We start from the raw sequence: 62,196 nt of genomic DNA on the forward strand, positions 1-62,196 counted from the left end.
TGTTGAGGGACTAAGTAACTGTAACAATATTACATAAATATCATAGAATTTGTTACATTATTCAATTGTAACCACCTAATTATAAATATGTAATTGTTACTCGCGACACTGTGTACCACCTACTTTAACATGCAGATTCCTCCAGTGGCTAAACATGAGTTATACATCTACTCACCAAGGCAGTGGTTCTATTTCAAGACCTCTCAGTTATTCATGCATCCATGAAGATCCAATTACCACCAATGCAGTGCCTACTTCCTATCTGACAATTACATTTGTTAGACTCAGAGTTTTTCTCCATGAACAAAAAATTATCAATTAAGGCGATTGATCAGGATGTTTATAACCAATTAAACAGAAGTCAAGGTTGCAGATTGGGTTGAAATGAAAGTGATGCTTCAGGATGAGAAGGATCAATTTAGTGGTCCAGATCGCATATTGCATATTTACATTTTATCGATGCGTAAGCATGGACAAAAATTAATATGGTAACTGCTACACAATATCAGTCGTGTGAGCTATGAAATAGAATGTATGAGGCATAGGCATAGTGTAAGTGGTGTTAACATGGAGTATTGCGTGTATTGACAAATAACCATTCAGCCTGCATAGTCTTAGCAGCCATAGGTTAATTACTGGACAATCTATCTTTGTTGGAGTAGAAAATGTGTATGACATTTTGTCACATTTTAAAAAATAATCTAGCATGGGTGATATGCAAATAGTGCAGGTATAGATTTATATTTTTCCATTCACCCCGATTTAGCATTCGAAGTAGAGCACTGCTTCCCAATGATTGAACATATTTTCATTAGCAACACGGCTTCTTTCTAGCAGGTTCATTCTTTCAAATCAAAAGACCTCAATTCATTGTTAAACTACACAAGGACCTGAATCGGAAGCAATTAAATTCCAAAGTGTAATATCATACATTTATTGTTGGGTTGAAAATGTTTCCTCTTTTTATCTTCATGTTGATGATCACAAAAGTGCTGCACTCACCCTGCCCTACACCCCCGCCTCCTTCGTCCTGTCTCCCTCCATTTTTGAAAGGCTTTTAGCTATTCCATTCTTTCTCCGGGATGGCCTCACATACTCATTTCATTTCTCATTTACAGACTGATAATCAGAATGTCATTACTGTGTTCGCACTGGGCCACAGTAGGGGTAATTGAGCAGCATAAAAAGGCATTTGAAAGAGGGATGAATAATAGGACTGGAGATGTGGGTGGCTGAGTGGCAGGGTGGACCAGGGCCTTCTCTCAGGTGTTTGGCTTCAATGGAGTGGCATCCACCCTGGCGTTAATGGTTTGCCACGGCTGCTTCAAGCTCATTTTTCAGCTTCGGCACATCTGAAGCTGAAAAGGCAGCAACAGTCATTTGGAAATAAGAGAGAAAATCAATAGAACGGTTTTTGAAGGTCAAATCAGGCATCAACAATCACTTTGCTTCATACAACACCTGTAGATTAAGATGCAATGGCAGATGATTTTGTCCTTGATGGCGGTGCTTTTATGACAAGTCCCTCTCACTACATCTATACACTGAGCACGTCCATTCAAGTAGAGGTTAAGCCCATTTCTCACTGGGGTGCTACAAAGACTTTATCTCTCATAACGACTCCATTAGAGCTGTCTATGTGTCTCTCCTTCAAAGTGACTTCTTAATTAATCACTGGGTCAATGAGTTTTTAACTGTTGTCTGTCTTCTTGTGTCATAAACAATGCACTATATCACACTCTGAAAAATGCCAAAATTAAAAATCGCAGTGGAATAAAACAAACATTGCTTTCGCAATGGCTTTCTAGTAAGTTAACGCATCAGTTGTAACAGTAGAGCTGAAATTTAATTATCAGCCTATTTCAAGCAGAACTCACCGAATAAGGACAGTGACTTATCTCAATGGTATGTTCACATAGCTGAGGTCTCATGATGCAGTGACCGAAGGACAATGATGTGTCTAAATTGTGCATCCACAGAGCTCAAGAGTCCCTCAGTGCAATGAGCTAATTAGATGTGCAGAGTCATCGGCCCAACAGCGACAATTGCTTTCCTCAACGCAGAAGAGCATGGATAATGACCCTCAGATGTTAAACTGTACACATTGTGGTTGACACCATTTCACGTCTTACGCCATTGATACAACCTCACAAGACGGTGAATTTGCGGGTCGACTTCATCCTTACACTCACTTCAGTTCACAAACAGAGTGGCAAGCTAGGAAAATATATGAAAATTCATGCTTAGATGGTCGCGGTGAAAAAGGCTAATGGGAGCTCTCGTACTATCTGATGTTATTTGTTTAGTTGTCCGTTCCTCTCCACCAGCCACTGATTTTAGCATGGCAGGTTGGCACAGGACCAGGTCTGTTTTGGCCGTGGTGGTACATTTCCATCTCATTCATCACATAAAGACAGATAATCAGAAAGTCATTACAGTAGCTTGACACCAGTGCTTGCCCCAGGAAGACAGAGTAATTGAGTGCCACAGAAGGGGAGAGCGCAGACTGAGCCAAGGCTAGGTGGTAATGAATGTGCGAATTCTACATAAGGGTGATAGGGGTGAGATAACAAAGACATGGATGTCCAGAAAGGGAAAATGACACTTGCGAAAGAAACAAATTATTTGGGTTTGTGGATTAAGACAATTTCAAATTTAGTGACAAGGACAGTTTAATGTAGCAAAAGGGTGCACGATTTTCCTACCAGTCTTTTACAACCAAGATGAAGATCTAAATGACCATAAAATGGGAGGGAATGCCAAGTTTTACCATGGTGGGGTTTCGGCAATGACAAAAAGAGGCACTTTGCAAAATGCAAGGTAACATTTAAGGTAATTCTGGGAAGAAAAGACAAATGAGGTTTCCACAGAATACCAGCAGATTACAGATTACCTAATTTTGCGAACAAATCAAATCAAACGTCAAAGCAAAGCTTCAGATGTACATGGGTCATTCCAGAGTTGGAGGACATTTTCTGTTCTGCATTATCCCATTTCAAATAATTCATGCACAAAATACAAAACATGCATTTACAGTCGACGTCCCAAAACGAAATGTAACTGTACACATACACTAACACAATATAGGATAATAATAACACGCACACAATGCACACTTTCACATTCTTTTAATCTAAATCTTAATCACTTCAACCACTTCTCTGAATTTCTATTCATTCAAATGAGGTTCATTAAGTTGTACTTTGTGATTATCAGCAGCAATTATAAAACGTGCACTTTTTTCACATCCCTTTTGTAAGCTTTTCCCAGTTCATTAACGCAGGTTAAAATGTGAGATTAAGTCACTTCTTGAGCAGTTGTTGCATTTGTCTGATGAGCTAAAAATAAAGTTGGAATAAATTCAAAATTGGGCGGCACGGTGGTGAACTGGTTACCCTGTCCGCCTCACAGTTCAGAGGTTGTGGATTTGATTCCCAGTATTTATCTGTCTGAACAGTGTGTTAACTCTAACAATCAAAGATGGGCACTTTACTAAATTTTGTTGTTATGTCCTCTTCATGATCAATTTGATACCATAGGGATGTTATCTTGCATGGAGTGCCAAAGCAGCCCTTGTGTATCTGGTATTGACCAGGAATGTATTGTCTCCAATCATTTACAAATACAGTTTTTTTTTTAAAAATCCTAAAATATGATTTAAAGGTATTTTTTTTATATGTTTGTATTCAGTTTTTATTTACGTCCCAACCTCAATAGTATTGGTACTGGGCTATCTAAAATAATTGACATTAATACAAAGAAGCGGAACCAAAATATTTGACACACAATACCAACTCACCATAAAGCAAAATTACTATGTCCTCTTTACAGTTGCTTCTTTCCCCCCTTCTACATTTTCAACAAGTCAAGTGAAGAGGTGCTTTGAGGAGGGAAGGATCGTGTTTTTTGGTATTAGTAAAGGGCTTCTCAGCTTTAGCAATGCGCTCAGTACAGTTCATTGTAGTCGTGGCCCTCAATGATTATTTATTTCTTATGTGAACAAGTGTGTTTCTTTGAAAACATCTTGTTGTTTTTTTAATGGAAGATGCTTTGTCTCAAAATGACAAGGCAGGTTTGAGTTTCATAGTCTCATTAACAAGCTGGACATCACATATTAAAAAGGCAGGTGTGGTACCGATCCACGTCTGGGGACCACCCCTTGAAAAGTCTCGAGTCTTCTGCTGTAAAGGTTCTTGAATCCCTTTGTTTCTTTTCATGTGTCTGTGTGCTCACGCTTGTCTATATAAGCGCATTATTTCCAATCCCAGTGAAATGCAGCATTAAATTTAAACAAGGCAAACCCTTTAATGATAAGATGGCATTTATGTGCGCATAAATCATTACAACCTACTTTTGTGCCGCACAGGTTGCAGGCCTTGTAGAAAAAAAACTTCAACTTAGTTGGACAGAAACCAACAAAAACGATTCAGGCGCAAGCAAGACCTGTGTGATGACGAGACACCCACTGTGTGTAATAGAATTCTAGAGACATAGCGGGTGTCTACCTCATTATGATTCACAGCTAAGCCCCGAATTGTGAGTCTTCCACATGTTCAGTATTGGTCATGTCAATACATGCCCAAATGTTTTATATTGAAATAAAGGATGTTGGGAGACACCTTCTTTTTGCATATTCTCTGTGACTGTGTGTGTGTGCGTGCGTGCGCGTGTGTGCGTGCGTGCGCGAGTGAGCGAGAGATGAAAAACAAATCCCAGCTGGGGTCTCACGACAGCATATTTGACAGATCCCCAGTTATATATTTTGTTGTATAATCACCAAACAGTCCCTGTTGGTTGCATGGACAACAGGAAATGTTTCAGTGCCCCCCTGCTGTTTTAGTCAAAGTCCTCGCACTTCTCTCTGACATTTCATGGAAATGGCTTCCTGACATTTGATTCTCAGCTTTAGTAAGTCTGTCTGCATCCTGTTATATTTTTGCTCAAAGATGTCATGTTATGTCTTTTTAAGTATCCCAATTTGTTTACTAAACCTATTTTCATAAATAAGACAAAAACATAAAGGAAATAAATAAAGAAATGGCAAAATATCAATATGAATTAGCGGAGGTTTTTACAGTTTTAAAACTAAATGCAGGCATTGAAAATAATTTCAGTAATACCGTCTCACCTAAATATGAATACTAACTTTGCGTGATTGACACTTTGAATAAATCGCCGTGGTGCTTTAATCTCAACTAATATAATATGCATCATTTGAAGTGATGTCATATACATGAATTGATGTGTACATGAATGCAAGATTGATTTTTGCTCAGTGGGTGTGTGTTCGAACAAACGGCTGAGAGAAACTATCTTTATTTACCAATAATCAAATCACACTGCAGGACGGTTTGATTTAAAGCACATATTATTTTGACCTGTTTCAAACAGTTTATTTTGTTGTTATCATGTCACAGTTCCGGACTGGATAACTCTATCTATCTATCTATCTATCTATCTATCTATCTATCTATCTATCTATCTATCTATCTATCTATCTATCTATCTATCTATCTATCTATCTATCTATCTATCTATCTATCTATCTATCTATCTATCTATCTATCTATCTATATACATATATACGTATATATATATATATATACGTATATACATATATACGTATATATATATATATATATATACGTATATATATATATACGTATATATATATATATATATATACATATATATATATACATATATATATATATATATATATATATATATATATATATATATATATATATATATATATATATATATATATATATATATATATATATATATATATATATATAAAATAATCATACATATGATTGCACATGTATTTGGTAGAATTGTGTCGGTGGAAGGAAGTCTTTGAAGTATTTTCCCCACTGATTCATGTCCTGACTTGAGGTCAGAAGTATCATACCACCATCCATTATACACAGTGTTGGTGGTGCATTGCTTATCCCTCCTGAGTGGTGGAATGGTGGACCAGAATTTCTTCATAGCCACCTGGAAATCCAGCTCCACGGTCTCGCCAAACTCCTCCCATGACTGTGTTTTTGCCATCAGCATTCTCTTGAGTTCCACGAGGAAAACCAACTCGACAGGACTCGTTCTTGAGCTTGACGGCACCCGATAACCTATGTCCACCGATGTGTTTGGGGGTTGCCGCCATTACAGGCACTGTCAATTTTATGGCCAAAGTGCCAGCTGGCCATTTCAACAATGGGGATACGGGATGTTGTCCACTTACAGTCAATGAGCCCTGCCTCCCCTGAGATGTGGGCAAAGTCCTGCCAGAGTCGTGAGTTGCTACTCCTTTTTAAAGGAGATTCTGACACACATTCTCAGCAGATTTTCCTAATACATTTGGGTCCTAACGGTCAGAATGGCATCTTCCCCACCATCAAAGCCAACAAACCACAAGGTAGTGATTTGTTGACAGCTTGCCCCTCTGTTCACCCAAGGGTCCAAGACATGCAGCCACAAATCCAAAGACACAACCACAAAGTCAATCATTGGGCTGCAGTCTTGAGTGTCCTGGTGCCAAGTGCACATTTGTAAAGTTTAACATTAATGGGTAAGTAGTCTGAACTGCTATTTGATGCATAAACCCAAGCAACAGTTACTACCCGTCCCCCACCTAAAAGCGGGAGAGGCTACCATCTCCACCGGGGTGAGTCCCAAAGTACAGTTATCGAGCTGGGGGGCTATAAATATGCCCACACCGGTTTAGCAACTCTCGTCATGGGCATCTCCAGGAATAGAGTCCAACCTCAAGAGAACTGGAACCAGAGCCCAAACTATGTGCCAAGGTGAGCCTGATTGTCTATTTGGAACTTCTGAACCTTCTCCACCAGCTCAGGTTCTTTCCCTACTAGACTTGTAATATTCCACGTTCATAGAGACATAACTTCTGTAGCCTGGCATCAGACCACCAAGGTACCTTGCCTTCCCTGACAGACAGCCGATTAAAAAAATGTCATTCAAGTCTAATCATGACTACCTTTTTTGAAAGTAAGTCATTTATATCGCTTACGTATTCATAAGTATAAAAGTTTAAATGATTCATACTGTAATCATTTTCCTTTGCGAGCAAGCCAATGAAATTATCCCAAATCATAGCTTCCCAAGGCAAAAGTTCTAAGCTTTCCAAATTCACCCCAAAGTTGCCAAAAAAGCTCTGATGGTTGCCTGCAACCAGCCTTGTGTCAGTCAAACTGCCAGTAATGGACATTCGCTTCAACACATTCAAAGAACAAGCACTCTGGCTTTGGCAAAAGCAGTGGCCACCTGGACTCATTTTTGAACAAGAGTGGATATGGTAGCTTGGAAAATTACCTTCTGAATAAATGGCTCGGTTCTGCATTGGTTTTCCCTTTCTAACATATCTGCTGTGCGCCAAAATAAAATCATGGGTTAACAATTCATCTTAACAAAATGCATATCTATTTATCCACCCCGTGTGCAGATTAATCTTGTGTATATCATGGGCAGTGGGAGCCTATCCCAGCTAACACAGGATAGGAGGCAGGATAAGATGGACTCATCGCCAGTCAATCAAACAGACAATTAATCACACTCCCAATAACACCTACAAACACTCTAAAGTCTTCAGTGAGCCTAACCAACATGTTTTTGGCCTGTGCGATCTGGTGAGAAAACGTCGAAAATCAATGGACCATTACATAAAGCTCATAAAATACCCTCAAAAGTTTCACTGACAGATAAATTATTCAAACGGTGCTGACAAAACATGTTAGCTCAAGATTGACAGCATTCCACAGTCAAACATTTTGCAACATAAAATGTTGCCAATCTTCATACTCAACTGTGGATGTTAAGGTTCCTTCAAAAATTCAGAATTCATAAAGTTAAGCATTGTGCTTTACAGCCCAGCATCTGTACTTCATCTCCAGTGAAGTACAGCATTTTATTGTGATAACTGACATTCAAGTGGTGTCTTGTGCAACCCACACAAGCACGGGGGGGAGTGGGGGGGCATGCAAACTCCACACAGGAAGGCGCGAGCCGAAATCCAACCTACGACCTCTGCACTATATTCTTATAGTATAAAATAGTTTCCAATTCACATTTCAATAGAATTCTGTGTACAGTGTACAATGTACGTGTGTAATATTTTTGTGCCAACTGATCTTTTTTTTTCTCTACAAAATTAAATAACTGAATGAACATCTGCCAAGGCCGGTGATTCCATAATTTTTGCCAGGGGTTGTATAGTTTGAGGTCACATATTTTTATTTTGTGACCACAAATGAGCATTTTGTGAGCATGTTATATATTATTGTCATCATTTTGTGACCAGAAATATTAAATACATTTATAAATATTATGAATTTCCTGTTTGGGGCTCCATAAACTCCATAATCTCCTATTTTGTGCAAAATCTGTCTTTATTTCAGGAATAGAACCATATTAGAACTTTTTTTTTTTCTTGTGTGGGGAAACCAATATGTCTTGCCATAATTACAAAATTAAGCGCATTAGAATTGTACAACTTCAGATATTATAACAGTGGTGCCTTGAATTAAACCTACAATTCAGTTTGTGGAAAGGCCATGACTCTGTTCCATGCTTCTCCAAATATTTTGAATAAGGAAAGTAGCACTCTATAATTTTTGTTCTTCTTTTGGCTGCTCCCAAATCACTCTGTCCTGTGTGTCTTTCTCTGTCACACCAACCACCTGCATGTTTTCCTGCACCACATCCATAAACCTCCTCTTTGGCCTTCCTCTTTCTCCTCCTGCTTGGTGGCTCGATCCTCAGCACCTTTCTCCCAGGTCCCTCCTCAGCACGTCTAAAACATCTCAATCTCACCTCAGGTCATTTCGTTCTCCCGCTAAAGTTTTGGCCTTCACCACTCTGTCTATAAAACGTCTCTTTGTTACGTTGTCTGATGTGGCACATCCTGATTTATGCTTATGAGTTGACCTTCACTTTCTTCTATCACGATGGCCATGTCCGCATTTGTCCTAAGTGAAGCTCCGCGCTATGAGCGCTCATTGCCACTATCGCACGGCGGTGCATTTTTCCTTCATGCTTGGCAGTCATGTCACCCCTCTCGCTCTGCTGGCCGGCTGATGCGCCCTCCATGCTAGACCCCGAAGGCACGCGTCACCAATTCGGAACCGCAATGCTAATCTGCGCTGATCACGACCAACTGTCCCATGTTACACGCTGACTAAGGCGTGTGTATTGACGGCGTACGCCGGTCATTCTTAGCAATTTTGTCGGCTTTGAGACACCCAAGCCTGCCACCTGATTCCCGTTAGCCTGATCCGCTCTGCACCAATACGCCTGGCTGGTTGTCTGCCTTGACACACGCACGCCTACCACCTGATTCCCGTTTGCCTGATATGCTGGCATTCCAGTCTCCCTTTTCCCCTTTTCGCATTCCCTAAATAAACAGCCCGTGTTGCATATGGTTGTCCTGCCTCGTTTGTGAAAGGCTGGCTGCTGCGCATATGGCTCAGAGATACGCCCTGCGCTATCAGCGTGTATTTAAACGCCATTCTCCCGTCACTTATAAACCCGCGAAGTACTGCATTCGGGAAAGGTGAAGCGTGAAGTAGCGAGGGATGTTTCTAATCTCTTTATGTCATAAATAAGGATTCCATTTGAATCCATTTTAGAGCTCACATGCCCTTTCCTGACAGAGTTGTAGTCTCAGTAAAAAAGGGGTGTTACATAATGGGAGCAACACAAAGAGACAGACAAAGTATGTGTAAGACAAAGGGAATGAGGTCGAAAGATATATTGCGGAGGCAAATCGAGAAGTGTAATGGCGAAGCTGTCTCTCTCAGCTCTGGGACCGGGTCATGTCAGTCTGATCTCATTATCCAGCACTTAGTCCTCGAACAAACAGCCAGTGGCCTCCTTACTTCCCTTCATCTCTCCATCTCTCCCTCACTTCATCCTTTCCTAACAACTAGCGCTGCTCATGTCCTAACAACTCGTTTGGCTCACTTACTGTCTAATGACTGCCACTCCTTATAGCATGCGTTTCAAATCCCATTTATCTCCACTATTGTAGGCTCACATTCAGACCGTTCTTTATCTAATGCCCTGAGAGAGCGCAGTGGAGAGCGAGAGAAAGTGGAAGAGTGAGAGTAGACGAGTCGGTTAGCTAAAGGAAGATGCTGGGATGGCAGCAAGAGACCTTCGCTCTTTTATTCGTCACAAAGGTAATATCACTCCCAGGTGCATCAATCAATCCCGTATCCTCAAAATAGTTCATTTCCTTCCTCACTTTATTTAGTGCGAGATCACATGAACCAGGAGGTATTTCTCTATTCTTTGCTTCCAAGTCATCCACTTTCACGTTTCTCCTTCACTCCGTTCCCTGTCCCCGTTTCCTCTCCGTCTTTGTCCTGAGCGTTAATGTGTTTGATGGAGGTCTTTCACCCGGCAAGCACCATTACAGTCATTTCCTCCTTAATGTGAATGAAGGCAATCCATTATTTATCTCAGACTTGCTCATTACTCCCGAGTCCATACCCACCTAAACTTTCACAGACACTCATCCAAATGGTTTTATTCTTGCCACAGTAGTTCATATTGGTGTGCATCACATGGTGGTTGCATGTAATGGTGAAGTTTTTCATCAGAGATTGTGACTAGCTAAGAAGGTCAATAAGTCAAATGAAATGACCAGTTTCAGATTTCTCAGAAATGTTTGTCTTTCATTTATAGAGTAGTCAAATATGCAAGTTATACTGTTAAGGCTGTGCAAGATAAAAAATCTTTGTTTAGAGTAATGTGTTCATTCACAGTCATTTGGAGCGCTTTTAGCTATGCATAGTGAGTTGTTTTTGTTTGTTTTTGTTTTTTAACCTTTATGTCTTGAAATACTAAATAAAAATAAAATGTTAACTGTCAGCCATTTGATCAGCTATTGTTTCATACCCCACTTTGGATTAGCATTGTAGTGCTCCCAAAAGGCTGACAGTGTTCATGGTGTTCGTCAAAGTTGTTACCAAGTTTTATGAAGTCGGGCGCTTACAGCACAATTTCATGTAGAAACCAGTGCTCTTTTGTTGCCTTTTTTGTTGGAATGCCCCATGAACATTCTGACCTCCCCCCGAACTCGACGAGTTATTCTGCCTCGTCTGAATTAAGACCACTTTTTCACAACCATTTTTAAACCAAGGCATATTAGATTTGAAAAATGTCCTGGCACCCAACCAGATAAAAATGTCAACAAAAAGAGTGAATACTGACACAGGGACCTCATTTTAATTTACTCCTATGTTGACCAACTGGACCTGTTAATTAACGAAGACAAAGATGATATAATCGGATAGAAGTAAAATGGAAAATTGAGTCTATTTTAACTGACCACACTCAAGCCTAACTATTTCCAAACCTGTTCCATTTCAAAAATCTGTGAAAAATAAACTCTAAAGTTGGCCAAAAGATCGAAAAAAAACTTCAACAAAATGTGACAATCCAAAGAAATTCAAGAACAGATAAAAAAGAAAAACAATCTCTGTCAATTTGGAAAGGGTGACAGAAATGACCTAAAAAGCAAGTGGCTACTCTTGCAGAATGTCACGAAGGAACCCAAAACAATATCAATGGAATTGTAGGCCTCTCTCACCTGTTTAAGTCAGTAAGTTTTGGGACAAACTCAGTGAAATTGGATAATTTTGCAAAGACCACTAATGATGGTTTTACACTGTAAAAAATAATTTGTGTAAGATTTACAGCATCATAGCGTGCATGCTCGAGCACCCTAACTCCGATTGGGAATCACTGGTTGACCCCCTAAATAGACCCCGAAATTATGATCCCTAAACAAGCTTATACAATTTAAAACTCATATGACATTTCCCACTTATCGTGCTAAGTCAACTCTTTTTATATTTACCTTTTTATATCTACCTTTTAGCCATGTTAAAATGCTGATTCCTCAGCCACAATTTTCCTCCATTCACTCATCTTGGAGCATTCAAAATGACCACTGTAGGTACCACATCTACTCGGGTGTTCAAATCCGTTAGGGGTTCTAACACTTGCTAACTTTTTTGATGACGTCACGGTATATGAATTGCTGGAAGGACAGTATAGTGACGTTTAAGATATTTTGCAAAATGGGATTGTAGTTCAAACATGGACGATTTTTGAGAAGAAAACTTCTAAAGATGTCACACAATTGTCACTCTTTGAACGCACCTCGAGTCTTCTGACAAACGTGTGTGAGTACATTATTCCAAATCCCACCACATAAGCATATCAGTGATGGCATGCCAAAAATAATACTTGTCAACCACAGAACTAGAAAATAAATTAGATTTATGACACATTTGTTGGTTGTTCAGTACAATATAAGTCAAAAACAAGTATTATAAAGTGTACTACAGAAAAAAAGAGTATGACAATTGGAAAGTGAGTTGTTTGACACTATTGCAAAGTGACTTCACAACAACCTTCAACCTCCACTTCAGGAATTATTTCAAACTCTGCGCCTTCTAATTGTCATTAGTCAATGATAAGGCCTCATTTTATACTATATATTTTATGAGCTTTATCAAAACAAAATATGCTAAACTGAGATTTCCTGTAAGTACAGAAATACACATGTAGAGCAGTGTATGGCATCAACTCATTAGGGGGGCACACACATTGAGGGTTTTGTTGTTTTCGCAAAGGAGCACCTCAGCAAAGTAACATTGCAGCATTCAGTCTCAGATTCCATAATGTGGTCCATGCTGGCTAATTTCGATAAAAGTAACAGAGACATTTATTTCATTGATGCAATCTAAACTGCTGGGTTCTCGGAAGCAGAGTGACGTCTACCCTGAAGTAGCACTTAAACCTGGTTTGAACTGTTATAGAACCAACTGTGAACTGCACTGCAACAGGAAACTTGTCCTCACAACCATGCATCACAGATGAGTCACAATAACTTTGCTCTATGTATGTCTATAATGGGAGAGGTCCATTTATGGAGGAAGTTAATAGCCGTTTAGGATGTCAGCTTCACTCCAATATATTTTCAGATTTCCCGGAGTAGCTGCGATTATGGAGAGTAATTCCATGCCAAATAAAGCTGCTACATTACAAGACATATATCTATATTTGCAGACAGGAAAATCAATAACTTCAGTGATGGAAATAAGTCATCAGGATAGGGCAGAATGGGTGCAGCCATGCATAATGATGGTGGTGATGGTGGTCGGGGGGGTAACCGTTGCAATCATGCAAAAATGTCAATTAACTTTTTAAAAATGCTTTTAAAAGCTTTTAAGAATGTTTTTACTTCATCATAAAAAAGAGCCCACGTGACATTGTTTGGAACAACACTATATAACCATTGCTACTTGCCACATTTTGGACAAGGATCCATCTCCTTACACTTACCATTATATCTACCAAGCGCAAGAACAATCCCCAACCCTTCACACCCTACACATCACCCATCTCAATGCTTGCAAAGATGCAGCCACACCTGATCCTCCCACTGTTACTTAAACGTGACATGTGCAGTAGCAGAGTTCCACAAAGCATTGTACCAACACACAAGCACGCAAGAACACGAACACACTCACACACACACGCACACACACACACACACACATACACAATCCGTCCTGTCAGGACAGCCTCAGTCACAGTCTCTACCCCTGTCTGGTGCTGAGGTGCACGCACACAGCAAATTAATCCCTATGCACATAGTGCTCGTGTCAAAAGTAGTATGCTGGGTAGATATTTTGGTGACATTTGAGAAAGACAGACACACTGTTGAAAGCCATAATAGTCAGAAATAACATACCGGGAGGGAATAATGGAGAGCGGCAGGCATAATCAATGGAGAGATTTAAGGAAGAAGAAAAAGAGGATAAAACATGCAGGCTAATGAAGGGTAAACGAAAGGACACAAATAAAGAAGCTAATGAGACAGATGCATCAACCTACTATGACCTTTCCCTCTTTATCTAATCATGCATGCCTTAATGTTTTTTTTTTAAATACACTACTGCCAAACATAATAGTTTTGCTGTTGTTCAAAGCCCCGACACACACACATACACATACACACACACTAACATGCACACACACATGCATGTTCACACCCACTAACATACACGAGCACGCTACTGGAAAACAATTACAACTGGAAAGCAGAACCATTTGCTCTTGACCTTCAGAATAAAAGCATGCACTTTTTGGCCCAAATTTAGTTTACTGTGACTGCTAAAAAAACACTATTTAGCCAAATAAAGTGTAGTAAAACTGATACTATACTGGAGTGCTTTTTAATTTCAAGGTATGCCTTTTGTCAGGTTTTTATGATGTTGCCTGAACTTGCCTGATGAGTGGGAGACTTGTTATTGCCTTAACAGTTATTTAAGCGCACGTGTGTGTGTGTGTGTATAACTGTATGTAATATATATATATATATATATATATATATATATATATATATATATATATATATATATATATATATATATATATATATATATATATATATATATATATATATATATTACATACATTTTCTGTACCGCTTGTCCCCCACACAGTTCAGAGGGTGCAGGTACGATTCCACCTCCAGCCCTCCCTGTGTGGAGTTTGCATGTTCTCCCCATGCCTGCATGGGTTCAGTCCAGGCAGTCCGGTTTCCTCCCACATCCCAAAAACATGCATGGTAGGCTGATTGAGCTCTCCAAATTTGCCGTAGGTGTGAGTGGGAGTGCGGATGGTTGTTCGTTTATGTGTGCCCTGCGATTGGCGGGCAACCGGTTCATGGTGTCCCCTGCCTACTGCCCGATGGCTGCTGGGATAGGCTCCAGCACGCCCGCAACCCCCGTGAGGACAAGCAGTATAGAAAATGGATGGATTGATGGATGGATCCTCTTCCCCTACGCAGCCATTGGTATCTATGGTAAATAAATCATCACAAGTCTGCCAATCTATTAGACTCAGGCATCCTAAGAGTACAATGCTGCCTTAAAATACAAATGTAACTTGTACAAAATGTAACAACAAATAGCATTAATTGCTTTAAGGCTTAAAGCATTGCTCTATTGTGTATTCCTAAAACTTCCAGATCCAAAGTGACAAACTGGTGATCGCCAACCAACCTCACATAGTGGTGGTGGATAAACATCAGAGGACAGTTGTGATATCGGTAGAAAAAGGAACACAAGAAGCTGGAGAAATATTAAAGGCTGAAGGAAGATTTACAGAAAATGTGGCAACAAGACCTATTTCAAACACATACTATGAGTTTTCCCCTTCATTTGGACCAGACAACAGACCAGCACATTCACGGGCAAATCTTGAGCCATTTACTTCATTCAGTTGATACAAGAGTTATGGCCAAAACCCCTCGTGGCTGCTTCACCATGAAAATGCACAGCACATAAAGACCGTACCTAACTGTTTCTGGTAGAGACGAACACTGCAGTAAGCTTCCTATATTTACCCACTGTTCCCTTTCCCAAACTCAAAGGAGATTATCAAAAAGACCTCCTTTAAAAATGTGGAACAACATCAAAATGGTAGTGATGACGAAGCTGTGGAGAATCTTGAAAGAATCTTTCAAGGAGTGCATGAAGGCTTGTAAACTGTGTTCGACACCAGAGAAAGTACTTTTAAGGAAAATTATATGTAGTTTAGAGTTTAGATTTGATACACATCTTTTGTAACTCAGGTCCTCAATTTATTATTTTAGTACATACAACACACTTTTAGAAAAAAAATATAAAATACCAATTGACTCAATCCAGGTACAGAATGTGTCTGACAGTGTGTACTTTTGTAATGCTCACATGCTGTTGCTTTCACTGCATTCTGCGTCAACAATCAATAAACTAACATTCAAAGAACTACACAGAAAAAAAAAGAAAATTATACAATAGGTCGTTTCTTTTTCTCAGAAGTATTTCTTAATTATTCAGTACTAAAAAATCTGTCTATCTATCTGACTGTCTATCTGTCTATCCCTCTTTTCGTCTATCCCTCTATCTGTCGGTCTGTCCATCTATTCGTATATCTAACCATCTATCAAGACCTAAACATTGTGTGTAAACAAACTGGAATTTAAAAAGTAAAGAAAATCAATAAAACACTTTAAATTATTTTAAATAATATAATCTTTATGCAAATATTTACTAGAATTTCCTTGTATACAAAATATAGATTTTTTTTCACAGTAATTCATAAAGCCAACAATGACGAGGAAGGAAGCAAGAAAAACGTTGACTCACGGGTATTTAGTGTTGAGCTAAACGGATGGAGTAATACCAAGAGAAGGATGTATATGATTGTCCCAGGAGATGCAATGGCCTTAATTATGCTGGTGTGGCTCATCAGTCTCAATGCTGGCCTATGCGCTGCGTGTCATTTGGCCTTGTAGAGAAGAATTATACATTACGGCAGTGTTAGTCTGCAGAATTAGTCTGACAGATTAATGGCAGAACATTGACTGAACACATTGGCATCCCACAGGGACATGACTACCCAGGGATTCCTGCTCTGACCAATATACAATTGATGTAGTGAGAAGCACAGCAAAACGAGAACGAGGAGAAAGATGTCCTCTCGGCTCGATTTTCACAGTTACTGGAAGACATGTACCTGTTAAATTATACTTGCCTAAAATTATTTGAGCCCCAAAGGTTGCAATAAGGCTAAAACTAAAGAAAAAATATATAAACACAGAGAAAGAAGAAAGAATTGGGAAAGAAGGAAATAGAGATAATGAGAAAAGATGGGGTAATGTAAAAAGGTGAAGAGAAGGGCTGAAGAGAGGCAAGCAAGTCATGCAGGGACTTGCTAATTGGAACAACAGCAGCAGTGCTCTATTCCTATGTGACTAATTCTATGCCAGAAAGTATTGTTGGTGACATCCCACAATAAGTGTAATTCTTCCTAGCTACAGATGTTAAGGATGCTGTCAAAAACCCTGGAGAGGTAGCACTTCATGACTTTATCATGGCCCTGTGGAATATGCACTTGACAGAAAAGAAAAATGCTCAAAAATTGGAACAAATGAAGTGTATATCAGTGAGATGGTTCTGTTTTTCGTCTCCAAAACTTTCATCGAAATAATGAAGACTGAATATTTCCACACATTCACCATGTATTGACAGCCTTATTCCAAAATATTTTTTTCATCCCATAATAAACACAAACATATTTCATTTATTTGTGAGCACATTAATAATAATAAAAATGAAAATATACATATACCGTATTGGCCCGAATATAAGACGACCCTGATTATAACACTCAAGTTTGAAAACATTTTTATACATAAGATAATTACAGTACATCTGAAACAAATGATAACAATATATTCGAGGGAAAAAGCATGTTACTTTGCCTCATTCAAATCATGCAAAAACTATCTTATCACATCTTAATATCTGAACATTTAAATATGTAAACTAAAGTGCAATCACATTTGTAAACGAATGGCTTCTGGTTTTAGAAATGTAAATAAACCAATCTACTGTGATAAAACAACAAACTTGCAATAACTGCATTAACCATCAAGGTGAAGTCTGACTGTAACTGTAGTCTTGAAACAAATCTGAATAAAGATTTTTTATTTCTTCTTCGTGCTACCGCTATTCTTATTTTTATTCTTCGTGACAGGCTTTCACTTTTGCTTGGGGAGTTAAGTTCAGCATTCGCTTTAAAGATATCTGGCGTTGTGAATGGATATAATGTCTAGACCCCGAATGTAAGACAATCCTCACTTTTTCAGTCATATTTCAATGCAAAAAACTCCATCTTATATTCGAGCCAATACGGTATTTAAAAAAATATTATATATTACGTATTAACATCTTTTACTCAATACTTTTGACACAACATTTTGCAGAAATTACAACCTCAAGTCTTTTTGGTTAAAATGGCAACAGCTTGGCACACCTACTGTATTCTTTGGCTAGTTTCACCTTTCCTTTTTGCCGCACCTCTGAAGTTCCATCAGGTGAGATGGGGTTGCTGGTGCAAACCATTTTCAGATGTCTCCAGAGATGTTTAGTCGTTTTCTAATCTGGACACTAGCTGGGCCACTCAAGGTTATTCATAGACTTGCCACACCTTTGCTACCTCTATTGTGTGCTTGGGCTCATTGTCCTGCTGAAAGATTTACCGTTGCCCTACAGGGGTCACCAACTCCGGTACTCAAGAGCGCCAATCCAGCCTGTTTTAGATGTATCCCCACTGCAACACATCAGCCTTAATAGAGCTTGCTGATGAGCTGATGATTTGAATCAGGTGTGTTGTAGTAGGGCTGCACCTAAAACAGGCTGGATTGGCGCCCTTAAGGACCGGAGTTGGTGACCCCTGTCACAGAGCTATCAAGTGAGCTCTGGAGCCAAATAAATCCATGCTTTGCGGCACAGGCTGCGGTTCAGCACTGTCCTGAGGCTGTATCCCCTTATTGCGATCAGCCTCTCCAATTTCACTGAATTGCATCACACTGAGATCAGGTGACCATAGTAACAAGTTGTGTGAGGTGGGTAATCGCAAGTTTAATGGCATGACCTTGAGGGCCTGACCCTCTCTGGTCGGCGAGCTGCAAGGGGTGAGGGCTACACCCTGACCCATGGCAGCCCCCTTTAGTCCACCATCTCTGTCTCCCCTCTCAGGCACCTCGCTCATCCTCGGTCACTGCGGGTTCTTGCGCCTTTGCCTGGTGTATGGGGGGGGGTCCTCTGGATCTCCTGGGGGTCACTCACTTTCTCCGCAAGATAAGTTCTGAATAACTCAGGGGTGTCCAAACTTTTTGCATGGAGGGCCAGATTTGATAAAGTGAAGGGGCCCGGGGGCCAATAGTTTTTTCTGACATTTTGTAACTACAAATATTTAATGCAAATACACACTGTTATGAAACAAATTTCATTGTCTCAATTGTCTTTATTTTTTAAATGAAAAAAAATAACCAAATATAAGCCACTCAGGCAGATGTGAACAACTCTAAAAACACAAATTCTGCCTTTCATTCATATCTGAAGAGTCAGAAGAATCGCTGTGGTGATGCCAGTTCAGCTTGGAGCTGCTTCACTTTATCAGCGGTCACTCCCTGTTAGCTTGTCGTATGTGTTAGCATGTCCAGTCTGATAGTGTGCCTTTAGGTTGAAATCCTTAAACAAGGCAACCGTCTCTTTAGAAATTAGACAAACACAATTGCCTTGATTTTCAGTGAAGAAGTATTGTAATTCCCATTTCTCTTGAAAGCGACGTCCCTCAATGTCAACTTTCCTGTTTTCTTTGCAATCGGCATGGCAGAAATGAGCTGAGAGGGGTGGTGCTGCTACCTTTTGGTATTAGGAGAAATTACAGTTTCAAGTTTCATGATTTTTTTTTTTTTTATTCAGTTTGACAGTGCAGGCAGGCCATAAACAATACAAATAAGACCAAAGGACTTTGGAATAACTCCCTGGAATAAATGATTTAACTGCCAGAGATGTGTCATATTGTTGTTTCAATGTATGCGCCCATGTTATTTAAAATGAAATAATTGGCTACCACAGCCCATCAAATGAGTACTTCAGACTTTCAAGAGAATCAGATTGACCCACTTAGTTTTCCACAAGCCCATGGAAATGTTGTGTCCCACTTGTGTTTATCCTATCTATGATACAATATGATTCCACTGAGAGCAAACATCATTCTCTTAGATCGATTCCCTGCTTTCAGATTGTTTTCATATCAGTATGAACGCAAAATGCAAAAAGCTTGCAATTAAAGGGTAACTTAATCTCATACAAGACATTATCTCTGCATTTGCCTGACAGCCATACCTGTCCTCTTGACAAAGGCTAGCTTTCCATCAGGTGTCAATGGTGTTGATGTGAGGGAGCTCTGATCTAAGTAAGTATTAATGAAGATGGAGATACAGGAGGATGGGAGGGGAGGGAGTTATGTCTGATCAGTTAGTGCTGTGCGGCCCTCTGGGGTGAAGGAAGCCTGCGTCTCTGTGTTTTAGAGGATTTGGTTATCTATTATGTATGGAGGATTAGGCTCTTTCGCGTTGCACTGGTAAGGATATCAGATCCTTGATAGCCCCGACTGCCAGACTCCACACTTGTTTTGCAGATTTAAGGCCGCACACATTTACTCACCCTGCTCCCAAAGTCCTGTTTAACCTTGAAGACAGAGGTCCTGCTAACGATCAGTGGGAACACTGCTTGTGGTCTCCGATGCATAACTCTTGGCTCAGGTTGCCATGGACAGTACTATGGGCTATGCACAGAGATACAAACACACAAACAGCTATTATGCTGTGCAACCATGAAACAACTGAAAATCTCAAAATTAAGCCAAAATTGGGAACAATTAGGCATTTTTCCTCCCTGTGTAATGCGGCTAGTTAGTGTAACGAGGTGTTAGGTGTGTTTGGGGATTAGGTGTATTAAATGAGGTATTTTCACTCTCATATGTTCAACATGGCACCTTATGGCAAAGAACTCTCTGAGGATCTAAAAAAAGAATTATTGCTCTACATAAAGATGGCCTAGGCTATAAGAACATATCCAACACCTTGAAACTGAGCTGTAGCACGGTGGCTAACATCATACAGCGGTTTAAGAGGACAAGTTCCATTCAAAACAGGCTTCGCCATGGACGACCAAAGAAGTTGAGTCCGCGCGCTCAGCATTATATTCAGAGGTTGGCTTTGGAAAACAGGCGTATGAGTGCTGCCAGCATTGCTGTAGAGGTTGAAGGGGTGGGGGGTCAGTCTGTCAGTGCTCAGACCATACGCCGCACACTGCATTCAATTGGTCTGCATGTCTGTCGTCCCAGGAAAAAGCCTCGTCCAAAAATGATGGACAAGGAAGCTCGCAAAAGGTTTGCTGTAGACAAGGAGACTAAGGATATGGGTTACTGGAACCATGTCCTGTGGTCTGATGAGACCAACATAAACATATTTGGTTCAGATGCTGTCCAGTGTGTGTGGCGCCACCCAGGTGAAAAGTGCAAAGACAAGTGTGTCTTGCCTACAGTCAAGCATGGTGGTGGGAGCGTCATGGTCTGGGGCTGTATGAGTGCTGCTGGCACTGGAGAGCTACAGTTCATTGAGGGAACAATGAATGCCAACATGTACTGTGGAATACTGAAGCAGAGCATGATCCCCTCCCTCCGTAAACTGGGCCGCGGAGCAGTATTCCAACACGATAACGACCCCAGACACACCTCCAAGACGACCACTGCCTTCCTAAAGAAGCTAAGGGTGAAGGTGATGGAGTGACCAAGCATGTCCCCAGACCTAAACCCTATTGAACATCTGTGGGGCATCCTCAAACGGAAGGTGGAGGAGTGCAAGGTCTCCAACATCCACCAGGTCCGTGATGTCATCATGGAAGAGTGGAAGAGGATTCCAGCGGCGACCTGTGAAGCTCTGGTGAACTCCATGCCTAAAAGTGTTACGGTGGTGCTGGGAAATAATTGTGGCCACACAAAATAATGACATTTGGGTCCAATTTTGACATTTTCTTTGACATTTGACATGTACTCACTTTTGTTGCCAGCATTTTACACATTCATTGTTGTATTTTGAGTTACTTTGAAGTAACAATAAATTTACTTTGTTATCCAAGCTCCACAGTGACTCCTTAACATTGGATTAAAGTGTCATTTCTTCAGTGTTGTCCCATGACAAGATATAATTAAAACATTGCAGAAATGAGAGGGGTGTACTCACTTTTGTGAGATACTGTACGTATTTAGCAAAACACTTGCACTTACACATATGCATTCACATTGGCATCGTAAGATGCATCTACTAATCAAAAGCTCACAATTGGCATGTTTCAACTGCATACAAATATTAATAAAAGATATGGTGCCCTGTCTGGCTATGCTCCTGTAACCTCTTACAATTGAAAGGCAAGGCTCATGAGATATGAAAAAGAAAACCCAGACAAAGAATGAGAGAAGAGGGAAAAAGGGAAAGTGAATAGAAAAAGAGAAAGCAGCAGTGTAAAAAGCCTTTGTGATGTCATACTGAATATGTCTCAGATGAGAAGGCCTATAATCCATCAAGATCTGTTTTCTTATTAAATTTTTCAGGAAAATCTCTCCTCACAAAATATGGCTCACTGTCCCCTTTGATATAATGCATAAATAGATATGAGAACAGAAGCTAAGTGAAAGACAAAGTAAGCTTTATGGAATTACATATTTAAACACACTAAAGGGGACATGGGAGTTTGACTACTACTGTCGGTTGATACCCGTGACAAGTTAATAGGTTGTTGCGAAGAATGCATGCCGTTTCCCTTACCTGTTCCAAACTACAGTGATACTCCGCAATTCCTGAGGTGAATTTCTGCTATGTAGAGAGTGTCTGGTAGTAGTCATGGCAACTTTCTTTCACTTTGAACAATATCATCAATAATGATTTAAAAGGCACATTAATCCACAAGGATTGTACTGTCAGTGCTCCAAATGGGGAAATGCTGCGTCAGTGCGTCAGGCAGTTGAGATGGAAAAACGTTACAGCTATGAATGGGTTTATGAATGGGTGAATGTGAGGCTTTCTAAAACACTTTGAAACCGTGGTGTCGATAAAAGCACTATATAAATGCACTCTATTTGCCAGTTACCATTTACTATTCTTATGCTGTAAGATAAATACAGCATGATACGCTGACACCCCAAAAAAATCTGCAAAACAGGGAGGCCGCAAAAGATGCAGCGAGGAAACGCTGTATAATGAAAAACAAGAAACGTTGAATGGTGAAATGATTATCCTCAATTATTAAAATAAATATATTTTAAAACTCTGATACTATTACAATCATCAACCACTGGGTTGGTTCATAGATCATTGTTCTCGCACTGAAATGAGTTAACTGCTGAGCTCTGTCTCTCTTTTATTAACTTTGATACAAAGCCAAAATAACAGCACCAACTGAAGTACCTAACCAGTCCCCCAAAAAGATTCTGAGTGGATTCTAGCTGAGGCCTACATGGAGACTGTTGAACAAGTCCACTGTGCAGTCTTAAAGATATATATATATATATTATGTTTTTATGTACCAATTAATTCCACACTTGTCTGAATTAAAAAGGAATAAGAGAGCATTTTGTTTTATTGTTCTTTTAATATAAAGTTCTTCACTCTCAACTATTACTTCCATGTTTGCATTACATCTAATTGCTAGCAGGTATAAATATTAAAAGCACAAAGAATATTTGAATACGTTCTGATTTTGAATATGAGGATCAGGGGAAATTCTGTCATTTGCTCAAACAAATCTACAGTCCACCGTCAAACATTTAACCACAAAAAACTACACGACTAAAACCTATCATAAAAGTGCTAAACGAATCAAATAAACATGAACATTGAAGTTACAACAATAGCTTAGTCCAATCTACCCACAGTCCTTTGCAATTTCTCTGTATTTCCAGTAATCGTCCTAATCTAATTTTAGATTATCTTGTCAATTTCACATGACAATTATTAAAAACTAGCATTACACTGTATATAGTATATATTTATGAACAATGTTATCGTAAAATTGAGTTTTGAATGATGCAGTCTAGCTGACTTTGACTTTAGTGGCTTCTTTACAGGTGCGTATTGTAGAACTTTAGTGTAGTGTGGACTTGCATCTGCGTAGGTCATGTATTATTTTCTTGTTTGTCTCACTGGAAGTTCATCTTTCTCTGAATACAGAGAATGAATTTTCTAATGAGCAGTCTCTACAATATATTTCTGCATATTATATTTAGGTTTGATAACAGCAAACGGTAAAAAAAGAAACTATGAGGAAAAAAAACAGTGTACAAGGCAATTGCCATCACAGCTACTTTCTAATGAGGTTGTAGTTTCCATGGTGACAAGGCTTATGAGACTTGAGTGAAGAGACTGTGCCCTGTGCTAAAATTTGTGTGTGCGTGCGTGTGCGCATGCATGTCCTTTGGCATGCTTGAAGGCTATGAATAAGACTGAGGCAACTGGGCTCTGATAAGATTTCACCAGCACCCTTCAGTCCAGATCAGTGCCCTTTTTCCAAGGCTGAGCAATCTTGGCCATCTCCCTAAACCCAATGTGGATCTGATACACCATGGGAGGGAACTTGTCCAATTACAGTTCCTGGCCTGACCTTTAATTCTGGGACTATATCTTCTCTGTCCTGGCTTTCTAACTGCTCATCTGTGTGGGCAAGCCGACCATGGCAACTCTGGCCTCACTGTCTACCAGACTTCTAAAAATTGAGTAGTTTTAATTGAATTCTACTTAATTTCTTCAAAAAATATTATATAGATTTGTCAGATACTCACACATATACAATATCTGACCGATGACGGGGGTGCACAGCAAACACAAGAGGCCTCCCGCCAGTTATGCACAATGAAGCATGGGATTACTTTAGGGCATAGGGAGCAGATCAGGGTATCAGGGTTTTGCTCAATGTCAGGTGTTTGGAGTATGTTGGAGGTCAGTGGTCTTGAACTTATTGTCATTTCTAGTATTACTTTCTAAAGTAAATGCATCGTAAAATCTTACATGGATGCCACAATTTGATTTAACAGGTTAGTGTTGGTACTTATAGACCTGGTAAAGTGGGTGCAGTGATTTGTTTCTAAATGTATTAAATATGTTTAAATATATAAGTTGTTGAGTTATTGTTTCTATTTTATGTTTTGATAAACTGCATTTATTATATCTTTGTATAATTTTGATTGATCATCTAAGTCAGGGTTGTCCAAACGTTTTGCAAGGATGGCCAGATTTGATAAAGTGAAGGGGCCCAGGGGCCAATAGTTTTGTCAGACATTTTTTAACTACAAAAATTTCATGCAAATACACACAAAATAACCAAATATAAGTCACTCAGGCAGATGTGAACAACTCTAAAAACACAAATTCTGCCTTTCATTCATATCTGAAGAATCAGATAACATTGAACAAACTTGAATTTACATGAGTTTAAAATTATTTTTGCCTCATGAACATTTTAAACGGAAGTTATAAGTAATGCAAAGTTGTCTGTTATTAAAACTTAAAACAAGTGAATTTTGCTCTTGTAATTTATAATATCTTTCAGAAGGTAATAGTTTGTGTCACGTCTACAGGTTCATAACATCAACAGTATTAACATGGACACTTTGTAGCTTGCTTTAGTAATATTTACTTTTGACTCACAGTTCCGCGTGAAGAATCGTTGTTGTGATGCCAGTTCAGATTGGAGCTGCTTCACTTTATCAGCGCGGTCACTCCCTGTTAGGTTGTCGTATGTGTTAGCATGTTTAGTCCGATACTGTCTCTTTAGGTTGAAATCCTTAAACAAGGCAGCCATCTATTTACAAATTAGACAAACACAATTGCCTTGATTTTCAGTGAAGTATTGTAATTCCTATTTCTCTTGAAAGCGACGGCCCTCAATGTCAACTTTCCTCGTTTTCTTTGCAGTTGCTATGGCAGAAATGAGCGGACAGGGGTGGTGCTGCCACCTTTTGGTAATAAGAAAATTACAGTTTCAAGCTTCATGTTTTTTTTATTCAGTTTGACAGTGCAGGTGGGCCATAAATAATACATTATAAGACTGAAGCTGTGGGCCGTATGAAATCTGACGGGGGGCCGGATTTGGCCCGCGGGCCGGAGTTTGGATACGCCTGATCTAAGTGAAGTTAATTAAGTGGGCGTGTTCGAGAAAGAGCCCTCTTGCACACAGCAGTAGTAGTTGTAGTGAGTGGTGTGTCAACAGAGATGATAATCCTCCCCGTCGTTCTTTATTTTATTGTGGTCCACTGAGTTTGGTGCAATTGCAAGGGTTTCACACAAGAACTTGCTGCCAGATGACTACTCTGCCTACATAAGTACTGAAAATGTGCAAAAAAGTGAGAACCATTTTGTGGTGAATTGTTGAGATATAGCATTAAACCCTTTTTACCCATTTCAAAAGTCCACATTTTATGGGCATATGCACTTGAGCTTTATGGCAAGAGTCGCCCAACCCCCAATTAGAGGGACTGAGCGCCTTAATTCCATCTGGCTGTCCGCTGGAATTGTGAGTTACATAATACGTAAATATAACTTGGCCCCTTTCTGTCACTACAGCACACAATTAGCAAGAAAGCGATTCTAAAAACGTATCTTCCATGAAGTTCATGAATGTGAAAATGAAGGTTCGTCTTGACATCACGAGTTTTCATACTTTAAATGATTCCTGTATGTGAGAGTGCAAGCCACCTGCAGCAAGCTTGTATAAGTGCATGGTAATATGCAACACGTGGGAATCTCTTCCTTGTTGGTGTTTTTGTTTTGCAACACTTGACCATCAGACATGTTATTGGCCTTATTCGACGATTGGAGTCGTCCATCTAACAAGCAAGAAACGGTGAGCAAAGGAGCTGTAGAAGATTAAACCAAACGGAAACCACCACTACAAGCTAAAACATAACTGATCATCCAGATCAAGCTGAACTATGCATCTCAGTGCAGTCAAATTTATTCAAGGTCTGTGATCATCTGTTGGCTGACACAGACAAGATGGAATAGCAAGAGCGACGGGTCCGGGTGCAACAATCTGGTGATTGATGAAGTAGTGGATTCACTGGGAAAAAACTAGGCCTAGATGAGAAAGTATCGAAGGTCCGTTCTGAAAAGCTGCAGCTAAAGCAGTAAATTGAGATCGACGGGCCCATTGTACAAGGAAGAAAGACAGCGCCCCATCATTGTTACATTTCTGAGGAACATAGACATATCTGGAATTCTTTAACACAGCTGTCCTCAAACCGGCGTACCTGCAGGGACTTCTGAGGGTACTTGAGATTTTAAAATAAATTCAAAAAGTAGCATTAATGCCAAAAAAAAAACACTTTGGTCACTGCAGTTGCCACCCTGCCGCGAAGAATGACAATGATCCTCAGTGAAGCACAATCAGAAATGTCTCACTAAACCTTGTACGGGTTTGTAAAACAATGTCGTTGCACTGATTAACCAGTTGGTGAGGTGACCACCAAACATGTCCAATGTCACCCCCACCCTACTTGTTCTCAATAAATATGCTCTTGCAAGAGACCAAAGGCAGACTTTGTTCGTACATTGCTGTACCTACAGTAACGAGCAAATTCTCCACTTGCAAGTGCTTAACGGGCATACTGTCTCCCGTGTGGTTCTTGCAAAATAAGTTAGAGTGAGTACCACTCTAACAGTCAGGATTTGCTCAAAGCAAATGTGCGCCTGTATTCTTGTCGCGGGGGCATTTTGAACATTGTTCAAAACTTCCACGGTTCACATTAGATGGCACGGTGGAGCACTGGTTAGCACATAGTTCAGAGGGGCAGTGTTCCGGATTCGGCCTTCCTGTGTGGAGATTGTATGTTATCCCTGCGTGGGTTTCCTCTGGGTGCTCAAGTTCCCTCAAAAATATGGTTGCTAGGCTGATTAACCATTCCAAACTGCCGTAGGTTTGATTGTGAGTTTGAATGTTTGTTTGTCTGTGTGCCCTGTGAATAGCTGGCAACCAGTTCAGGGTGTCCCCCGCCTCTCACCCAAAGATTTCCAGGATAGGCTCCAGCACGTCCGATACCCTCGTGAGGAGAAGCGTTTCGGATGACGATGATGGTTCTCATTGCTCAAACTGTTTGAAAAATTTGCAGAAATGTAGTATCAGTTCTCAAATACCTTGTCCACACTGTATGGACACGTTTTAGAAGTCACCTCATCTTGAGTGAAGCTACTGTGCCCTGTGCTGTAGTTTGTGTGTGTGTGTGTTTGTGTGTGTGCGTGCGTGCGTGCGTGCGCGCGCGTGCTCGCGTGCGTGTGTATGTGTGTGTGTGCTTGTGCCTGTGTGGGCATAAAAAATAACACGAAACTCTGGCTCAGACATTGCTCAAGAAAGTAATAGCATAGGATGTTATATTGAAAGTAATGGATGGAGGACTGTATTAATTGATCACACTACATAATCTCCCAGAATCAATATTTGGTATCACAATTTTTCTTTTGATGGAATGGGAGATGGTAATGGCTGTTCGGTACAGATTAAACAAAATGTAGGAAGAAGGTAGACGAATTCTAAATCAGTTTTCACAAAGTAAAAGAACCTGTACAAAAATGAAAAAAAAAAAAACAGTAGCAATGACAATGACATGACAATAAAAGCAGACAGAAAATACACAAATTAATCAAGAAACACGGTATTAGTAAGACATAAGATCGGGGTCGTTAAGATTTTCAATGGATGACTGTGCATCAATTTATTTGTATGTTAGATTACATAGGATCATTTAATCCAAATTTTTATGATGGGCAGGTATTCTCCAAGGATTGTCCTGTGACATCCATAATGTATAGACATATACTACTACTAATAATAATAATAATAATAATAGGTGTACCTCAACAAATTCCATCTTGGGAAAAGGCCGTCAGACTGCACTAGCCAAACTTTGTTTCAGATCTTTATGAGATTAGATTATACAGACGTTTGTCCACCACTTTTAAATTGACACGAGAAGCTCCTGAAACTGTAGAACGATGATTATACATATTCCAAGCATTCATAAATCACTGCTGTAGACATAACTAAAGAATCTGTGGAACGAAGTACTTTATTGTGAGTTAGAGGCTCCATGCCGGTGTACAGAGATTAAGGACATGAGAATAAGAATGATAAAGTAGAAATGCATTCCAGTGGGGTTGGTTGTCTGTAGTTATTTTGAGTCTCATTAGGCAGAAAATAAGATACTTATTCAAACTCCTCTAACAAGGCTGAGCTGTTGGTTTTGTATGTACGATGTGTGGAAATATGTCACGAGAGTAACAAATTTAAACTTTGCATTAATAAGGGCAATATTGTACTCTATTTGAATTTAAAATGGTATGCAAGTATTGTTTTTAATTAGCTTGGTATTTTATAGTAAAAAAATGAGTACAGTACACAGGGCCCGTGAGATACTAGGTAAATTTTTCACACTGCCATGCTTGAAACTCAACACATTCATATCAAGGAATGTTTCCCCATTGATATGAATGGAAATGACATTAATCCATCCTGCCCACCAAGCCCGCAAAAAAATTATTAATGAAATGTGTTAAGAATATTCTAGGTTATACAAACATACAGTAATGACTGATTAACCAAATGTAAAAATATGTTCACATATTTTGCTTCAATCTATTGGACGTTGCTCAGTCCTGTTTGTTACATCTCCCTGTGCTTGTATGGGTTTCCTCCAGGTACTCCAGTTTCTTCCCACATCCAAATAGCATGAATGGTCGGCTTACTGAACACTCCAAATTGCCCATAGGTGTGAGCGTGAACATGAATTGTTGTTCGTCTATGTGTGCCCTGCGATTGGCTTTATAGCTATAGCTTTTACTGAATATAATATGAAGTGCTCGTACATTTATTTGGGTTGACAGTCATAATGGCCCTCCGAAAGAAGCTATGACTACAATGCGGCCCACGAAAAAAAATGAGTTTGACACCCCTGCTGTATACTATAAAAAACAGTTTCTGGAATTGGCACATGGGTAGGCAGTCAAAAAGCCCACAGGATCCAAAAATCATGTGGCAAAACTTTATACATAACAGGATCTATATTCAAAAATAGACCCATATTCAAAACAAGATGAAGGCTTATTTGGAGGAAGTGTGACGTTGAGTAAGGAATTTTAGAACGTGACAACAAGGTGCAACAAACTGATAATAAGACAATGAGATAAGATACATGAGGTAATCAGGCCTGATGAGGTGAAGATGAGGAAAGACACACCCAGAACCAGGGGCGTACAAGAACACCAAAGAAACAGAAACGTGACAAGAACAGCAAATCCACAGCAGACTGCAAATTGAACATCTTGAATCTCAAATCTTTCCAAGGTGGACCTAATAGGGGTTGTTCCACATTATACAGCAAGACACCACATTCATACATTTCTAATCATTTGTTTCCATATTGCATGTTGCATCATCAACCATTGGTTTTACATGCCACATGCTGTTGATATGAAAAGAATATAGCCTGCCATTTAATTTACCCAGCAGGTTTAAAGTTTTTATAAAACATACATGAAATAGCCATAGAAAAATATGTGACTAATCTAGTTCATGTTTTTTAATGGTACCATTCTGCTTCAGGGATTTTCTAGAAACAAGGAGGTTACGTAATTTTAACTCGCACTCTAAGCTTTTCCACATATACTTGAGACTTGTGAAGGGAATACTGAGTTGAGCTACACAAGGCGAGAAGAAGTGGTGTGGGCTTCAAACAGATCCATCTGACATGACAGACCTTAACCCCTGAGGGCCCACTTAATTCACAGCCCAGATAATTGACCCTGGCACATGTGAAAGTAGGCCTACCATCGAAAGCATATACCATTCCTTGCAGTATAGAAAACGACAGAATCAGAGTAAAAATGAATTCATGTCATGCGCAGTTTGATTTATTTGGTTGAAGATTGTGATGCGCATTCTTCAGATCGTTAGCTTGAATCAGCAAATTTCCATTTGGAAACTACTTTTGGAACAATTCTCAGAGCAAGTGTGCTACATTTCACTGTCTCACTTGTCTGACTTTTATCTCCTCTCGCTTTCATAGCAGGTACATGAGAGAGTGGATCTCACTTCTGGGCTCAAAATGGAGATAAGTTGACTTGTTGATATATGTAATCATCCTTCTCTGCTCAGGCAGTGTTAAAGGATGTCACACAACAGGACAAGAACCCGCTAGCGTGCACACAGAGGAGAGAAGAAGCCACACACAAAGCAAACAGGCAACCCTCTGCAAACACATTTCAGCCATTCACCCCAGCATAACCCCTGTGTTTACACCCATTAACAACATTTTCACTTGGTCTCACTCTGCCTGTGGATTAATTCACTGGATAGAGTCTGATAGTGCAGAGCTCCCAAATCTGGGGCTCCTCCTTTTACAAACGTCAGATAAAGTCATCATCATTTTATTACACAAAGCCGATTACTCCCCCAGCTAGCCAAGTGATGGGATGAAAGAAGGGATCGGGTGGAGAGCCGTGACACAAATTGGATTTCCACTTTTTTATATCCTTAAATATAGATTTAATATCCATTAACACCCCAGTATCCCTTACCAGTTGCAACATGAGTATTTATTTTAATGACTAGAACTCAAACAATTTGTAAAAAAACCCAAAAAACTTAAACTTGGGATTTTATTTAGCCTAAAAAGTAACACACATCAGTTTTTACAGTGCACATTCGAATGCTATATGTGAATATGTGGTGAAGTTATATATATATATATATATATATATATATATATATATATATATATATATATATATATATATATATAAAAATATAAAATAACCCAAGAACTGTTTTTTAAGTTTAGTAAATATAAGCTTCCAGTTATTGGTTAGCGACATCTGCGCTTTTTCACATTATGTGTGTGTGTGTGTGTGTGTGTGGTGGGGGAAGCTAAGCTTCCTATTCCCATTTCAGTCTGAATGGACTGAGGGTCACGATTTGTTTTTCTCCCTGGCTGTTCGCTGCTGGCAAGATTAGCAACATAACAAGATGTCCAGTAAAAAGCTTCTGTTGGTGTTGCCAAATATTGCATCAAGCGCCATTTAGCGCAGCAAAAATTTCAGGATTTATTCCCTGACCTCTGACCCTTAGATCTATCTTGGAGAGCTGACTCTGCAGTGTATGTACTATAGCTGATGTATCATGTCTGTGTTAAATTCCTTTTGTTGACTGGCTAAAGTGTGGTTTTAATTTTTCTATAATGTTTGTGTTTCTGTGTATAATTTAAAAGCTGAAACAAGGACTGAGTCCAGAATTATAACAGGTGCCTTGAGTGTACTGCAAGGTACAGCATATATATTCGTTATGTATCCGATTAATAGTAAAATACCATGGACTTATTCAGAGCCTAACTACTATGTAAAGCATCTTGATTACGTATGTATATCAAGGTTAGCTTCAATGTCGGATGTATATATATATATATATATATATATATATATATATCACAATGCCATGAAAACATTTGGAGTCCTCGTCATAGGATACACACTCTATTGCTGTCCTTTTATCTTGCAGTCATTGACCAGCCCCCTGGGGCTTACTTGGACTATGTATGATTTAATGCATTTTTTTTCTCAGTAGATTTAGCTCATTAGAGACAAGACATCATTCCTAAAACCCTATCAAAACCTGTGATTTCTAAAGCTAATATTAATAAGGCTGATAATCATCTGACAACCCTCTCCCATGTGTTTCTTGAACGCCTCACGCAACTGGTTAGGATGCTCGAATAATTTGTCAACCGTGAGCATGTTAAGCCCTGTGAGACATTTCTGTGATGAAGGGCCATCCTTAACCAGAAAAACCCCACACAGGCATGAAAGAGACCATGCAAAGTCCACAGAGTGAGGGCTGAAGCCAGAAACAAACCTGCAACCTCTGAACTGTGAGGCTGACATGCTAACCAGTGCACCACCATACCGCTGATTCAGAGCTACATAAATAAATATTACTTATTACTCTACACCTACAGTAATATCGAAACATTACTTTCAAATACAGGTAACTTATAATATATAACAATTACATGTTACATTTTTTGAAGTAACTTGCCCAACACTCATCCTAAAATTATTTATAATATTAAAAACGGCATGTTGTCACTGCTGGTTGTTGATGCCTACAGAGACATATTATAAGAAATGTTGTCCTCTGTCCATGTATGTCAGTTCATGTGTTCAGTGACTGTAAAGACAGTGTCTGATGTGTCACTATAAATACTATAAATGTACACAAATAGGCACCCCCACTCTTAAAAAAAAAAAAAAAAAAGACATAGGCATTAAATCAGAATGGCACACATGAATTGGCAGTGTAAATCCACATTTGTGACTTGTTCTTCATTTTACCCTGCTGAATTCTGTCTTTGGTTTGTTCTGTCACTATGTACCTGACTTCCACCAGTACTCCATTCCATGCTATGTCTCTGCCCACACAACCATATATTGTTTCTCCAATGCCTCACTCATGTGATGCAAAGATTTATTTTTATTTTTTTACATAGAACTGCTCTCATCCTCCCCACTCTCTCACTACATGCAAAGCATCTCTTTGTTGACTTCTACTTGTCCTTCCACCCATCCTATCCATCTCCCCAAGCTTTTAGAGTCAATGATACAGATAGATGCTCTCGGCACCCTTTCTCAAAGCTTTCACACACAATCAAAAGTTCCTGCACTCAGCAGTTCATGCATACCTCACTCATACCTTACTCTGTCCTTTGTACGTACGCACGTACGCATGCAGGCGCGCACGCACAAACTCTCGTATTGGCCCGAAAATAAGATGACCCCGATTATAAGATGACCCCTCTCTTTTTCAAGACTCAAGTTTGAAAAAAGACTTTTTGAACAGCAAATTTATTTTTTATACAGAAAAAGATTACATCTGAAACAAATGATTATAACAATATATTCGAGACAAAAAGCATGTTATTTTGCCTCATTTAAATCATGGAAAAACTGTCTATCACATCTTAATATCTGAACATTTAAATATGTAAACTAATGTGCAATCACATTTGTAAATGAATGACTTCTGGTTTTCCCATTTTGTTATCTCTTCTCTTATTTTCTTCTCTTTTCTTCCTTACCGCTATTTTTTATTTTTCTTCTTCGTGCTACCGGTATTTTTATTTTTCTTCTTAATGACAGGTGTTCGCTTTGGCCTGCGGAGTTAAGTTTAGCATTCGCTTTAAAGATATCTGGCGCAATTTAGCGTTGTAAATGGGTAGACTGGGGTGGTGGTTCCCCTCTTTAAGAAGGGGGACCAGAGGGTGTGTTCCAATTACAGGCATTGAGGGGGTCCGGTTTGGGGACCTCAGCATTGCGTCTCTGCTTTTTGCAGATGACGTGGTGCTGTTGGCTTCTTCAGGCCGTGATCTCCAGCTTTCGCTGGAACGGTTCGCAGCCGAGTGTGAAGTGGTCGGGATGAGGGTCAGCACCTACAAATCGGAGTCCATGGTCCTCGATCGGAAAAGGGTGGAATGCCCTCTCCGGATCGGGGATGAGATCCTGCCCCAAGTGGAGGAGTTCAAGTATCTTGGAGTCTTGTTCACGAGTGAGGGGAGGATGGAGCGCGAGATCGACAGGCGGATCGGTGCAGCGTCGGCAGTAATGCGGACCCTGTACCGGTCTGTTGTGGTGAAGAGAGAATTTACCGGTCGATTTACGCTCCTACCCTCGCCTATGGTCACGAGCTATGGGTCGTGACCAAAAGAACGAGATCCCGGATACAAGCGGCCGAAACGAGTTTTCTCCGCAGGATGTCCAGGCTCTCCCTTAGAGATAGGGTGAGAAGCTCGGTCATCCGGGAGAGACTCGGAGTAGAGTCGCTACTCCTCCATGTTGAGAGGAGCCAGATGAGGTGGCTCGGGCATCTTATCAGGATGCCTCCTGGACGCCTCCCTGGGGAGGTGTTCCGTGCATGTCCCACCGGTAGGAGACCCCGGGAACGACCCAGGAAGCGCTGGAGAGACTATGTCTCTCAGCTGGCCTGGGAACACCTTGGGATCCCCTGGATGAAGTGGCCTGGGAGAGGGAAGTCTGGGAGTCCCTCCTAAAGCTGCTGCCCCCGCGACCCGACCCCGGATAAGCGGAAGAAGATGGATGGATGGATCCCTGCTTACCTGATCCAAACAAAACAAACAAAAAACAACCAAGCAACACCAAAACAGCCATGGATAGCGACACAGTGTCAGAAGTACCAGGGGATGGGTGAAATGAAGTTCTGCCCCTGATCATCAGAGTCATGGAGTGTCTTAATACCTCCAGGGGCCTCATTCATTTTGCTCACCTAATTAAAACACTTTCCCTTTGCCCTCCAGGAGATATGGACAGTAAGAATGTAATGACAGCAATGAGGAGGAAGGAACTCCTTCCCACCTTATTTTGCCGTGATTTGCTCAGGAAACTGACAGCTGATACAGGGGAGAGACGGGCCACTATTCACCTAGCGTTACTTTGTCGTGGCACAAATACAAATTCTGTGTGAATGAGAGCTCACTGCCTCATACCACATAGAGGTGAGAGTGGTCGCTCAAAGGAAGTGCGTCAATCTTGCGTGTCACAGATTCAAATGTTGTTCTCCAACTTCGGCCCCCGCTCTCTTTTGATATTATTATTTCAGATGTTTACAACGTCTTGCAGCCGTTTCATTGGATGCTGTGCAGCTTTTGCCAGCAGTAATTACGCAGAGAAAATCACATCGACCTCCATTTTGCAAAGAAAGGGGAAAGTGACATATGCCATAAAGCACGTCACATTTGTATTTTTCTGTGTGGGAGGGTTCCTGCCACAGTTTCTTCGTGCCAGTAAAAGCTTCATGGCGCTGTCAGGACATGACAATGGTACCATTCAACACGTAATAAGTCAATGATTCATCAGAAATATGAAAATATTTTGTGGAGGTCAAGGTGATCTAATCTTGCTTTAAATACAGTATTAATACAAATACACAAAGATGTCATTAGAATAATGACAGGGATTTATGACAAAACTAAATAAGAGTCCAAAACAACAGAGATCAAAGTACCAAATGAAACATTAGCAAACACAACTTGGACAGAACTTGGGAATCAGACAACAACAATGTCATGAGGTGAATGGAGCAGGGCGACTAAATGCAGCTTGGACAAGGGTTTATTGAGCAAACTCAAAAGGCAAACTATAGATACTCGACTAGGGACGTGAATAATGGAACAGAAAGACAAAACAAGACTAGAACAGACCAGGCTGCAGACTAGAAACAAGGAGATGCGAGACAAGAACAATCTGACAGGGAGTGACACGCAGACAGGACTTAAATACAAGACAGGTAATGAGAGGCAAGTGACGGCAATTACATTGGTTGTGAGCAGACACAGGAGGGGAGGGGCGAGCACACAGACACGCAAATCGGAACTATGACATTAAAACAAGGAAACAAACTGTGACAGATCATGACAAACAAGACGTGACACAGACAATGAACCGACAAAGACTGAATGAAGGCAAGGAACTACATAAAGTGCAACCCCAAAAGCCAACTACCTCGGAACTCAAGATATTTGGTTTTCAATGCAAAATGTGGGAAATCTTTGTCTCGAACAAGGCAACAGACACCAAACTGACTCACGGGGTTATTGTAAACAAAATAGAATTCGTTCCACCTGACGCTAGTTGGCGTTGTTGTATGGCGGGTTGTAGAGCACTGTAAGGCTGCACTGTACTTACTTACCCACAAGAAAGACGCAGGAAAAAAGCAGACGAGGAAAGTGGAGAGAACAATGATAGAGGTGAAAAAGGTGATCATAGACAAGTGTGAAAAAGGCGTTTGTGTGATGGACATCAGAATTTAAATTGCCAAGATCAACTATGAGTTATTTTTTGAGAAATGGAGTTACCAGCCAGAGCCTAGTGGAAAAAACAAAAAAGCTACAAAACAAACTGACAAATAACTCGTTTTCAAATCAGACGAGTAAAAACTGGTCAAATATAAAAATATTAAAAGTGAAGACAATTTGCAATTCTAGTACTGACACACGAATTTGATGCACAATTTGTCTTTGCGGGCCGCATAAAATGATGTGGCGGGCCGTATCTGGCCCCCGGGCCTTGAGTTTAACACCCGTGCTCTAAGTAGTGATGGGCACATGAGACTTTATTGGAGTTTGAGGCTTTCCCACCAAACGGTTTGCAAATAGGTTCATTTCTCGAAGCTTTATGTGCACACAAACCCCCTTGCTGGTAAAAGGGAGTAATTTATTCCATTAATGAGAATTACGTTCACCTTTATATTTTGCTTCATGTAGCCTGATCAAAATGAATAACATTGCATTCACGAGTAACATTGAAGGAGGGGGAATATTGTGTTTCAATATGTAAATAAATACCATCAATGTCTATTAAGACACTAAAAGTTGACGGAACACATTTAAGCACCAGTCCTGGCCGATACAAGAAAATGATCGGGTCCACACTCTGTGACGTCCCGGTCACCACCCTGATGCCGCCACTAACCCTAACGAATATGGTTGAGTACAGCCAAAACAGCTCAGATTTCATAAGAAATTAGATCGCCATTGTTCCAAAAGTACTGTAGCGGCAGTCAGCACATTTGTAGTTTTTGTGTGACAAGGTCCTTACCACCCTCCTCAAACCTGCCCAGTGCCAGTAAAAGCAATAATTTTGTCAGGCCATGACAAAAGTACCATTCACCGATAAGTCAATGCTTCAGTAGAAGAGTACTGAAAATATTTCTTGAAGGTTGAAAAGTTATCTAGCGTTGCATTAAGCATTCAGCTTTCTCACACCAAACACTTATTTCAGAATTACTGAGAAAAACTGTGAGATCACAGATTAGAAAAGCAACAATGTGGCAATGTGAGGGCACCGCCTCAAAGCACTTATTAAGCAGTCAGTCTGATTTCTCTGATGTCCTTGTTTCCCCAGTGTCAATGTGCTGCATTCAAGAAAACTGCTAAGTATGTTATATTCCCTCAACATTTTACCTTTGGAAGCCTTAACAACATACCTAATCTTTTTGTAAAAGCATTATTCGTTTTATATCAGTTTAACATTTCACTTTGCACCACTTAGCTACTGTCGCTGTGCAGCAAATCCATGTGGCTGAGCTCATACGTACTGATAAATGCTTAAATGTAGAGTTCAAAGATGATTGAATCCACTTAATGCATTCACTCGAAGGATGACTTCAGTTTAATGTGTTGTTCGCGACTGGATTAACACCAATAAAAAAGAAAAGATGATGCGTTTTACTTTTGTACAGAATCTGAATTTTCTGCACTTCCACACTAGAGCACAACTTACGTGCACTCCTGGTCATTTCATTACAGTCTTCCTAGCCAGAAGTTAGAAATGTCTAATTTCACAGTTTTGAATTGGACCCTAAAGCAATAACACACCATGGTTGTAGTATAAATAGTGGTGATATATGTCTTTATTTCAAAAACTAAAGTAACTCCACACTCCATCTGGAAAACTATTACTTACATGGCAAACAGTATTTCGTGACAGGATCATAGTAATCTCACACAATCTCTCACCTTCTGCTTGTTACGTAACATTATGTTGTGAGCAAAGCCTGAAAATTCAAAGCAAAAGTTCAATAAGAAAAATCGTGTGTTTCCCTAGTGGTAATGCTCAAGTTAGATCGAGCCGGACTTCTGATTTTCCCACATAAAAACCTTTCTAATAGTGATGTCATTTGTTCTCGTCCAACCATCGTTGCCCCCACCACCCACCCACATCAAGAGAGCCAATCCCTGTCCATCTCGTTCATTGATGTTAAACTCAAGGCCCGGGGACCAGATACGGCCCGCCATATCATTATATGTGGCCAGTGAAAAAAAATGTTGCATTGACTCTGTGTCATTTCTAAAATTACAAATTGTCTTCATTTTTAAAAAAAAAATAGAGGTATTGCTTGCAATTTCCATTACCATTCGTTACAATTTGTACTAGTCTCCGATTTCAAAACTAGTAATTCATCAGTTTGTTTTGTAGCCTATACCTATATAGAAGACTTTGCTAATCATAATGGCCCTCCGAGGGAAACTATGACGATGATGTGGCCCGTGGCAAAAATGAGTTTGACATCCCTGACTGCTTCCACCTTCAAGCCTCACTGTATATATATATATATTTATCAGCTGATAAAGACGCGTCACTATCACATCTGTGACACTCTGATGAAGGCGGAAGAAACCGCCGAAACATGTCAGGTGAATAACCTAAAACAATTTGTTTGATATAAAAGAAATCAGTGAAGTGATTAAATAAGGAAAAACAAAATGAACTTAGTACAATTATATCTATATATATTTAAATCCATAACTGTTTGTAGTTTGTTCTTGTTCTTTTGTTTTTTTTAATGAAAGGAATTGTTTTTGTGCATCAGGAGATCTTTCCTCTCCTCATGCAATCACTCGCTCGAATTCAACGCTATTGCCAATGACTGTCGGCATGCAAAATATAGTGTCTATAAACTACACACCCCAGAATGCAGCTAGACATCGTGCAAAAATGACATCAAGCCACTGGGAGTATTTTTCTATATAAATTGGCCCTATTGGCTATTATTTGTGCATTTTCAATATTTCAAACAGCTACACAAAACAACACACACACATGCACATCATAGCAGGTGCTCACTGTTGGATGTGGATGAAGACAGATGAGGGGTGAGCACTGATTAGAGCTGTGATGAGCTCCTGTGAAGACATACACCTGGACCATTGCAAGCTTTGGGACTGGAGAGACAAAAGCAGAGCCAAAGTGGGTGGATTTGCTCTGTGAAAAAAGCCAATGCTAGAAAAGTGTGAAGATTCAAAATATTTTAAATGAAATGAGTCAGTTGGGGAAAATATTGCTCAAATGACATTGACAAAACATAATAAACTCCTCTTTATATATTTGTATTACACAACCAATTTCGTATCAACTGTATAGCCTTGCAGGTTGTCTGCACCTTGGCAAAGTCTGTAGATTAAAAAAAAGGGGTTATTTGTGTATGATTCTGGTTGCACAAATGTCTTTAACACAACGCACTGAAGTGAATGTCTGCAATATAATGGTCTCACCGTGTGGACGTTTGCTGGAAGGAGAAATGTATGGCGATAATGTGAGTATTGAGACCATCTGGTCATTTACAAATCAACAGCGCCACTTAAAATAACACCAGAGAAAATAGTCATTGTGTCTTTTTCAAAAAGGAGTGTGTCAAGAGGACTTTCAATAACTCACTTGGTACATGCATGGCTTGCTTCAACATTCACATAATCATACAAGCTGCATCACATGTGGTAGAAACCAAGAGGCAGGTTTGAATCTTGCGTGTATTTGTGTGAGGGTGTGTATTTCGAAAAGATTGATTAGAGTGGGCCATAAGAATTGACCTAAATCATTTGTTGATTGACGGATGCTGTCATTGAGAGCCATTACCTCTATTTCTGTGCATGTTGCCGGTTGCTAATTTAATCTGATCTCTGATAGAATGTAATTTTATTAAAAACGGGCCCCTTATTAATATCAGAATCATTTTCAGCCTCTGATGGGTAGAGAGACTTTCATTACAGAAAGAAATTGCAGCACAAAGATGGCTTTGAAATTGGAGACAGTGAATATGATTGGACAAAGATGTATGAGCGCATAGATGCAATAACAGACCTCATTAGCTTCAAGCCATAACCTGAAAAAAGAGAGGGTGAGATCATGCAAACATACAAGTATGCACACACTCATGCACTATGTCTTGACATATATGGTGTTTGGATAAACACACACACACACACACACACAAACACAAATACTTGACATTAAAAGGCTTGAGGTTGTCATACAACCATTCAGCTAAAAATATATGCTCATATATCCAAAGTACCAAGAGTTCCCAATATCACAATTCTTGAAACAATTTTCATTTGACCCAAGTCCCCACCCCACCATCATTTTACAGGGTCTTAACCAATGCACAGCCTGATATTACCACTCCCGCTCCTATTGCCTTTTGTTTCTGTTTCATAGCAGCTTTTAGAAAGCATCCTTTTGAGTAAAATGCCACTACATGCATAATGCAATATACTAGCATTGTCCTTTGAGCAGCTAGTAATCTAGCAATGTACGTTTGATTGTGTCTCTAAATGTGGCGTCCTTGCCACTTCATGCTTCACCTATTGTAGATTCGATATATTGATGGTTTATGAGTGATGGGATAACAGCGTTTAAATACACACTGATAGCGCGGGGCGTGTCTCTGAGCAATGTGCATCACTGTGGAGAAGCGCGGTGCAGAAGGAGTCAGGACAGCGGTAATGAGCGCTGATAGCGCGGTGTGTGCCTCTCAACAATGTGTCACTGCGAACGTGACTGAGGAAAAGCGCGGGAAGCCGGCAGCCGGCCACTCGCAAGGGAACAGCACCAACTGGTGCAGGGGTTGGGACATGTGACAATATTACGTGTTTGTTATTTTATTTACTATAAAGGTACAATACAACTTAGTAACAGTGTGGGAATGGTTATTAAGCCAATGGGAAAGGTGTATGCAGCGTAAAAGTATTGGGGATGGTTTAAAAAGCTTTAATATTTTGTCCTGGACAACAATGCAACAGGATATTCATGTGCAACCGTGACACACTTTGGTCAAAATAACTTGCAATACATCCATGCCGTCTAGCGGCCAACAAAGAATCACTATGTGTTGGAAAGTTCAATACAAGGGTGTTTAAATTCGTAATACATATGTTGTTGGTTGTTGGTTCTGGAATGCATATCCCGGGATAAATGAGGGATCACTGTATAACAACGATTTTATCACCGTCCTCTGACTTCAGAAAATCAGGATACTTACAGTCTACAAATCTGGCCAAGCTCCTGAACAGAGTACATTGCCTGCACAAGCTAGAAACTGCTTTTATTTGCATTGCAGAAAGGTTTTCCCAAACTGATTTCTCACAAATATTTTTGCACATCACGTATCACTTTCTTTACTTTTACTCATCTCATTTGATCTCCATATCCCCACATGAACTATACATGTGTGCCCTAGGACACCTGTCTTATCCAGCCTTTTGGCACAAAGAGTATAGCAAATCAGTTCTGCTATGTGACATTTGAAGGTGGCCTTCAATCTCAAGGTTTGGCAGTGGGATGCAGAGCTGAGAGAGATTGACTACGGTCTCCCACAGGAGTGAAAAAAAATGTTTTTCCCTATACATTTTTTTTTCAAGTGGCAAAACCGGGTGATGTGGGAAACTATTCTTTTGAAACAGAGGCACTTGGACTGCTGGAGTAGATTAGAAGTACATGAAGGAAAGCTAATTGGAGAAAGGACGAGAAGGACCTGCAATGTGCCATCCAAACGTTCAAAACTCAAATGTCACTCTGTGGATTGTGCCTCTTTACCAATGGATGAGTGGCTTTTAGTCTATGGGTGCAACACGCCACAAGCGTTTTCACTTCTTGTCCCTCAATGTTACCAGACTATAAAATTTATTTATTCATTAATCTTCGGAACCACTTATCCTAACAAACGTCGCAGGCATGCTGGAGCCTATCCCAGAAGTCTTTGGGCATTAAGCAAGGCATACAATAAGACACACTCAGACTCACACCTATTGGCAATTTGGAGTGTTCAATCGGCCTACCATGCATGTTTTTTGAATGTGGAAGAAAGCTGGAGCACCCGCAGGGAACCCACCCAGGTACGGGGGGAACATCCAAACTCCCCACAAGGAGAAACTAACTCACTTAGCTTTTTTTAATTATTATTATTTTATATATTTTTTTCTATTTGTCAGTGGTTTATTTTATCCAACTTGCATAACGTTTTTAACGACACTCTTTATTGATTCAATCGCATTTTCAGGCTGCCCTGAGAACGTTTTCTAATTGTCCACCTCCCTTCACTGTGGTTAGGTTGGCGTAGTAAAATATGCTTTTGGGGACTTCAGAGTGCCAAGTTTACCAAGGCACAAAAAGGAATGACCACCTGCAACGTTTGGTTTAGGTGTTACACCAACTTTCACCTTTTATCACTCGTTCGCATTTTCAGGCTGCGCTAAGCACCATGGACAAATCCGCACAGTATGGGGATCAGTATAGGCGGATAGATCCGCGCTGTATATAGTGCAGCACCATGGACAACTCCACACCGCGTGCGGCTCAATGCCTTGGACAGCTCCGCGCCGTAGCTAGTGCAGCGTCGTGGATAGCTCTCACGCTTTCGGCTATAGAAAAGTGTTCTTGCTATACAGCACCATGGACAGCGGTCATGATTTTTTTTGTTTGTTAGGGACTATGACAATTAGGATTTTAGATGTTTGCAATAATTTGAGAATAAAAATATATAATAGTGGTGATATAGAAAGTGTTTTTGGCAATTCAGCACCCTGGACAGCTCTCGTGAACTTTAATTCTGTTAGGGTCAGATCTGAAATCAAACATCTCTGAACTGTGAGGTGGAAACACTAACCAGTGGCCCAGACAAAAATAAAAACAAGTCTTACATTTGAGCTAAAACCTAAATCCATAATTGTGTTTCTTTGTTTTTTCGGGCAACGATATTTGTGGGCTCTCCCTTGGCACTTGCATGTATAGAGGCTATAGTTATTTATTAGTTGTTGTTGTTAACTGATGTTTTGAGGGGAAATTGTAAGTCTACAGAATGCGATACGGTGCCATAAGTGTATCTATGTTTGTGCGCGTCCGTGTGTGTGCGTGTGTCTGTGTGCGTGCTTATGCGTGCATGTAAGACCTGTTCAATACGGGGTCCCCTTGCAGGTGTCTTTTAATTTTGCTCCCATTTGCATATATCCAATCAGGTAGAGTAATTGGGAGTATGCGAGTTAGCATGGGGAGGCATGCACACTGTGGGTGTTAGTCTGTCCCAGGTTGCAACGAAATTTGAAGCAGACGAGCTGATGAGGCTGATAATTGTGACACTGAGTGATGGCTCTAATCAGCAAAGGAATCTTCCTAATCAATCGACTTTAACCATCCCCCCACCCATGTCTCCATCTCCCAAGCTTCAAAACAACTTTGTCCCCACATGAAAGACATCCCATGCAAAGTGAGCATGGATAGCTTGAATCATCGACCTTGACAGACTCCTCTTAAAGCATGGTGATAAGAACCGCAAGGGGACAAACAAATTGTCAACATGAAATTAGATAAATATGTGATGCCCGTCAACTGAACTGCGCTTTCAAAATAATAGAATATGGCAGGCTATTTTTAATATTTTAATTTTATAGTCATACACCATTACTATTTTCACTGGTCTATATTTATAATGGCATCTTGAGCTGTGACATAATGGTGGAAGGGTTTCGATCTCTTAGTTATCCTAGGATGTCAATTGTTCAGGACTTATTGCCCCAGTAGGGTCAAGTTCTCGGAGGGCGACCAAAACAATTCATGGCTCATCAACCCCCATTCTATCACAATGATACGGGTCACCAGCATGGCAAGGGCGGGAGTATGGAGTACTCGACCCTTAGACTCAGGCTTGTCCATCCCTTCACATCCAACAAGTCAGATTTGTTTCAAGTAGATGTTGGATTACATTAGAGGTGCTCTTTGTCACTAAATTGGGTCTCAAAGGTGGGGTAGGGGGTTGGGTTTAGCGGCCTGAGTATGCATCTACGCTTTTTGCAGACAATGTGTTTCTGTTGGTTTCATGTGGTTGTGATGGTCAACTCTCAAAGGAGCAGTTTGCTGGTGAGCATGAAGCAGCTGGGATGAAAATCAGCATATCCAAACCCAGGGCTGGTAATCTGTTTTACAGGGCAGTTGCACTGTGGGCCAGCATCTTCTGGGGCCAAGGCATTGCTATTTAATTACTCTCCACAATTTAGCAGGGGCTATCCATGAATCCATTTACTACATAGACAACATACTGAACTAATTAACATCAGTGGTAAACCAACATGGAAGCCAGGTGTGGTCAGAAGTCGTGTCTGGTTGCAAATTGGTCTAGAGTACAGGTGTCAAACTCAAGGCCCAGGGGTCAAATCCAGCCTGTGACATCCTTTTATGTGGACGGTGGAGCCACATCATGTGTGTTGACTTCATGTTTCTTGTAAATCTTCTTCACTTTTAACAACACTTATATGAGACATTGCGATAAGATATTGCGAGAACATTTTTGTAAATGATACCCCCCGTTTAAATTAAATTGAAAGATAGTTGAACAAACAATTTACTGGGTTTTAATTTCAAAACTATTTATTTTTCCGTGTATATATATGATGGTTGATCAATCATTTATATGGGTTCACAGTCATAACAGCCCCGTGAGGGAAATCGTAGCAACGTTTTGGTCCACGGCATAGAAGCGTTTGACACCTTTGGTCTAGTCTTGAGAATATAATGGTTGATTCTTACAGTTAATGTCAATATAACCATTATATTTCACAGTATAGGAAGCAAACAACATGGCTGAGAGGTGTGGTTTCACACATGGCATGGTATTCCATACCATACCGTACATTTTCATTGCTTACATTATCTAATCTTGATCAGACTTAATTAGACTCTCAATTTAATTTTGGAATTGAAACAGTCATGTCTGTAATAAATCATTTACAAACAGAATACTAATTACACAAAATCTCAGTAGTGCTTGCTGGCAGAATGACGGAGATGAGAATAATCACTAGTGAATACAAAATGCAGAAGCAATAGAAAAAAGCATGAAGACAACAAGAATTCAACATCTTTCTCCCATGTGTCTTGCTGTCACGGAACGGATGGAGCAGGGCGACCAAGTGCAGCTTGGACCAGGGTTTATTGATGAAAACAAACTAACAGACTCGGTAAACTGACATAACTTACTAACAAAATCAACCACAGAAACTGAACAGAGACGTGAGACAAAAGACCTCATGACATTAACAACAACAACACACAATGATCCGACAGGAACCATGACAACCTACATATAAAACAACTGGGGACGAGTCGTGACACTTGCATCTGAATGCTTTGCTGATGATGATTGCCAGCAAGTGAGACGTTGGCAACTGCCCATCATCACACTCCACATTTCAGGACAGCATTCCCAGCTTGGCAAATTCTGTCGACTTCACCCGCCTGCTGTCCTGTGATGAACTCTTCGACTTATTTAGTCGTGATGCACCCTTTATGAATAAGGTGTTTCAAATCTGACTTTAACTGTTTCAACTTCTAATTTGTTTGTCCTGACCACGAGAACCAACCACATAACTGCCATACAAGCTATTATCAGTGCAGTACATGACCTTCTCTCCTGCCTTCCACTTTTCATTCAAAATGATTTGTTCCATCGCTTCCTTTTCAACAAGTTTGCTCTTGTTTTATTTTTTCTGTCTTTGAACCACCCTCAATGCCACTACATCTGACCTATCTCTAACCCTTTGTTAGCAGTGACATCTTATTTTGGAGCAATCACATTGCAATCAGTTTATTATTTTAGATTACCTGTGAGAAAAGTACAATTAAATATACAGTATCCAGTAAATTTGTAAAATTCAACCCGCCAAAGTGGCTAATGAGAGTGGAGGTGTTACCTGCTGTTGCTCAAATACATGGCATTTGACGGGTTGTTAATATCAAGCCCTGGATATAGTATATTTAATAGACAATATTTAAAGTCAAGTCTGCTTTGGTTTGAGAAGGCTCTTATTAACCTTTCACTCTTCCATAATGAAGATGTGAATATTTGTTTTTTGTTTTCAGTAGGTACTTGTTTTGTTGCCATAATATATTCATTTGCTCAAAATCCAGTAATTTTGATATCAAGTAGAGATGGGTAGTTTACTAATTGAATTAAAAGAATACACAAGGGACTGTGTACAAACGTGTGTCCAAAAGAGTATGCCATTATACCTTTAAATCTGTAGTTGTAGCTAACTGTGGAATCATGATGAAAAGGGCATGTGGTTCGAATGACAGCTTATTTTGGCGAGCGTGACAAGGTTTGGGGTTTGTATTACTTTGGATGAATCTAATCAAAAGAAGGACTTGAGAGGAGGAATGCTTAGAAAACCCATAATTACTACCAACAACAAACCAGGCATACAGCCACTTAATTGGTAGTTAGCATTTTCTGTCGAAAGGCACAAAAGCACTGACGATAATTTCTTAATAGGGACTATTAAGTCCGAGAACCTGGCATTTAGTAGGCCTCACGTAGAGACAAACACTAATGGACATACAAGTACACAATTTACACCAAGTGATTGCATAGAAATCAGCTTGTGGGTTAGATATTTGTACTCAATGTGTTTTCCTACCTACACTCAAAACAGAGATACAATGTTCAAATGTCCCTAAATTCAAATGAAGTCAAGACATTCTAAGGTGAGAAGTATTTAGACAAAAACATCCATCCATCCATCCATCCATCCATCCATCCATCCATCCATCCATCCATCTTCTTCCGCTTATCCGGGGTCGGGTCGCGGGGGTAGCAGCTTTAGGAGGGACTTCCAGACTTCCCTCTCCCCAGCCACTTCATCCAGGGGATCCCAAGGTGTTCCCAGGCCAGCTGAGAGACATAGTCTCTCCAGCGCGTCCTGGGTCGTCCCCGGGGTCTCCTACCGGTGGGACATGCCCGGAACACCTCCCCAGGGAGGCGTCCAGGAGGCATCCTGATAAGATGCCCGAGCCACCTCATCTGGCTCCTCTCAACGTGGAGGAGTGGCGACTCTACTCCGAGTCTCTCCCGGATGACCGAGCTTCTCACCCTATCTCTAAGGGAGAGCCCGGACATCCTGCGGAGAAAACTCATTCTGGCGGCGTGTATCCGGGATCTCGTTCTTTCGGTCACGACCCATAGCTCGTGACCATAGGTGAGGGTAGGAGTGTAAATCGACCGGTAAATTGAGAGCTTTGCCTTTTGGCTCAGCTCTCTCTTCACCACAACGGACCGGTACAGGGTCCGCATTACTGCCGACGCTGAACCGATCCGCCTGTCGATCTCGCGCTCCATCCTCCCTTCACTCGTGAACAAGACTCCAAGATACTTGAACTCCTCCACTTGAGGCAGGATCTCATCCCCGATCCGGAGAGGGCATTCCACCCTTTTCCGATCGAGGACCATGGACTCGGATTTGGAGGTGCTGACCCTCATCCCGGCCGCTTCACACTCGGCTGCGAACCGTTCCAGCGAGAGCTGGAGATCCACGGCCTGAAGAAGCCAACAGCACCACATCATCTGCAAAAAGCAGAGACGCGATGCTGAGGTCACCAAACTGGACCCCCTCAACGCCTCGGCTGCGCCTAGAAATTCTGTCCATAAAAATTATGAACAGAATCGGTGACAAAGGGCAGCCTTGGTGGAGTCCAACCCTCACTGGGAACGAATCTGACTTACTGCCGGAAATGCGGACCAAACTCTGGCATCGGTGATACAGGGACCGAACCACCCTTATCAGTTGGCTCGGCACCCCATACTCCCAAAGCACCCTCCACAGAACCTCCCGAGGGACACGGTCGAACGCCTTCTCCAAGTCCACAAAACACATGTGGATTGGTTGGGCGAACTCCCATGCACCCTCAAGGATCCTGCCGAGGGTGTAGAGCTGGTCCACTGTTCCACAGCCAGGACGAAAGCCACACTGCTCCTTCTGAATCCGAGGTCCGACCTCCCGACGGACCCTCCTCTCCAGCACCCCTGAATAGTCCTTACCGGGGAGGCTGAGGAGTGTGATTCCCCTGTAATTGGAACACACCCTCACACCTTCACAAATTTGCCCTTAAAAAATGGTGGAACTGAAATAATTTGCCACTGGTCACTTCAGTTTGTGAATGGACAGGCTAATTGGTGATGATGTGCTGACAGAAATTCAACAAGAGGAAATCTGAGGTTTCTGAAGATATTATTCAATATCCATTTATATATGTATAACAACATTAAAAAATGACAGAGCGTTTGTACAGGCAATCACCTTGAAAGTTCAGCAAAAGAATCGCAAGATTTTTTGAAGGCAAAATTTGACTTTCCCTCAATATCAGTTGAGTAATCCCAATGCAATAGAGCATACTGAATGAAAAAGTGAAAGCCACAAAAGACACGAACAAGCAACAACTGCATGTAACTGGACTAAAATCTGGCAAAGCATCTTCATGGGGTACACGCTAGATTTTGTCTATGGTCATGGATGGATCTTGGAAGCCTGTCGTACAATTACTTCCTCTCAACAGGCTCATAGATATTTCAGTGATGTTCCATTTATTTATTATCTTTCTGTGTCTTCACAATCGTCGTCATGGTGATTTTTCTGGTAATTTCTCAACTAGGTTGGATGTATTTTTTGTTAGCGTTGATTTCTCTTACTGCCCATAAAGGCACCAAAGCGATGAGTATTGCGTTCGGAAAGAGGAAAGGAAGTATGTGAATGTAGAGGAGACGGCTCTGTATGTGGGTGAAGTTGGAGAAGAATTAAAACACCCTTGAAAGCCAAAAATTGCCCCTTGTCGTGACTTGTGACTCGGAGCCGCAACATTACAAAGACCAAGATTCTGTTCCTTGCAAAAGCCACAAGAGCATGCGCAGTTAAACGGAGGTAGCCCTATTGCGTTTACAAGCTGAGATGTGTGCTGCTAACAATAAAGCAAGAGCACTGCATTGAAATGTTCAGTTTTTCTGCTTGTTTCTATTGAACAGTAATAAATATACAATTAAAGTGCATGTCGGAAGCTACGTATTAGCCACAGTCACAATCACTAAAGACTATCGTCAGGCTTCAGCACTTTGCTTTGTAATACAATGGGAAGCCTCTTAGAAATTACACTTGAGGACATATGTAATCTGGACACTGGACTGTGTTATATCTTGATGCTGATTCAAAAACAGGAACAGCAGTACACATGGCATTCTGGCAGGAAATTAAGTTTGATGGGTCGCTGCTGTAATTCAGTAAACATGAAAAAGTCTTACAAGGCATCGTGGAAAAAGAAACACTCCTGTCGGTACAGATCCTTCTGCTCCTGGTTATGTTAAGCACTGTGTAAACCAGAGGTCTCAAACTCAATTTACCTTGGGACCACTGGAGGTAGAATCTGGGGTGAGACTAAGCTGCATTGTTTTTTTTGAGGCTTGGATAAAATCTTTTAATGTTATCAAATGTAAGAAAAATAATTATCAAACTGTAATAAATAAATAAAATGATAATAAAAACAATAATACAGCAGATATAGAAAACTAAATAAACCGCATATAGTTGCTGACTAGAAAAAAATATTATTCACATTCGCATGTCTATATTAACAGTTCTTTAACCTTGGAAGGAACATTGTTCTGAACATGGCTTCTGCTTACTTCTTGCTGTTAGAGACATATAACATAGCTGAGCCATATTTGGTGTGAGGGAGAACGCAGCCTAACCCTAACCCTAACCCTCAGTAAGGCTTGAAAATGCTCATCAGTAAGTCTGGACCTTTACTTGGACTCATTGAACTTCACGGTAGAAAAGAGCTTTCCGCACAAGTACTATGTGGCTCATTAGAACCATTCATATGAAAATAACGGTCCACACTAACATTAAACTTTCATATTAAGGCGAGGGCCACAAACTATTGTCCCACGGGCTGCAACTGGCCCATGGGCTGTGAGTATGACACCACTGGATAAGACTCTGCTGTGTTCAGGTCTTATCAAAGCCTCCATGCCCGCAGCTATAAATCAATGGGTTCAGCCCAAGCATTCCCTTTCAGAGCAGGGCCAAAGTTTAACAGTGGATATAAATTACATGAGGTACAAATCTCTAGTGTCCACCCCCCAACTTTTTTAAACCAGTTTTAGTCTTTGTCACATCCGGAGCTACACTTTCAAGTGAATGGAAGTTAACAAAATGTCCTTTGTCTTTATCACTCATCACAGTTTACAGATGGGCCAAGGCACACTGGTGGAGAGAAAATGGTCACCACAGGTGGGAGCTATGTCTTGGACTCATGGACAGAGGTTAATGATGCACTGGCTGTCATTGCCGAGGCAGAGATGGAGATACAGGTCATACATGTAGACTTGTTGACCACACACAGAAAGATAGATGTCAGGGAAGTGAGTGATGCACGTTACGCTGAATGTTTCTGACAAGCCCAGGTAGTCGGACAAAACAAGGGCATGCAGCGTGATAACTAACTGACACATGAATATGTGTGGGCAAGCCTGACGTGTATGTGAATTGTAGTGTTCTAGGTGTGTGATGAAACGTGACCTGTAAGGACCCAATACATGTCTTGCAGTCCCAAAGGCGCTTGGGTAATGCGTATAACAATTGGTACTATGTAAGGGGATTGGTCTTTAATATTCTTTAATTTACATAGACTTGTCTGTGTTGACATTTATAAATCAATTAATTTTGAAACTATCTCTTTTCAACATTTCACTTATTATTTTTCCAAAACAATGCCCTCTTCACTGGCCTCTCCCATCTTTCAATCTCTCTTCAGTTAGCTTGCTGTGCATGTGTGGTGGTCTGCAGTGAATTGGGCCCAGCTGCAGGAGCTGCCAATCACTTTGCAAACGAGATGAGATTGGGATGTCGAGATGACATAGCACCTATCTGGCTCTGCAGATAAGAATGCAGAAAGGAGACATATGTATGTGTGTGTTTGCTTTAGTTTTCTGAAAATAATCGCACAAATTCCAATAGTGGTTGGTATTGGAAAAGGTTGATGAAGGCTTATTGGTAGTTCATGTTCTTATTTGTTCGTTTATGATGATTAGACAGATGTATATATAATCATGCAAAAAGAAATCTAAAACATGTAATATGATTTTTAAGGAAAAAAATAATCAACAACAACATAAATCTAGTTCAGATCCCCTTCTTTTCAAAACACACCGTAATTAGTATTTCAACACATGGCACAGAGAAGAAAGGTCATGTTAAACAGGCAATCCTACTTCCTTCATTAGCTATAGTGGTATAAGCTTATACAGCAAATTGATCTACTTTGCGGACTACACGGCGAGTTAATTATTCCCTTCATTTAGTGAGCAGATTTTTTTTTTTTTGTAAAGCTTTATTGATATCCATTTTGTTTTACTGAGCAGTGTGCCCCAAAATGTTTAGTGTTTGCTTTTGTGAGCTGTAATCTAAAAGAAAATATAGATCCAAATCAAAGGTATTAGGACGGATTCTCCGGAAGCAGCAGTTTTATAAAAAATGGCACCCTAAAAGAACACATCAAAAGCTTCTTTGTAGCTCAGATCACATTTTGTCAACTGGCCACTGCTTTACAAGCAAGCATTATGCACGTCACTTTCTTTTGCATTGCCTTCCCATACTAAGTGTTGTTCTACTTGTCAATAATTAATATGATATACCATGTAACTGACTCGTAAATATTGACCTATTTGTAACTTTTGACGAGCTTTGTTTTCTAATCCTTCTCACACCACGCTTTATGTTTTAGCTTTATTATTCGACACTGTGCCGAGTCATTAGCGGTGGCACGACTCCTCTTTAAAAGGCCGAGAGAAGATCACAGTTGAGGTGTGTCCAATTGGAAGTCACACATTTTCATTTTTATTGTACAACTTTATGGACTTGATGGATTATACGGACTATATGGATGACAGCATCCAGCTGGAATGGGGACAAGGTATTTTTTTGATCTTATGGCTGAAGTGATCATTAGTTTACTTGTAAGGGCTGGAATTTATGTTTGTGCCGTAGCTCTTACGGTGTTTCCATGACAATAAACAAGGCACCTGAGAAATAAATCTGTGTGGCGCATCAGTATGTTTCACCATCGTCTGGCTGGATTCGCTACAGTAAGTACACACCGAACTGACAACTTGTTGCTTCGTGACGGCGGGTCTACGCTGCATGATCGACGCTGCCTCATCACCGCGCGCTGACTACCTGGCATATCCACGTGTGACCCATTAATGCAAACTGGGCAACAGTCTCCTCATCTCAACACAGGCACAATCAACGGTCAAGTAGCTTTATGCTTACAAACAATGATGGAAATTATGGAAAGGTGAACAACACATGAACACGCTCTTCAGGTGGCATGTTGAAGCAATTACACCAAAGGAAATATACTGTAAACATTTCGGAATACAAAAGCCTGTTTTGGTGGACTCTACATGCTTAAAGACAATTTTGTGAGATTGGTGACATTTTAGAAATTGTAATTGCTGTAATTTTTTATAGTTATAATTGATGTTTGCACTTGGGTGGTTGATTGGGGCATCCTAATGCAACTGTGACTGTGTTAATATAATTTAATAATATTAATGTAAGGTTGTTTACATCTACTGAGAACATATTCTATCCCAATTTGAGTTAACTATGTCAGAGTTATAGGTAGCATCAATCAAACAGAGCAGACAGATATTTTCCAGCATGAAGTTCCCAATCTCCATGCAATGGTGGGTGGACTTAAGGGAACACACCTGAAAGATTTAAAGGAAATCAGTAAAGAAGGCCAGTCCGATAATCCACGCGAACGCCCACCTATTAGTTCTCTACAACAGAGAAAATGTGTTCACTACAAATGGTAGAAGCAAAGAAAATGTTAAAGCCCCGAGTCTTGTGCTTAATCCGGACATGAACTAAAAATTTGTAAAAGGCTAATCGTTTGATTTTGATGACTGGAGGCAAAAGACTATAAGTGTGGAGTCGGAGTTGCAACCTGAAAGCAAGATCAAGTTGTCCAAACATGAAAAGGACTTGCATAGAACAAAAAAGGAGAAAAATAAGAAATCTAAAGACTCTGCCAAGGACATCGTAACTAATAAGGAAGAGCGAGAGAAGCTTGCCAAATCTGACAAGGAGAGAAGCGCAAAAGAAAACCCAAAGAGGACCAACAAAAGACCCACAAAGAGAAGAAGAAAAGGTCCTAAGAGAAGTCATGATCAGAAAAGTGCGCAGAAAGAGGAAAATGTTGAATTTGTTACATGGAAATTTTCTACCATATCACAATCCACTGTTGTCTCCCGATCCATTCTCCCAATCCATTCCTTGACAAAACAGTTCGGTTGTAAATAATTCATAATCAACGTAAGTGGTAAACCCCTTCGTTATTTATTCATGATTTGGTGGGAGTGTAACTGACTCACAAATGTTGTTACTTCAGTACGCTTCACCATTGTCTGGCTGGGTTTGTTACATACTATACTTAGAGTTTGTGCAGTGACTGTCCAGTGCATGTCTTTCGCCTTGCCTTTTTACAGTCATAAACTATTCTGTGTTAGGTTACAATGATCATGCAAGCTAGCAGAACTGAACCAAGGCACCCAGGAGCCCAATCAGAGCAAAACTAAAAAATCCCAGTTTAGTGCATCCTTTCAAACCTACTTTGCATATTCTCTATATGCACCTAGCATGCCAAACTGTGCTTTTTGTGTTGTATTGTCAAATCATCCATGCCCAGATGTAACTTGCTTATGACAATGGTCAAATAACTAAATTCAAATAAGTTAAGAGGTCAGGTGATGAACATTTTGAAGAGATCATGACATGAACATAACTGAAGATGAGAGAGAAATAGTAAAAAGAGAACATGTTAAGCCTCCCACCCTTCGCTGTTTCACCCTCCTTCTGCATATACTTACACTTACTTACATATCAGAGGGATCTATACTGCTCTTAGATGTTGTGATTTGCATTGATTTAAAAGTGAAGGGGCTGGCTTTCCAGGACTCACATCAATAAGCTTGACTTGGGGATATAAAAGGCAGCTTTAACTTTACATCTAAAGATTTTTGGGATAAGTACTGTAAATGTGGAAAATACCGTGTAAATGAAATGCTTTCAAATAATAATAAAAAAAAAAAAAAACATGTTGACTAAGATGACATGTATTATCAAAAAATATAATTGGTTGTGCACAGTAAAGGAATGGCCACCAATCCATTTTCAATACCGCTTATCCTGTTCAGAGTCACGAGGGGTGGGGATAAAAAACCAACAACACACTTTCTGACTACATTTTGATTGATATTGGTAATGAGCCAGAGGTGGAAATTCCATTCCAAAGACTGAATTGTTCGTTCATCCCAAATTTTGCGGACAAAGTATGATGGGTGAGAAAGACTGAGGACGGTGTTTTTTGTCTATCCGTGTAATCGTGCCTAACGGGTCAAGTGCCGACTAACCCTACTGATGGAATTTACTGACGGAAACGAAAACACGTTCTTTTGTCTTGCGTGTGTAATCCGTAAAAACATTAGGTTCATACCATAGATGCAGATGGCACTGGGGATGGGCCAGAACCAGGATCTGTTTGCCACAGTGGCCGACAGGGGCAAACATGCAGTAAACAGTTGAACGCGGCAAACGCAGGAATGCCGCAATCCAAAAAGAAATGATGCAAACTAAAATGAGACAAACACACACAAAACTGCTAAACAAAAACATTGCAAGTATGAAAGGTTGCACATGGCTAAACGCTAAATGCTGCAAACAAAAATCCAAAACATAAATGCATAAAAATGCATGAGAAAAATGCTACAATTACAAAAACAAAGTGGATTTAAACTTTCAAACCACATAACACATGCAAAACAAAAATGCTGCAAAAAGGAAATAACACATCCCAAGTTAAAACACTTGCAAATAAAATATGCTTTAAGTTAACTGGATGGAATACAACGGAAGTGCTCCATGTCCATCCCGCTTACATCTTCCTAGAGGATCAGGTCTCATTGGACCAGCTCTTTCTAATATATAATAAAAGAACCACAAAAATCAATCAAGATTTTGGGATGATTATTGGCAGCAAGGAATGATGTGTCTTGCTTGGGTGAACCCCCGATTGCCCTCACTTGCTGTCCGGTTCGTTTGCTTACAGACAAGCATGTCTGCCACCTATTCCTGCTGTCTTCCCTGATTCCCGATTACATGATCCACTTGTTCGTTTCCTGTTTGTTTGCCTGCTCTGCTTTGTGCTCTGTGAGATTTGACCACTTGCCTGTTCTCAACTACGAACTTGACTTGCCCTTGTCTGCTCCGAAGACACACGGCGCTAAAGAATTTGTGGTGCACATGGTTGCTCTGTCTTGTTTGTGACACGAGCATGTCCAGCCTTGCTACAAAGTGCAGACAAATAACATGGGCCATGTAAAATATTTATCTATGGCTGTAGTTTGGATTAATTTAAAATATGCAAATGTTTTGACCCTGCCCCCTAAAACAATCATAATCGAGTGTCCAATGTCCAATTCGAGCCCTTTTGATTTTTAAAATAATTCATTATACAAGCTACGTCAACAGCTTACTAATGTTTTGTTCAGACTTTTTTATTTTGTGTGTGTGAGGGAGGAATCCATGGATGAAAACTCAAAATCACTGGAGAACATGCAAATTCTATACAGGAGTGCCTGAGCCAAGATTGGAACCCAGAATAACTGTGAGGCAGACATGATCACCAATATATATCTGTGTATATTATATTACATTATTATTGTGAAACAAAATGAATACTAGCTGCTGAATTTCTTGACTTTGAAAGTGAAGCCTTAACCTCCAGTAGTTGCTTTAGTGCTTGGATTTTCTGTGTTTATAGTTTTGATTCATCACAGAGGGGAAAAAGTGCTAGAAAGCAGGGAATATAATAAAACAGCACGAGTAAATAATAATCCAACAAACTTTGCCTGTAACTTTCCTGTCTCTATAGCAACAGATACAGGTATCAGGTTAATAAGATCGCTACCTTGTAATATTTTTTTGTCAGCAATGGCAATAGTTTTGCTGGCTATCACCCTAAGTGCATAAAATTAATCAAATTTGACACCCGTTCCGGTTTCCCGGGAGGTGGGGCCATGCACAGCTGGCTTTGTCGAAAGCCTGGAGGCTAGCACTTGCCCCTGTGGTGGCCTGGAGGCAGGACACACCCTGCTGCTGCCCTTCAGGCCACAAGATGTCTGGCAACATTGGCCAAAGATGGAAGTGTGTGTGTGTGTGTGTGTTTGGTGTTAGGGTTGGGGGGCGTGCGTGATTTATGATCCCGTGGACATTTTGTGGACTTTTGCATTTTAACACACTGGACTCCACCGACATAACATTTTTCAGTTGCCCTATATGTCAGGCTTTAAAATCATGCTGAAGAAATTTATGAGATAATCTGGTGATTCGGATTTGTTTTAATATGTGTAAAAAAGAGGGGACTTGAAAGTGTTTAAACCGATGCTCACATGCATTGTTTTTAAAACTCTTTTCTGTGGACGGCCTGCAGCACCACAGAGATTTTTCAGATGAACAAGTCGGGAAAATAGTCCATTAAAACTGTTCATTATAAAGGTTCATTATTGGTATGTATCAACCTTGAAGGACTGCATAGGAAGTAGAGAGCAATAACTTGAAATCTTAAAAAGAAATGGGGTTAAAATGGTCAGAAGAATTAACCATGAGTACTACAAAGAAAGAGGAAACAAAAAACAACTGAGATGAAGTTACAAATAATTGATTTGTGTGCACAATTATGAGACAACTGTTAGTGTGCAGAATTATGCAACCAAAGTCAAAGTGGAAATTTTCACATCTCAATTGTTATCTCACTTGTTTGTTTTGATTTGCTAAAGTGAGAATAATAAATAAACAACTTCAAATTGACCAATTCAGTGACCAATATAGCCACCCCACGACCCCCATGGGAACAAGTGGTATAGAAAGTGGATGGATAAATAAATAAATAAACATGCCTATTTTCTAAGTACACAGAAAAGCTATCTCCTGACTGACGATGTCCCCCAGCAGGAGAAAGTATATGCTCTGAGGGTATGGGCGATGTTCGCCTGTTTGCCAAGCGTGATTGGAGTGTCAGTATGTGTACGTCACATTCCACTACTAGGTCACTGCATGTACTGAGGTTAAGACCTTTATACCGCTTTATCTCATTCTGAACATTCTCCGTGGTGCTGTGAGTGTTCTCCTATCTTATTTCAACTGCCAAGTCCTCACCAGAAAATAGCTTCGCAAGGGCAGAGAGCTTTGGCTTCTTCACTGAATTCCGTCATCTGAGATTTCAAAATTTCATACCTTTTCAAGACCCTACTTTACAGATTACTTTACAAAATCTGACACATATACGTCAGGGTTAATGTCCGACGAAATGTAGAATTCTCATGGAATCATAGAAGATGTGGAGGTGTGAACAGACATGCAGTGGAGAATGGTTGCCTCCGCAAAGTCCATTAATTCCTGATAATTGTACACCTCGAGAGGCATTAACTCGCTTGCACGTGGTCACTTGCCAATTAATTAATGAAACTATTCAAAATTTTAGACATGTAATGACAATAGAAATATTTACTAAAACATTTTATTGTCTTTACAACCTAACTTCCAAAGAGAGTAGTAAAATAGGTTAGAAATAGACTTTTTTGTATGATAAAATTAGTCTTTAATATCAAACATGTATATATTGATACGGTATATTGATATGTGACTGCTAATGCAAGCTCTCAAGGTTTCAATCTAGTAATGCTGTACTCTATCAGTAATCTTTGATGGACAGTGACTTGAAATTGTCACAGGGTATTATTCAAAACATTTTGGGTTTGCCCGTTTTCGTGCCAAAAATTTCGTGTTTTAATTACGTATTTTGTTTATACTATTCCCTGATAATTCACATTGAAGTAATTTTCTTTTCATTGAGGTAGACTCCTCTGTAATGCGTCTTATTTTGTTATTTTTTTGTGGTGGAGCGTTAGTGCAGTTCTTTCTATGGATGAGTTCGGAAATATGCTCCGGGCGTGCACTCGTTGGGGGTTGCTCAAATTTGCTATTCAGTTATTCAGATCACACCAAAAATGATCAGCAGTGCCAGTACTAAGCGCTCCGACTGGGGACATCGTGCGTCAGTGCTGGCTGCATTCGGACATGAACACATCCACTCCCAAAGGAGAAATTCCGAATGTACCCTACGTAGGAAAGGGAGCATTTATTTCATCTCTTGTTGACCTGATGACATAATCCAGCAAAGGTAACAGAAAGGTGGCATAAAAGGATGAAGAACCTTAGCTAATGCTCCTTATTTAGGTTTGCAAGTTTAAGTTAGCAGAATCCACGAAGGAATCAAAGAAGCAGCAGTAAATATAAAGTAATAGTGACAATGACCTAATGTGCAGCTAAACAAACAGTCGATGGGCAGCCATGATTTGGTATAATCTTCCAAAAATGAAATGAAGCATTTAATTGTTCTGGTTGTCCAGCAATGACCCTGCTAAAGACCTGGTGGTACAAAGTTTAGTTTGCAGTGATTAAAATCCCCAAGAACAATAACAAGGGGCCTGGTGTGTGTAGGAGTTGATTTTGCACATGTGATTTGCTGCACTAGACCTCGAGGGTACATATTCTGCACAGGTTTCCAAACCGTCTAGCTAAATAAAAAGGCCGTTTTGATATGCAGAGCACTTTGAGATCCGGGCCACATATTTTTTCTTTGATAGTTAGCTGGCTGCACCATTTGTCTTTGACATGTACACAGATTCCTCTGCCCCTGGTTTTCCCAGAGGATGTTTCTCCGTCAGTCCATGTGCGCGAGAAGCCTTCCAGCTGCATCAAGTAGTCAGAAACATTTTCCAGAGACCCGACACTGTGAACTCCATAATACATGTCTCTCTATAATATGGTGCATATTTAACTGTCGCTCATCCATTTCACTATTTAAAATGTTCACATTACTTAGGAGGATGGAAAGCCGTCTGTAATGTCTCCGAGTCCCGTTAAAGACTGAAAGAGGGATGCCTCGTTTGGATGTGTTGATCGTCTTCTACGTTATTGCCAACTGAGCAATAAAGTTCTCCACACAAACTTCACCACCGGGGGCGCTACACATACATGGCACCATATAATCAGATCTGCTGTGAACATTACATCGTGGTGGCTTACTACTCCATCATAGACACTGACATCACGCCTCGCTCTTTTCTGTCAAGGAAGGACTTTTTCGTACAATATTACGGAGATCATTTGCAGTAAAGCTACAGTTCAAAATAAGTGAACCCTGTCTGTGGGCATACCTATTTTGCAATTTTCCTGCATCCGGCAAGCGTCTCAGTCACCAGCATCATCATCAGACCTCGATCTTCTGTTTAACAGTCCAAGATGTAGTCTGCCTTTCACCCAATGTCAGCTGGGTGGTGTTCATGGTGTCACTCAAGTTGCACTCGCCCTAAAAACAAAGTGACACAAAAAAACAAAATCGTGAGTATTGGAAAGTTTCTTCTGGGAAAAAAAAAAAAAATCACATTGGTCCTTTAATACGCATGGCTCCTTAAGACCATCATGTTGTAGGACACAATAAAAGAAAACAAAAAAGATGTCGAGAGGAAAGAAGAATGTCAAGCAGTTGACCACTCATCTGCAAGCTCACCTTGGCTCAGCCAACAGAAAAAAAATGCAACAACATGCCGATCCAGATAATTCCTCGTTGTAGAAAATCTTTGTCACAGATCGGATGGAAATGGAGCAGAACGACCAAGTGCAGCTTGGACCAGGGTTTATTGAAGAACGCAAACTAACAGACTCGGCAACTGACATGACTTAACAAAACCTAACAACGTGACTGACCAAAAAGACGTGAAACAAAAAGACAGGGTGACATTACCAATGACAGGAACCAAAAAGACATCATGACATGAACGCACGACAACAATGATCCGACGGGGAGTGAGGGGCGGACAGGACTTATATACACGACAGGTAACCCAGAGGCAGGTGGGAATAATCAAACTCATCATGGGCACACAGGAAGGGAGGGGCGAGCACACTGACAGAAACCAAGACAACCGACACATAGTGGAACGGCTGGGGATAAGACGTGACACTTTCATGTCAGTGTGACTATAATACAGTTGCAGAAATACACAACCAAAACCAAAAAATACTCCCATTACCAAATGAAATGTTTTTTTTTTAAAAAATGATATTTGTAGTGCATTCTCAAAGGATGACATAATTCACTTTATCAAATGTGTGTTCTGTTTTATGTTATACATTAACTTTATAGTTGCGGTCCCTTTAAGAGTTCCAGTGAGGTTTACCGTTGCCAGCTTTTTGTGTCATGTGCATGGCGATGTTTTTTTTGTCAGTTAATAAACACGCCTCACAGAGTCTGAATGTGAGAAGTTTTCAGCTCGTTTTTATGCCCATAATACAACTTCTACATATTATTATTTCTTTTTATTTTGCCACAGTGGCTATTTTTGGGTTGAGAGCACTCATCACTAGTAATTACAGATTTTAATTGAATTGTTAAAAAAATCTTTATCTTTCCGAGATCTAATTTTGATTCACATTTCTGACTGAGAAACAAACATCCCTTCGTAAAGAGATGGGTATAGTAGTGATAAAAACCTCAAGAATGAGCAAATGCAAGAGAAAAGAGCATGGAGAGTTCTTTTGATGTTCTTTACAGCACATCACAAAGTCAACTCAAAGGGTTTGTTAAAAATTCACGACATGAACACACGTAGAAAATAAGCAATGAACTTTAAGAAATAAAGATCAAGTGATTTCATGCATGCTCAGATTTCAAAGAATCAACGTGACTGGAGGAGAAAAGAATAGAGGAAGAAAAATCATCTCATTCCGTCTCTCAGAGATTGCAGACTAATTATCCACTCGCTGACACAGAGTGTTCCATTGGAATGGAACCAATGAAGAAATTGAAACAGGTGCTATGGGTTATTTTAACGTTTCGAAAAAAAATAGACAAGCACTCAGCTTGTATTCAGTGAAGAAGCCTGTCTGAGTTATAAATAAATTCTCCATGCCATTGGGAGTGTAACAGAAAAAGTCTGACTTTGCAGTTCTGCATCGAAATGCCACTTCAAAAGAAGCAGAGGATTTGTGCACAATGTGCAAAGGCCATGACAAAATACTATTGGCAGGTCAGTGAAAAACAACAATTGGGAGAATGTTGCCACCACATAGGTTAACCTCTTATTCCCCCCAATTTGCCACACATTTGCTGGTCCACATTTTGTTTATCTGGCAATGGACACTCACATATTAAGTCACAAACTTTACAACATAAAGACTTTATCTACCCCATTGAAAGACCAATTATTCATTCTGCCTTTAACATCAAAACATTTAATGGTTAATTTGATGTAAACCTGAGTGTGTAAATTTTGACACGCCAAGCCTTTCAACCAAACTCCATATGAAATGTTAGATAACACAATCTATATAAGAGTATCCAGGTAATACATACGTATATGTTTAAATGTAGACAAAACCGGGGTAATTGACACTTGGATAGTGCCATCCGTTTGCTGTTCTCTATTTCCCCATCTGCTTCTCCTTTAGACATTTGTTGTTCAATATTCACAAATGTAATTCACTGAATTTGAAATAATTTTCAGCTCAAGTCAAACAATGCGCCCGTAAGCCCGTGGTGGATAAACCTCAGGAGCACATGAATAAATCAATGCAGAGCGGGAGAAAACGAGGAAACGGGAGGAGGTGGACCGGCTGAAGAAAGGGGTGGAACAAACTCAAGTTCTTTCACCCCTCAGGTCTCCGCGCTCCCCCCCAAAATTTAATCGGCTTAAACCGCAGTACTGCCGTGAATTTTTTCGCATGAGCCCAACTGTGCCCATCCAAATCTTACTAGCAACAGCGGATAGAAGTGGAAATCAATGCCATACAGCATCTGACTAATGAGATTTCCTCTTTTGTATTGTGTGTCAAGAGGGTCCAGACATGTGTAATTGCGTCCTTGAGCGT

At 40.3% G+C, this 62,196-nt stretch overlaps 1 long non-coding RNA gene across 1 annotated transcript; it reads right to left on the bottom strand.

Annotated features, from left to right (window-relative positions):
* Positions 1-835: 835 nt before the first annotated feature.
* LOC125988548 (uncharacterized) lies at positions 836-60,182 on the bottom strand. The gene is made up of 3 exons (XR_007488402.2): positions 59,837-60,182; positions 59,484-59,635; positions 836-1,358 (listed from the first exon to the last, which is right to left on the bottom strand). It is a non-coding gene; the product is annotated as an uncharacterized lncRNA (long non-coding RNA).
* Positions 60,183-62,196: the final 2,014 nt, after the last annotated feature.

The sequence above is a fragment of the Syngnathus scovelli genome, chromosome 1 (assembly GCF_024217435.2).
Source record: "Syngnathus scovelli strain Florida chromosome 1, RoL_Ssco_1.2, whole genome shotgun sequence".
NCBI classification, from domain to species: domain Eukaryota; kingdom Metazoa; phylum Chordata; class Actinopteri; order Syngnathiformes; family Syngnathidae; genus Syngnathus; species Syngnathus scovelli.